Raw genomic sequence first — 72089 nt, forward strand, 5'->3', positions numbered from 1 at the left:
TATTGTTTGTCATTATGCTTATGTTTTTTGTGAGCTTGCAAGTACATTCAATGTACTGACCTGGCGTGTCATGCCAGTTTTCAGGCAAGTCGTTTCGCATCGGAGAGCTTCCCGCGTCTAGGCCGTGTCCACGTCGGTGTCCCTGTGCTATGGACTTCCACTTCATCATTCTTCCGCTGCCGTGTAGTTCGTGTAATCGCGGCCCCTTTATGTTCATTAAATAATGTACATACTGTTCAGCCACACCGTGTGTGCCGCTTTTTGCCTCTTATCTCGATGTAATATCAGACCCGTGTAATCCGCTGGCATCAATAAAGCGGTTGTTTCTGTGCCATGTTGTTGTGTGTTGCCAGAAGACTTGATCTCTAGGCTGGCAATGCAAGGTAAACCGGTTGCTCTGAGCCGGGGTGCCACAGTGACTATAACTTGCAAGATTGGATCTAGAACATAGATATAATAGTGATAACATAAACGGTTCAGATCTGAAATCATGGCACCCGGGCCCAAAGTGACAAGCATTAAGCATGGTGAAGTCATAGCAACATCAATCTCAGAACATAATGGATACTTGGGATCAAGCCCTAACAAAACTAACTCGATTACATGATGAATCTCATCCAACTCCTCACCGACCAGCGAGCCTACGAAGGAATTACTCACTCCCGGTGGGGAGCATCATGGAATTGGCGATGGAGAAGGGTTGGTGATGACGAAGATCGAAGATCCCCCTCTCCGGAGCCCCAAACGGACTCCAGATCTGGGCTCCCGATGAAGAACATGAGGTGGTGGAGCCTCCGTCTCATGAAACGTGATAATTCTTCATTCCCTTATTTTTTTCTGGAAATATGTGATTTTATAGCGTCGGTTTCAGGGTCTGCGGGGCCACCGGGTGGGGACAACCCACCTGTGCGCGCCTGGAGGAGGGGGGCGCCATGGTGGGTTGTGCTCACCCAGGGGCCCCCTCCGGTGGTTCTTGGCTCCAGTATTTTTCTTTATTTATATAAAAAAATCCTCGCAAAGTTTTGTTCCAATCCGAAAACTTTTATTTCGGCACAAAAACAACACCATGGTAGTTCTGCTGAAAACAATGTCAGTCCGGGTTAGTTTCATTCAAATCATGCAAATTAGAGTCCAAAACAAGAGGAAAAGCGTTAGGAAAAGTAGATACGACGAAGACGTATCAACCACCACGCGGGAACAGTTATGCGCACTCGACGCCGTAATATCAGCCAAAGCTCTTTAGACGTCAGCGATGGAGCGGCGCGCGCCAGGTTGGACTGGAATGCCTGCCCTTGTATAAGGGGGGCTAGGTCTGCTCACCGGCCGCCCTCACAACATGCAGGAGTGCAAATGGCGATGGGCCCAAGACCCCTACGCGCTTAGGATTTAGACCGGCATGCTGGCCTCTCTGTTGAGCCTAGGTAGCTAGGGCTGGACGTGTTGATCTTCCGAGGCCGGGCATGACCCAGGAAAGTGTGTCCGGCCAGAGTGATCGAGCGTGTTGGGTAATGTTGTGCGCCCCTGCAGGGAAGTTAATCTATTCGAATAGTCGTGTCCACGGTAACAAGACACCCGGAGTTGTATTCCGATCATTACAATTAGAACTGGATACTGAGATGTGGAATGGATATGATGGCTCCGGGATTGCCTTCTCGCAGGGAGTCGAGAAAGAGTCTCTGGGCGTTAATGCCGCAACATGCTCGTTAAAAATAATATGCTATTATGTACTCTTCTAAATGCTGCAAGATCCTTGAAAATGCTCAGTCCACATATAATACCCATTTCTTTGATACCGATGCATATGTAGTGTAGATCCTTGCTTGCGAGTACTTTGGATGAGTACTCACGGTTGCTTTGCTCCCCTTTTTCCACCTCTTTCCATTCTTCTCGGATGCTGCAACCAGATGGTGGAGCCCAGGAGCCAGATGCTACCGCCGACGACTATTTCTACCCCAATGGAGCCTACTACTATGTGGAGACCGCCGACGACTAGGAGTAGTTTAGGAGGCTCCCAGGCAGGAGGCCTTGCCTTTTCGATCGTTGTTGCTTTTGTGCTAGCCTTCTTAAGGCAGATCTTGTTTAATTTATGTATGTACTCAGATATTGTTGCTTTCGCTGACTCGTTTGTGCTCAAGCTTACGTATTCGATCCCTCGAGGCCCCTGGCTTGTAATATAAAGCTTGTATTATTTTATTTGTGTCTAGAGTTGTGTTGTGATATCTTCCCGTGAGTCCTTGATCTTGATCGTACACATTTGCGTGTATGATTAGTGTACAATTGAATCGAGGGCTTCACAGTTTCATTGTCTACTTGGTGGTTGGCACGTCTTGCTAGAGGCCGCTACCAGCCAAGTAGGTCGGAGGTGATTTGTTCTACGACCAAGCCGGCTTGAACCTAAGGGGTCGCGCGCTTAAGGGAAGGAACCTGTGAGGCCGGATCCGACTCCACTAGTCAGATGTGATCCTAGTCGGACTCGGATCCAAGCCGAATAGCCTTTGGGCTTTAGGGTCCGTGCGAAGCCCAAGTGTTGAGCCCGCGACGGATTCCTATATATAATGGAGGTGCAGCACACTCATTTGGTTGATCGCTTCGGCGCCGTCACTAGGGCTTTGCATGTGTTGCAAGTAACCACCTCCACTCGCCGCCGACTGTGTGATCGGACCTAGCAGTCCGCTGCACGGTGTTCTTCCTTCACGCGCGGATACTATTAGAGGCGGTGCACATGCGCCGCTCCGACGAACCTGTACGTGGGATCCAACGACCGACTATTTGAGGGAGATCAGGCGAGGAGGAGACGACTCCATACGCGCTACCCCAACTCTACTTTCGCTACACGGCACTACGCGTCTAGGGGTAATGAACCATGATCCATTCCCGTAGCATGTTCTTGGTTGTTCTGCGCGTAGGAAAATTTTATTTTGCAGCCGATGCACCTAGCTTAGAACCCAACGTGACGGAGCCACGAGGGTCCCACAAGGTACTTGGGCGCGTCCAAGTACCTTGTCGCCTACTTCTTTGCCCTCTGACCTCCTCCGGAAGCTTCTAGGGTCTCTTATGTCCTGAAAAAATCATCAAAAAAATTCGTGGCATTTGGACTTTGTTTGGTACTAATTTCTTGGAAAACCAAAAACAGGCAAAAACCAGCACTTGGCACTAACTTAATAGGTTAGTCCCCAAAAAATGATATATAATTGCATATAAAACATCCAAGATTGATACTATAATAGCATGGAACAATCAAAGTTTATAGATACATTGGAGACGTATCAATCTAAAGGGATGATAGTAAGATAAACTTGGATAACAGATCCTACCGTGTCAAGGAAGGCTCTGATGCCAGATAATATGTGCAAACCCGAACGAGTTCATGCCCGAGGGTGGTCCAATCTTCACGTCGTAGGATTGAATCGGGGAGGATAACTAGCCGCAAGCAACCGGGGTAACTAGTTTTATACCTGCCAAGGTTGGATGCAACCCATACGTTGGGGATGGCTGATCGGAGCTACAAGAACTCCAACTCGCTGTCTGAACAATCGCATAACCACAAATGGGGACTAATGCACACTAAATGGCTGTAACACCCCGGATGTAACTTTCCATATTTGTAACTCCAACTCTTGCCATTTTCGGCTATGTGTTATGATATTCCCTTCGTGGTCGGGTTTTGTCTTTCCTTTTGCATTTTATTCATATCATGCATCTCATATCATGTCATCATGCGCATCTCATTTGCATACGTGTTCGTCTCGTGCATCCGAGCATTTTCCCCGTTGTCCGTTTTGCAATCCGACACTCCCACACGCACCGGCGCACCCCTCTTATCTCTTTTCGTGAGCGGGTGTTAAACGTTCTCGGAATGGACCGAGGTTTGCCAAGTGGCCTTGATACACCACCAGTAGGCCACCTGTCAAGTTTCGTTCCATTTGGAGGTCGTTTGATGCTCCAACGGTTAACCGGGTAACCGCAAAAGCCTTTGGTGTGTTGCAGCCAAACACCCCTCCAAACAGCCCAACAACCCATCTAAGTCTCTTCCATGCTCTCGGTCGTTTCACGATCATGTGGGCGAAAACCGCACTCCATTTGGAGTCTCCTAGCTCCCTCTACCTATAAATATGTGCACCCTCCTCCAAATTCGCGGTCTAACCCTAGCCTCTTCCTCCTCCCGCCGCCGGACGCGTCCACTCCGCCGCCGGACACGTCCGCGCCGTCGCCCCCGGCCAATCCCGCCTCGCCACGTCACCGCCGCCGGGCCCCTCTCTCTCCTCCGCCGCCAGGGCCCGCGGGGCCCGAGTCACCGCCGCCCGCGCCCGCGTCTCCGCCACCCGCGTGCGCCTCCGCCTCCTCCCGCGGACCCCGCGCCCCGCCGCCGCCGAAGCCCGGCGCCGCCGCGGCTTCCCCGCGCGCCGCCTCCGCGCCAAGCCCGGCGACCCCGCCGCCCATCGCCGCATCGCTCCTCCCGCGTCTCGACCCCGCCGCCCGAGCCCATCGTCGCCGCGCCTCCCGCGCCTCGCCGCCCTTCGCCGCCTCGTCGCCGGTGCCGTCTCCTTCCAACTCCGGTGAGCTCCGGCCCCGCCTCGGCATCCGTGCCCGAAGAACCCTAGATCAGGGAAAAAGGTTGACCCCGAAATCCTCCAAGTCCAGAGTTTATCACTTTATGTTGCCCTGTTCATCGCATCATATCTCATTGCATACTGCTCCGTTTTGCATGCACGATATATCAAAATGTTCATCACAAGATGCTCTTCATTTTGTTCCATTGTGACATGCTCGTTTGAGTTCATCTTGATGCCCAAATCGCTGGTGCAAGAGTGCTATATGCTGTTTACTGCTGTTACTTATCAGAACTGATGTTTTGTTATTTTTGTTGCATTTGATGTGTGCATCTTATGGGCATGAGATCTACAGGTGTTTTGATCTATGCTATGCCATCTTTACGGGGGTGTATGCCATATATTTTTGTGATCTATGTGGTGACTAGCACAAGCATGCAATCTAGGCTTCGTGATGTTTCTGTTTTCAGGGACTTAGAATTTTGCCAAGTCTTTACCTGCTGTTATTTTGTTGCCATGTATCCATGTGGCTACAGTGAGATCCATGCTTCTTTTGGGTATGTTCAGTAAGGATATTTTGTAGATATAGTTGTGCTCTATCCATCCATGCCCATATTTGCAATTATGGAGTGCCCTAGCATGTCCCAATCTTGCTCTACTTTTGCTATAAAATGTTCCTGGCAGAATGTTAACATGATATTCAATTTTGCCAAGGTTGTTGTAGTTGATCCATACATGCTATGAACTTGCTCTTGCCATGGTTAGCTTCATAAACATGCCATTGTGCTGTAGGTATGCTTGTTTTGTCATGCATTGCTTTTTGATGAGTGAATCGAGCTCACAAAGATGCCTTCATAATTCTGTTAATGCCATGGTCTGTTTTCTGCAAAGTCTGTAACCTGTTAACGAAACTTGCTATGTTTACATGGGTGACATCATATCTTCTGTGCCTTTTTGGCTCATGGTCAGTAAGAGACTTTTGTTCTATGCATTTAGTAGATTCATGCCATGCCTTGTTTTGCTATGATAAGTTCCTGTAGCATTTTGATTGCTTGCTCTTAACTTTGCTACCTGATGCTGTTTCAGCCATGTTCAGTATTTTCACCAAGTCTGTGAAGCTGATATCTTTTGCATTTTTGTCATGCTTGTGTGAACCTGTTATTGTGTGATATAGCCATAGCTCAGTGTTTATCTTTTTTCAAGAATCTCTTGTAGATTACTGTCATATGCTTTGTTGCTATGTTGGGGTGCTTTAGCATAGTTACTTGATGTATTCTAAGTGCTATCATGCTGTTAATCGCAGAATCGTGTCATTCTTGTTTTGCTTGCCATTTGCAAACCGTGCATCCGTTTCCGGTGATCTTTATATCGATTTCGATCGAAATCATCTATACTTTCCAGTGGCATACTTGGTTTGCCAAGTTGATGCCTTGTTCATCCTTTTTCTTCCGGAGCACGCATATGCATCGCATATCATATCTCGCATATCATGCATGTATTGCATCATGTTACTTGTGCATTTCCCGTGATTGATTGTGGTTCCATTGCTTGTGTTCTTGCTGTGGGTAGAGCCGGGAGACGAGTTCGTGAACGAGGACCCTGTTGAGTACGCTTACGAGGATCAAGCTTTCGACAACTCTGAGAACCTTGCAGGCAAGATGACCATACCCTCAAAATCACTTCTATCTTTGCTTTGCTAGTTGTTCGCTCTATTGCTATGCTGCGCTACCTACCACTTGTTATATCATGCCTCCCATATTGCCATATCAAGCCTCTAACCATCCTTGCCTAGCAAACCGTTGTTTGGCTAAGTTACCGCTTTTGCTCAGCCCTTCTTATAGCGTTGCTAGTTGCAGGTGAAGTTGAAATTGGTTCCATGTTGGAACATGGATATTTTGAAATATCACAATATCTCTTATTTAATTAATGCATCTATATACTTGGTAAAGGGTGGAAGGCTCGGCCATATGCCTGGTGTTCTGTTCCACTCTTGCCTCCCTAGTTTCCGTCATACGGTGTTATGTTCCTTGATTTTGCGTTCCTTACGCGGTTGGGTGATTTATGGGACCCCCTTGACAGTTCGCTTTAAATAAAACTCCTCCAGCAAGGCCCAACCTTGGTTTTACCATTTGACCACCTACCACCTATACTTTTCCCTTGGGTTTTCGCGAGCCCGAGGGTCATCTTTATTTTAGACCCCCCCCCCCCCGGGGGCCAGTGCTCCTTCGAGTGTTGGTCCGAACCGAGCCGCCTGCGGGCCACCTTGGGGAAACTTGAGGGCTGGTTTTACTCGTAGCTAGTCTCATCCGGTGTTGCCCTGAGAACGAGATATGTGCAGCTCCTATCGGGATTTGTCGGCACATCGGGCGGCTTTGCTGGTCTTGTTTTACCATTGTCGAAATGTCTTGTAAACAGGGATTCTGAGACTGATCGGGTCTTCCCGGGAGAAGGTTTATCCTTCGTTGACCGTGAGAGCTTATAATGGGCTAAGTTGGGACACCCCTGCAGGGTATTATCTTTCGAAAGCCGTGCCCGCGGTTATGAGGCAGATGGGAATTTGTTAATGTCCGGTTGTAGAGAACTTGACACTTGATTTAATTAAAACACATCAACCGTGTGTGTAGCCGTGATGGTCTCTTTTCGGCGGAGTCCGGGAAGTGAACACGGTTCGGGTTATGAATGAGCGTAAGTAGTTTCAGGATCACTTCTTGATCATTTCTAGCTTCGCGACCATTGCGTTGCTTCTCTTCTCGCTCTCTTTTGCGTATGTTAGCCACCATATATGCTTAGTGCTTGTTGCAGCTCCACCTCATTACCCCATCCTTTCCTATAAGCTTAAATAGTCTTGATCTCGCGGGTGTGAGATTGCTGAGTCCTCGTGACTCACTGATTCTACCAAAACAGTTGCAGGTGCTGACGATACCAGTGCAGTTGACGCAACCGAGCTCAAGTGGGAGTTCGACAAGGAACGTGGTCGTTACTATGTTTCGTTTCCTGATGATCAGTAGTGGAGCCCAGTTGGGACGATCGGGGATCTAGCATTTGGGGTTATCTTATTTTCATTTGGATTTGACCGTAGTCGGTCTATGTGTGGATTTTGGATGATGTATGAATTAATTTATGTATTGTGTGAAGTGGCGATTGTAAGCCAACTCTCGTTATCCCATTCTTGTTCATTACATGGGATTGTGTGAAGATGACCCTTCTTGCGACAATACCTACAATGCGGTTATGCCTTTAAGTCATGCCTCGACACGTGGGAGATATAGCCGCATCATGGGCGTTACAATGGCTGGAACCGTAGAGCACGAATTATGGGGAACTAGAGGCTCCTTCTTGCGAATCCGGATGAACTCACAAGAGCAAAGGTAGTAAGAATCTCTCGGATCTCTAGCAGTCTTGCTGCATAAGCTTGTAGCTGAATGGTTTGATGAAAGGTTTCTAAAAGGATGGAGGAGATGGGGTCCTATAGTAGGGACAACCCCCTTAGCTAGGTGTGAAAGGGATTCAAAAGTAAACAGCTTTGCATGGCTTCCTTGAGGAATAAGCAGTCAACTTTGGAAATTGCTAGAGAGCTCCTCGGAAATTCGCGAAGCCTTGACATTCTGAACACCTTCCACGAGAATGACTAGAACTTTTGACTCACAACTCTGAATGATGTACGGTTTTTTGCATTGGAAAGTAAATTTGATGTAGCTTCTGGTGATGTACCCCTATGGCCCCATATATCCTCCAAATGGGCTCGGCACAATGAAACATCTCTACTCCTAATGGATGAGTTGGTTGAATAGTCCCACCACTTTCGTCTGGGTTTTTTTCGTCTGGTTTTTTTTCATCTCACATCCCACCACCATATCTCCTCAGGTTGGTTTTTTTATCCTCATAATGAGAACTTTTCTAACCTTTCCAAAATTTCCTAACTAGACATGTTACAAACGGGCAAGAAACGATGGCACGTTACTAATCAATAAAATTTAGTTTCATAACAATCAATTCTAAATCCTAACTTTCCTAATGTATTGATCTTTGCCTTTTGTCTCTAATCTCTATTCCTAAAGGGGGAGTGTGCAACGGTGATGGTACGTTGTACGTCATTTGTTTGTCCCCCTCTTTCGCTCGCTCCCGCACGCACGTACGTTGCTCTGTACAGCCCATTAAAATCCTCAACGATCCTCGTAACAATTAGGCTGGTCATAGTGGGGAGTAACTTAGACTAGTAACATGCATATGTTACTAGTCTACGTTACTACCTTTATAGTGCATAGTATCATAGATTAGTATCATAGATTAGTATCATAGGTGGTCTCATTTATTGCCATGCATGACACATAGTAGCACCACATTTATTATGTTACGGTATCTACCTATGTTACTATAATCATCTCTCTCTTCTTTAATTACCTGCTACATAAGCATGTTCGCGAGTCCCAAGTACATGATACTACTTATGTTACCCCCACTATGGCCAGCCTTACGCCGCACAATTTCCTTGAGATGTGGTCCCTTCTCCCCTACTCCATCCCGTAACTCCCTCAGATTATATTTCCTTCTGCCACACCTCTGCTCTTCCTTCCCCCCTCCCGTTAACTCCCTCATCCTCGACATGGACGATCTCCTCCACAGTATCTGCGACCTATTTCTTCTTTCGCACATTATTTTGCTCTCTTTTTTCTTGGCCATGATCTGGGGCTGCGGAATACGCGGCAGGCAGCGGGATTGATATTCTGGATCTCGGGAACGGGCGAACACCACTCGTCTCGGGAGGGAAGAGCGTGCACCTCCTCATGGAAATAAAGCTGGTGGGGGGCTGCCGCGACGACGAGATCTCGCGAACCCATGAACGCCGACTCAAGGGCCACGACCTCGCCGGGCTGGGGGCTAGGGCTCGATGCCAACGCGCTCCACTTCCTGGTGCACCTCTTCGCAGACGGCCATGATAGCACATAGGTGATCTGACAATCGGTGGCTTCTGTATGATTCTATAGGTGTCAAACTACTCCAGGAGAGGCTCCACGATCATCTGAGCAAGGTAGTTGAGAATGCTTTCTAATGATAATTGGGCTGGGATTTCTGCTAAATGCTTACAGAGACTAGATGACCAGGTTTCACGGCGAGCAAGCAGGGTCCTTGATGGGATTGCTGCAGAGAACATTGGCTAGCTTGCCGGCAGTTGCGGTGTTCTGTGCTCCTATCATGTTGTGATTCACACGTCACGTTCTCTTGTATGAACGAGCATTTGGCTCTCCCAAGTCCGAACTGATCAAAAGGTAAATAAGCTTTTTGCTAGGATCATGGTATATGATCCACTTTTTGGGCTAATCTCATTATGTTGTCTCAGATTGACATATAGGATGTGCGCATGGGGATTGAGGATGCTAGAATCAAGTATGAAGTGATATGAAGATGTGCTCATGTCTTGAAGGATGTCATGCAAAATGTCCTTCTTCTGTATCAGGAAACGGTGCACATCGTTGACACCAGCTATATAAGAGCATTGATTTTCTTCTTCTTCCTCTTTGGAGGCTCGGTAGGAAGTTCAGATTTTTTATTGACCATTTTATATAAACATATAATTGTGTACTTCCATTATAGATTCAAAAAATCTATATGCAGGCCGCAATCTTTTTGAGCGATTTGATCCCTTGCTGAAGATTTCGACATATCAATTGTTGCTTCATTTTAAGGTACCGGAGACAATGCTGGGCTAAGTTTGACTAGATTATTCAACTGAATGGAGAATTGATTCCGTTAAATTAGCAGCTTCACAATGTGAGCTGCTAAATAAATATCCGTATGCTATTTTGATAGTTTTTTAGATTTTGAAAAGTTTGCTCTTTGTTAATTAAATCCACTTAGAATTATTATCAGGTAAGCGTAGTTTGTGGCATGGATTATTTTGGTGCAAGTCATTTTACAGAACTCTTCCTTGCAGCTGCATCACCAAGATTTTCAAATTTACAACAACGCTGCACTATTTTTGGAGTCATTCTTAACATGTAGTTTCCCGTGCTTCATGCAACATGCGATACTCGTAGAGGTAATAAACTAATAATTGGGTATAGTATAGAAAATCTTTTAATGAACGCATAGTATATTATGTTGTAAGTGGAGCAGTACTGTAGCTGACAATTTTACCCTTTGTAACTTTTGTAGTCCATTAATTTTTACAACTCACTGACCTGTTCCTATAATGGTATGTAAGAGTAATATAGTCTCTAAACTCCAGAGCATTGAATTGTACAGTTTTAATAGTACTCCCTCTGTAAACTAATATAAGAGCATTTAGATTACTAAAGTAGTGATCTAAACGCTCTTATATTAGTTTACGGAGGGAGTACAATTTTACATGAAATGGCTTTTTAACTACCATATTCTACTCATAAAGTCATAATGACGACTTAAAAAATCTGAATAATCGTTTCTTCTGTTTTGTGTATGTAAGATGTGGACTAAAAGTGTTGCTCTTGATACAGATGTGGATGTTGCAATATCATCACTATTATGCTTGGTTTTCGAAGAGTGTATCCAACAGGATGCACCTGACTATGACCAATTGTGCTTGCACAACACCAGGAATGTTTTTTTGAGACATGCATAGTGGTTGGAGATGCATATAACTGCATGCCTTTCTACTTTGGGCTCGGGCTTGAGCCTCTCATCGTGTGAAGCGATGCGTGACTCTATGGGATGGTTTCATCGTGTATGCTACATAGAAAATTAGGCTGTACTATATACAGGTTTGCCTTCGAATTGTATACCCTTTACAACTTTCATCTGCATGATTCAGAATATATGTTTTTCTACAATTTGTATTTTTTATGGTAGAGTCTCCCACAATGCATCTTATTTTGAAGTTACATTTGTGCGGCACCTAATTATAGATTATTTGCAGCTAATACTTGTTCTCGCCTTCTGATTGTTTATTCACACCATGTTTTAAGAGACATTATGCAACTCCATAGATGACAATAAGCTTGTCATGAATGGAAGTGGAGCTAAAGATGTATCGCAGCAGGTCGTCACCGCCCTCGAATGCTGTATGAGAAGGAGAGAACTAATTAGAGAAGAAGTATATTTTTCAAGGAATTTGTTTTTCTAATCCCGTTTCTCCATTGATTCTGAGGCAGTTTTGAACTTGGAAGCTTGGTCTGGGTTATGGTGTTCAGCTTTTCGGTGGGTTTTGTCGATTAACTTAAATTTTGTGCTTGCTGGCCCATCCTTTTGGCATCACCCAGTGATCATTTGGTGAATCTATATATATGTTTGTAGGAGAGCAAGTGTTTGTGGGCGAATACGGGTAGTTGAATAAGGCGTTTAGCAGGCTGGAGGGTTCTTATTTTTTTTATAGAGATCAAGAATATTGTTCATGTTAAATTTCAGAGGTGATGTAGGTTCCACCATCTTGATGCTGATTTTCCTCTTTGACCTGTTTGGCTGCTACAAGTACACTAATAAATGTATATTGTTCAAGTTACATGCAAAATATAATAGTGCCTCCATTCCAAATTATAAGATGTTTTGGTAGGCTAAAATTTTTTAGCCTGCCAAAACATCTTATAATTTGGAACAGAGGAAGTATTAGTGTAGTGATTGAGGTTGATGCTAAGGTCCAAGCCGTCGTCCGATATGCCGGGGAGAGACTAGAGGAGTGGAGATAGTAAGATTAGTGACGTAGGTTGCGGTTGGGTTGCTCAATGTAGACCTATGTTGCAGTAGAGGTGTGACAAAAATTTGTATGATCAATTTTTGGTCGCATGTTCGGTTTGGAGTAGGTTCTCCCTCTTACGACCACAAACCAATTACAAGAGTAAATGTGGGCCAATGGGTGGATGGGAGACGACACCACGCCCAACTTGCTTGTGTCATCTGATGTAGACATTGCATGTGAGTGTCGCAGTTGAACACATTCAGTTGTGCGGATGAAGAGATGCTAACTATCGAAGATAAATTAAGCTAGAGGGATAATATACATATATTTAGCTATATAAATGAAAAAAATCACACCACATAGATACTTAAATTACAATAGAAAATTTATCGGTATGCGCGTATATATATTTTCATCATTCTGTGGCATAAAAAAAAGCTAGGAAGGGGAGGCATCATAACGGATCCATTGGACATCTCCCCATTATAGAGCTTCCCACGAGAGAACGATAGGATCAGACGGAGACATGAAAATTTCCCAAGTATGTCACGGTTGCACGGGCATTCAGCAACAAAAAATTGTATTTGTTGCGATCAAAGATGGAGAGACAAACATTGACATTGCACTGCATGCATCTTCATTATTCGTAGATAAGAAATCAATATACCATCATCTCTTTTGGTAGGTGAGGACCATTTCGTTTTTAAAGCATACGACATGCCGACATCTCTCTGGTACATGAGGGCCATTTTATTGATTTGCTGAAGTTAAAAAGGTCTCAAACGATGGTAAGGCGAGATGAAGATGTTTCAAAGCAACAATAATACTAGAATAAGGACGAATGAAGTGAATAGTTATGAATGGGGAGGAGGGACGATAAGAGATATGCCGCTTTATCTTTTTGCAAGGAGAATATTGAGGTCATGTTGCAACATAATTTATGTGAAACCATGAGAAAATTTAGGCCTTGTTGCAACATATCATTAGCTTCTCTTCATTAGGTACTTAAATATGACATTGGGAATTTAATCCTGCTTTGCTTGGGAATCACAGTGGTCGATAAAAAGGTGGGATGCTGGAGGAGAAATTTTATTGCTTGCTGTAATGTACTTGAGGCATTTTCCGCCTTCTGCCCTTAGCAACGCACGGGCATTGCCCTAGTCAAAGGTAAACACTGACAGCATCAGCTTCACTTGAAGCTTTTTTCTCCAAACCGGTTGCTTCAATAGCTCATATGTTGTTGAATTTCTTCCATGTGATACCTAAGTTCGACCAACAAGAATGGGGATGAAAGCATAGTTGTGTCATCAAGGTTATAAGGTAAACTTAAGATAGCGTTCACTTGATCACTTATTAGTTTGGCGCGACTTCTTATGATTGGACCTATAATTACTAAAGACTTGTCGATGATTATGGCGTCCTCATCAGAGCCACTGAATCGGAGTAAGCCAAGCCGCTGGCGTGCGGATAGGGTGTCCAGCTTGCAAACGAGGCGGGTGTCCAGAATCTTGTCTTCAAGATGGATAACCAGGGCATAGTGCAATCCTGTCCATGGAGCCTATATTTGTCCGATCAACCTTTTTCGAATTAGCACGGTTGCTAAAGCACCTACAGTTGGTTTATTTTCAGCAGCGCGGACGATCATAGACGTTGCGAACGTGTCCACCTGCATCCCTAAAGCTACCTGATTGACAGTTCTTCTAGCCCACCTCACAAGATATTTGTCCACTGCGGCTAACGGCTCCTTTATCTCTTCAATTAGGGGACCAAACCTTGATCGATCGAGCTCCCTCGAGTGCACGAATAGCTGCCGGCGCGAACGAGGGCAACTGTCGGCATTCCTAAGAGCATCTCCAGCCGTATCCCCAACAGGCCCTCTCCAGATGTCTTTTCCGCGCCGGCGCCTAAAAATCGACCCAGTCACGCCCCAGGAGCCCGACGCCGGTTTGGGCCGAAACTGGCGCCGGCGGACCCAGACCGAACCCGGCGCGCTGGGGGGCGCCCAGGGGCGCCGGGCCGAGCGGTTTTGGCGCGAAAGCGGATGGGACCGCCGAGTCAGCGAGATGCCGCTTTGTCGCCCTCATCTCCTCGGTTCCCGCGGGAATCAATGTGAAGGCTGCCGCGCTGGTCAGCCTTCATTGATGCCTCATGGGCGGCGCAGTGAACGCGCCGCGACGCGCGTCCAGCCACGTGTCACCCGGCATGCAGCCTGTCGCCGCCCCGCTATGGTTATAAAAGGCGACCTCCCGCCGGTGGACGCCACAGCTCTCATCCCCCCCCCCCCCCTCTTCGGCGTAGATAGCAACACTCCCCTCTTCCCGCCGACGAGAAAGATGGCCGAGAGGTACCCAGGCGACGGCGCGGCGGCGAACGGCTTCGGCCGCTGCCACCTGCAAGAGCCGGAGGCGCGCCTGCTCTACGAGGCCGAGTACCCGACGCCCCCGGACATGCGGGTGCCGGGGACGTGGAGGCTGAGCGCCGGCGGTGTCCCGGTGCCACCGGTGCCCGAAGGGGCGGCGCGGCGGGCCGAGATCGCCCGCATCCGCTCGTCCCTGACGGAGGAACAGCCGAACGAGCCGCGCTACACCACCGACAGTCACGGCCTCTGGACCATGTACTTCCAGCGCTGTCGCGAGGAGCAGATCGCCTCCACCAACGGCATCATCCTGCGGGGCCGCCTCAACGCCGACGGGCGGCGCGAGTGGTGGGGCGTGCCAGGCCGCACCCTCGAGGCCGTCCTCGACCACATCGAGACTGGCAACGTGCCGCGCCTCGAGTACCCGCCGCGGCCGTCCTTCTCTCGCCGCCGTGGTAGCTCCTGGACGCCGTGACGGATGGAGCCGGTGTCGTCCTCGTCGTCGGGCTCCGGCTCGCCAGCCGCGATACGCCCGGTCAAGCCCGAGCAGGAGGAGACGCCGCTCCGGCGCCGCACCCGCAGCGGCGCCCTCGTCATCAACGAGGGTGCCCGACCCTCCCCGCCTGGTCCGGCTCCGGGGAGGCGCTCCCTCCACCTGGTCCGGCCGAAGCCCGAGCCGGGGATGCTCCCGGTGAAGCCGGAGCACGTCGAGATGGCAGCCCCCGACGACGAGTCCACCCTCAAGTGGGCGAAGAAGGACTACGTCTGAGAGCAGGTCCGCCGCCAGCGTCGGGCGTACGCGGAGCTCCAGGCCCGGCGCCGCGGGCGTGAGGAGGGCGGCGTCATCGTCCTCGACAGCGATGAGGAGGACGAGGCAGGGCCGTCCAGCGCCACCGCGCCTCGGCGACCCTGGCCAGGGCTGCAGCAGGGACGACGCCTGCCCAAGCCAGCCGCGCGACGACGACGACGACGATGACGGCGACGGCGACGACTACACCCGCTTGTACAGGCTTCTCGGCATGTAGACGACAGTGGCGGCTAGGCGTAGTTTAGGCGTAGTTCAGGCGTAGTTTGCATGTTTTCTGTACAAATTTCAATGAAGTTTCGCCGAGTTTGCATATATTTTGTACGCAACATCGCCGAACCCGGGGCGACCGGTGAGCCGACGACTGGGAGCTAGGTCGCCCCCACGCGCCAATCTAGCGCCGGCTCGCCCCCAGGGGGCTCTTTTTCGGCGCCCTGGGGACGAATGGCTGGAGATGCTCTAACCCCGGCTGCCTGGGCCGCCGGCACCGTGTGCGTGTCTGACGCTACCACACAAGCGCTGCACGCAGCCTTGTAGAGCACCTGCTACCCCTCAAACGAAGTTCAGGTTCTTCATCGCCATGGCATCTGTGCTCGCGAACTCACCATAGATTTGGCCCTTCATCAGCCTGTGATGCTCGAGGAGGGTGAGCTTCGAGTGCTGCTCGTCTTGCGCCTGCTGAATCACCGACACCAACTGCACCTCCGCCATGAAGGCGTTGAAGTGTGTTTGCGTCTACTCCTTGGTGAAGTCGGCAGGGATCGGCGTGGCGAGGGGCGCTAGCTCGTTGTCGAAGGTTTCCTCCATCGTCGGGTCATTGTCGCTCACCTCCGACGAGCTCGCCAACAAGACTGCAAGTATCCCCCACGCCCGACAGGCCGTCCAACCGGCCACCTACCGGTTCTACTCCGTCGAGAGGCTCCCCCACATCGCTCTAGAGCTCATGGTCACGGGGGAGGTGGTGCACGAAGGAGGATTGCAAGCGGACGTGGTATAGTGAGGATCTTGCCGGGCAAGACCGTGTTTAAAATGGTGCGTGCGGGACAGGCCATGCGGTGAGGTATGTCAACGGGCACCGAAGCAGGTTTCTCAGTCGCTGGCACCCTTTTAATGCCGGCAGGTGGGCAAACGGGCAATCGGTTTGAATGCGGTAGATACTCGCCCCGTCTCTTCCAGTCATGTCGCTCCAGCATTAAACATACACGGAGACATGACGCGGTGCAGGTGGCACTCTCGGTCGGGGTGCCGCTTCAATGTCGGTTCAAGTGAGAGGCTGCGTTCGCTCTAGGCCGGCTTGAATGTGGTGACTCTGTAGCGGCGTTGACCACTATTAATGCGCGACAACTGCTTCATGGGGAAGAAGCGCGGAAGAGGGTTTTGGGCGGGTCCGCGGTGACGGACACGTCCATGACATTGGTCTGAACGTCCGCAAAGCCCCCGATTTGTGTTCGGTCTGCTGGATTTCGGACAACTGAACTGGTCTGCGAACCGACAGGGTACCATGTTGAACGATAAACTGCGTCTAAACAGCTACACCCGGACATATACGGGTGTTTTGAGGGTCCGCGTTGAAATGCCCTGTAACCCAATCCATCCGTGCGGCGCAAGATAATCATGGCAAGTTGCCAGTAGTACACGACATAAGTTGAATTCACAGATCTTTAAAATCTACCGTAACTTTAATCGACAAAGCTAATTTCCAGTCGGCTGGATTTTTGCAACAAATCCGAACGCTCTGGATGCCGTCCGTTATAGATCGTACGACCATCGCGCACCGAAACATGTAGTTCACTGATATTTACAAGCCTTGCCACCGCCTAGTGAAAAAAACTGCTTCGTCCGTCTCTCTTCTTCGAATCCCCACACAGCGTCCTCCCAAGCCGGCCGCCGCGGAAGAAGCCGCCGCCGTCCGAGCACTCTTCGAAGGCCCCCTCCAGGAGCGCGACCATCCCGTCCGCCTGGCCGGCCCGCTCCCCGTATCCTCCCCCACGCTCCCCACCACCGGCGCTGAGACCGAGTCATCCGGCGACGACGAGGCCGCATCTGAATCCGGCGACTCCTCACGCCCCGCGCGCGCCCGCCGCGACCTGTGGTGAGTGTGTGAGTGGTTCCGATGCACTAGTCTCTCTCCATATTCTCTTCGATCCAGTGCTAGCTGATCTGATCCCGACGGTTGTCTCTGTTGTTGTCCGCGAGGGGCCGGGCGAGCGGGGTGCGCAGTGGATGGAGTTCGTCTCGTGGGAGCCAAGGGCGTTCGTCTACCACAAGTTCCTGGTAATCACTAGTGCTTCCCATCTTGCCCCTCTTCAACATTCAAAATCACTGCTGCCGACATGGTTTATTCGAACTGTACCTGCTCCCGCATGCACATTGTTATGCCTATGTAAAGACTAGATTATTGTAGGCTCCATCTCGTATCATCTCAAATTTTGGGTGAATTATGTGTGTGCTTTTTGGTGAAATGCCGGCCGGCTTTCTGAGTTGCACTTTTGTCTAGAAATGAGACGGCGCTGGACTATCACTTGGTAGAAATGAGTTTGACAATGATTAATGGAAACATGTTGTTTTTGCTGCACTTCTGTTTTTTGTATTTTGGGATCTTGGCTGGACTGCATGCCATTGCCTCCGGGAAAGGAAAGATTGTAGTGATATTTTTACTGGCTTTAGTTCTACATTCACTGGAGCTCATGTATGGTCGGTTATTACCTGATCTATTATGGAAGAATGGAAATGTAGACGGTGTGAACAAAGTACTCGTCGAATCTTGGCAGCCAGGTCCTGCTCGACATACTTGTAGCCCACGCCCTTGGCGTCCAGCGCCATGCGCACACGTGCAATGAACAGGCTCAGCCGTAGGCCCAACAGCTTCACGTCTCCTTCGACACTCGCCATTGCTGTCGTTTGTTTCCTCCCTTCTCTCCTTGTTGATCTCCTGCTCCTGGTCCTCTTTCAGTCGGACTAATAGCTTCGCGTTTCTGCTGGTGGTTAACTACTTTTATATTGCTTCAGTACTGTTAACGCGCATCACCTTGTGAGCTAGGTTGCAACTGGTAACTACTCGAAATTTTCTCCATGGAATTTCTGGGACGAGGGTGATTGTTGTTTGACACTTGCCTCCTCCATATGTTTCTGGCACTCTCCTGACTTGACTCTCAAATCTGAAGCTTAAACATGTTGCTACTAGTTTCAGACTTTTGTCAAAGCAGGATAATGGACTTGAAGTGATTGCAGATTTCTTAGCAAGATCAGACAGACAAAAAGGAAGATTCACACAAGATACAACATGGGTGTCAAGGTGCGCATAGGTGCATTCACAAAGAGAATTCTGAAGCTTCATGGCGTGCCCCACCAGACCACGTTGTCGACGAGTGCGTCCGTCACCACTCCCTTCGCCATCGTGGCTCACATTTTTTGTTCTACAACAGTTGATGTAGCGTCTTTCACTGATTCTTCCACTGTTTAGACTACCAACACGACTCTTATGTAATTATCATGGTGCTAATGCTATAGTTATCAGGGTGTTAATGATATATTTATCACACTTGCTTATGCTAAAATTACCATGTTGAATTTTTCAATGGAGACATATATGTTTTTAACAGGTGTATGATGGTCTGTGGTAACTTTGACTTGGGAAAAATTATTGAGACATATCTCGATATCTTCTGTGTAAATATCATGGTAACTTACGCACCGCAGAAATGATAACATACAATACTGTAGTAAATGTTGACATGGAAAAGATCCCTCACGTAACTTCCAATCAGGTACGCATCACAGAACTTGATCACTCACGCATAAGTACCCGCGTAAAAATACCCCCCCCCCCCCCCCCCCCCCCCCCACAATTTCTCTGGAAACAACACAATAATAGATGTAGAGCGGAGGCGAAACTTTCGTACAAACACTCTGTAACTTTTGACCAAGGGAAGAAGAATCGTCTGGGGAAAATAACTTTGGTAACATATGACTCACCGGGGAGTTGTTGAAAAACAACCACCCCCCCCCCCCCCCCGGCGCCTGATAACTTGTGTGCAAATAGCCCTATAGAAACACCACGGTAACTTATGACTCGCTGAGGTGTTGGTGAAAACATACCCCCCCCCCCCCCCCGCCCCCGGGATAACTCTTTCCAAATAGCACGACAATTTACACACATTAAAGTTGATAACTTATATATAAACACTGCGGTAACTTCTATCCGAGGGGAAAAAGAATAGTTGAAAATGCATCCCTCTTGATAACTTATGTGCAAATAGCATGATAATTTACACACAGTGGAGCTGATAACCTATGTACTAACACATTGGTAACTTTTGAACAAGGGGAAAAGGGATTGTTGAAAACATACCTTTCCCTTGCCCCAGATAATTTACGCACATCGGGGCTGATAAACTATGTATAAACACCGTGGTAACATATGACTCGAGGGGTGTTGAATACATACCCCCTCCCTCCGGATAATTTGTGTGCAAATAGCATGATAATTTACGCACAACAAAGATAATAATCTATTTACAAACACCGATGTAACTTCTGACCGAGGGGAAAAAGAATAGTTGAAAACGTACCCCCTCGATAACTTATGTGCAAATAGCGTGATAATTTACACACAGTGGAGCTGATACCCTATGTACAAACACATCGGTAACTTTTGGCCGGGGAAAAAAGGAATTGTTGAAAACATACCCTTCCCCTGACCCTGATAACTTCTGAGCAAATAGTGTGACAATTTACGCGCAATGGTGCTGAAAACCTATGTACAAACACATCGGTAACTTTTGACCGAGGAAAAAAAGAACGAGAAAGCTAAATTCCGAACAATTGGAATCGAACCTCCATCCTAGAGGTTTAATTCCAAACTCGCTACCACCAGGACAACTCATTGCTAGCGATTAGATTTAGGTTAGCTCGCTTATTTTTTTGACGAATGCTGCCTGTGCATTTTCTTTATAGTGGGCGTGATTTCCTGTTTTATTTTTTCTGGATCTTGTCACTGGTCATAAACCGTATAACATGGTTGTTTTATGAATTTTTTTGGCTGTTTTTATTCGCTCATTTTCAGACAAAACAATTCTATCTTCATCACTTTTCTTTTCTTTGTTGCGAGATTTTTTTTTACGAAAGCACAAACAAGTTGTTGAAATATAACCCGGTAAGTTATTTTATGAATGAAATGATAATTTATAATCATAGACTTGATAACTTATATACCATCATCATGATAACTTTAGCCCAAGGAAAAAAGTTCACAACCCGGTAACCTGCATGTGGATAGCATGGTAATATAAGCATCACAAAGAAATTGTCTTTCATGCAAACACCACAAAAAATTGACCCAGAAAAAAAGTTGTTGAAAATATATACCTCCGATAACTTCTGCATAAATAGCATGATAAAACAAGCATCGTTTATCAGATAACTTAAGTACAAACTACATGGTAATTTTGACCAAAGATTTTTTTTAAAACATACACCGTGATAGGTGTGTTTTTGAGAATATACCCCGGTAACTTCCATGTAAATGCATGGTAGTAAACTCACAGCATGGCTGATAATTCACGCACAAACACCGTGATAACTTTTTGACCCAAGAAAAAAATTGTTGTCAAACATACAAGGGTAACCTATATGAAAAAATTATATGGTAATATGCGCACATCAGAGTTGATAATTTACTTAGCCAGAGTGTGCTAATTTTTTGATCAGGGAAAAAAGTTGTTGAAACGCCCTCCCCTGGTAACTCATGTGTACTAGCTTGGTAGTATATGCATAACTGTGTTGATAACTTACTTAGCCCACACATGGTAACTATTTTTGACTGGGGGGGGGGGGGGGGGGGGTTGTTAAAAAGAGCATTATAAATTCTGTATAAAAAGCATGGTAACATACGCACAACAGACCTGATAACTCACACACAAACACCATAGTAACTTTGACTTGGGTGGGTTGTTTGAAAACCATAGCTCCGATAACTTTCGTGTAAATAGCATGGTATTATAGGCACCGTATACATGATAACGCGCGCACAAACACCACGGTAACTTTGACCCGGGGCGGGCCGGTGGCAAGGTTGGAAAAGGCGGTAGGCGTAAGCGAGACGGTTGGCCTTCGCCTAGTGCCTAGGCGGTGCTTAAGCGCACTAGGCGCGGCCTAAGGGGTAATATAGTTTTACTATCATGATGTATTTGCGAGTATTATATGTGTGTAGATATTAATTTAGGGCAAATAAATAAGTTAATTTCCAGCCACTCCCATTGGAATATGGTCTGTTTGGTATACTAGTGCAATATGGCATGATTTTTCACTTGGGTAGACAATTCCTTGCTTGCCCTGCCTAGACTTCCATTTATGCCCTAGGCGAGGCGTTTGGCCATCGCCTAGCGCCTAGGCGTGCCTAAGCGCCTCCTAGGCACTGCCTTTTCCAACATAGGCCGGTGGGGGGAGGTGAGGAAGTTGTTTGAAAACATACCCTCTTCCGATAACTTATGCATAAATAGAAAGGTAATATATGCACCGTAAACTTTGCCCGGTAAAAAAGTTGTTGAAAGCATACCACGCGCGGTAACTCATGTGTAAGCAACATGATAATATACACACATCGGAGCTAATAACTTACTTAGCTCGGGCAGGGGATTATTTGCACGGAAAAAAGGTCATCAAAACGTATCAACATGGGATCTAGTTCTATAGGTCTTGTCGCGGTGGATTTTTTATGTGACAACGATTTTTTTATCAACGATTTGAGCTATAAACATTTTGAAGTTTGAAAAGAGAGCAGAATCTAGGATGACATCAGCTTTTTTTTCTCTACCTCTAATGCATGCATGTGCATGTGAAGAGAAAAATTAAAGGAACCATTTTCATGCCCGATAATTTTCTGTCTAAACAGCCTGATAATTTATGTATCACAATCATGATAACTTACGTTGCATAGGCGTGATAACTTTTTACCTGAAAAAAATGTCATCGAAACATACCAATATGGGATCTAGTTTCGAAGGTCTCGTCGCAACGAATCATTTATGTGAAAACGGTTTTTTAATCTGACCGACGGTTTGAGCTACAAAACATTTTGAATTTTATTTTTAGATAGAATCTTTGCTGACCTCAGCTTTTTCGATTTTTCAGCATGTAGCTGGTGTCCAAAGAGGGAGTCTGCATGCAGCATGCGACAGGGAGAGAAAGTATGCGTGCGCACGGCTGCATTTGCAATTAAAGATCGATTAGGGGAGGTGTACTGATCTATTGCTTAACTTCCGAACAGTTGGAAGTTAGCGAAGTCCAACTTTAATTCACACAAGGCCTCTAAATTTTCAACAATTTAGCACCGCGTACACGGCTCTTTGGACTTTACAAGCACGAATTTGCTTCCTTGCCTCTAAATTGCATCGTAGTCCAATGCCCAAGTTGCCAACTTTTTTTTTCTGAGACACAAGCCAAGTTGCCAACTACTCCTCGTTACGACCAGGCCTGCTCCTTGAAGCAAAGCAAGTCGGCCGTGGGCCGAACTTCCTTCCGACCCGAACCCTACGACCGTTACATCGACAACGAGTCCAGGTCGGCCACGGGCGCGCGCGCCCCTGGCGACTTGGAGCGGGGCGAATAAAGCATCGTGGATGCCCTCTTCTCCAAGAAAGGACCGAGGAGGCACCAGCGTGGACAACAAACAAATATCGCAAAGGAGGGGGAAGCAAAAGCAGAGCCGTCGTCGCCTCCGAACCCCACACCGCCGCATCTCAGTTCCAATCCATCCCGCCGCCGCCGCGCCGCGACGCGCCTCCCTCGGCCCCGTGGATCGCGGCTCCGGTCCCGAGTCTCCTCTCCGCTCCGCCCTCCGGGGGCTCGGTCTGGTCCGCCCTTGCGTGGGCGGGCTCTCCTGGGGTTTTGGCGGTGGCTGGCATGCTCTCCGGCGACCTGGTGCGGTGAACCCGATGCTGCGCCTACTGTCGGTCGGCGAGAGGTGCGCTTCTTCTTCTTCCTTCTCGTCTCTCCGTTTATGTCGGCGGTTCTTGTAGAGGGGAAGGTGGATCTTCTTGGGGAGTTTTCAGACTGAAAACGACACGGCTTTGCTGAATTCTTTTGCCGATTTATATATGGTACAATGCGCTCAACTGAGTACGAATATATTTTATTGTGAGTTGCTGGCGTGGAATCGGAAGCTGTTGTAGTTTGGAATTTGGGGTTTGTTATTACTGTGATCAATTGGGCTTCAAATCTAGCTTAAATATGTTAATTCTGCCACATACTATGCCTGAACATGTGTCCATACCGTTACATTGGCCCAGATAATTAGTTTGAAACTTTGATGCTTCATGAATGAATGCATTGTCGAAGTTTGCAATTTGATTCTGTATATGCTGGATAAATAAAATATGGCTAGTATTTTGGGGGAAGTTGTGAGATGATTACCCGAACCACATTGCTTGTGCTGTACAATGAGTTTTAAATTTCACCCTGTAAGTGTTAGACAAGCTTGGAAACTTGCAATATTTGATGTTGTGCTCTTACATTTGTGAGCAGGCTGTTGACAACCGGAACAAATAGGCGGGCAGCCCGTTTGTCCCAGTTGAGTCACGCCAGTGGTTACTACGCAACAGTGAGGGACAATGGCTTGTCAACAAGGCGAAATATCCCGCCCGTCTTCTCTAGAATGTTCTCACATTACAAGGACATTGTCAGAAAGAAAGTTGAGGATCACAACTATAGAAAAAGGTTTTCCAGAGGCTATGGTTCCCTCTCTGGGGCAGTGTCAAATTCATCTGCAAGACAGCAAGCCCAATTGACGTTGAAGCGGCCCAGTCATATATACTCGTATAGTGGTCCCCGATTCCCGTTGCTGAGTCGAGCAGCCTGTGCGCTAACTCTGTCCTTAACGAGATCGCATATCATCCCTGGGGTCGTGGCTTTAGCTTTTGGGAAGATGGCATTGTCGCAGCCTGTCCTGGCAGACTCGCGGCCATGCATGCCCAAAATGGAAGGCATTGTCATGAGGACACGAGATACTGGCGAGTTGCTGTCAGCCATGGCTAGGTCAGTCTGGGAGGGTATCACTTTGTTTATAAGAGCAGTTCATTTGGCATTCCTGTTCTTCCCTGCAACTGCATTAGCTCCATTTGCTGATAGTTTAAGTATAGAATTTAGAAGAAGGTGGCTTTCTCTTGTACGTCGTACCCTTGAAAAGGCAGGGCCAGCATTCATTAAGTGGGGTCAATGGGCTGCAACTCGCCCTGATCTTTTTCCAAGTGATCTCTGTGTTGAGCTTGCAAAGCTTCACAGCGGAGCTCCGGTGCATGGCTTTGCTTACAGCAAAGCTTCTATTGAGAAGGCATTTGGCCGTAAGCTATCTGAAATATTTGAAACATTTGAAGAGAATCCTGTAGCTTCTGGAAGCATTGCACAAATACATCGGGCCACATTAAAAGATCGTCCTGACTCGAACCCGACCAAAAAAAAGAAAAGAGATCAACATCCTGTAAAGCATGTTGCAGTTAAGGTGAGGCATCCTGGTGTGGGGGAATCAATCAAGAAGGACTTCTTACTCATCAATTTTATGGCAAAAGTTTCGAATGCCGTCCCTGGATTGAGCTGGCTAAGGCTGGATGAGAGCGTCCGCCAGTTTGCAGTTTTCATGATGTCTCAAGTTGACCTTTCTAGGGAAGCTTCTAATTTGCATCGTTTCAGACACAACTTCCGTAGATGGAGACATGTTTCATTCCCAGAACCATTGTACCCACTTGTCCATCCAGCTGTCCTTATCGAGTCATTTGAGAATGGAGAAAGTGTTGCTCGTTTTGTGGATGAAACTGAAGGAAATTCTCGGATGAAGAAGGACCTTGCCCACATTGGGACATATGCATTCTTGAAGATGCTTCTGGTATGCACGTCTTTTATTTGTTTCCTATTTTTCTCTTTTCCCCTGAGTGGTGGTTTACTGGCGATTGGTATAGCCATATAGCACCATGGTTAGCCTTAGAAGTATGATCTGTTGTTAATTGTTTATCTGATATATTCCCAGTATAATTCAGCCACTGAATTCTTCTTTATCTTTCTTCCCTGTTTCTACAGGAGGACAATTTTATTCACGCGGATATGCACCCGGGAAACATTCTTGTCCGTCTAAACGAGAGCAAGAATAAGAGGAAAACGTTTTTCAGATCTAAGCCCCATATTGTTTTTCTTGATGTTGGCATGACTGCTGAGCTCTCAGTAGCTGACCGTGATAACTTAAAACAATTCTTCAAGGCGGTTGCTATCAGAGATGGTCGTACGGCTGCTAAGTGTACGTTACGATTATCAGATAACCAGAGCTGTCCAAATCCAGCAGCCTTTACTGAGGTAAAGCATGAAACTTGTAGGCAATATTTAGATCTTCAGATTTTATAGTTCTTTACTTGATATGTGATGTTTAAGTGCAGCTACCTTCATTATGGCCATCAGATGTCATCCATCGTATATTATATGTACATGTATTCGTTCTTGTACATAACATCTGGGTGCCTGCATATACAGATATTATGATTATATTCAGTATCATGCATTTCATGGAGAGTTCGAAATTATTTATATGCTAAAGAATATGTCATCTAATAGTAGGATTTGGGGTGTGTTAACACAATATTTAACTGGTTTGCTGGGGTTACTCTTGCCTGCCCTATGCCAATATAAGGGATTTTGAAGGATCCTTGCCCTCTTGTTAGCTCAGGGATTTTAGATTCATGCCTTTCTTCCTTCAGCTTAGATGCAGTGCAGTCCAGATATGTTGGCTTCAGTACTAGCTTTTGTATTTTTTATTATCTATTTGCATAACGTATTTTCCACCCAAGTAGTCTAGCTTCAATTTTGTGTCCATTGCTGTATCTCCCAATCAATAACAGGCTTGTGCAACTCAATATGACTATTTTGGCCTCAGATTCGGAGCTCAAAGTTGCTAATCACTATTGTTAGTTTTTTTTGAGAAAATTGTGTTGATTAGTTGTTTCTACATTAATTTAATCTGGGCCTAATGGTCCTTCTCTGGTAGCTGCATGCATTGACCAGGGGATAAATAATTGGGCGCAGAATCAGTTTTCACGCATTGATAGGAACCTGTACTTTTTATCTAGTCTTTGAGGGTTTCGTCTTGTCTTCTGAAATATTCTGCTATACTACAGATTGCACAATCCTGATGTTTCTACACATTTTTTCCCTTGAATAACAGTACTAATATTTTTATTATTGGTAATGGTAGGAATTGGATAAGACATTTACGTTCTGGGGAACACCGGAGGGAGACGTATTTCATCCTGTCGAATGCATGCATCAATTGCTCGACACAGTTCGTCGCCACAAAGTCAACATTGATGGCAACATCTGTACTGTAATGGTGACAATTTTGGTTCTTGAGGTAATGCACTGTTGTAACACTTTAAATTGATATCAATATAATACTTGCTATGTTTCGGTTATTATACTGTCTACAGAAGGGAATTTGATGTCTTTATAACGATCTTCGTTGTTTTTCTCATTTGACAAATTATTTTTTAAATACTTTCTTTGTTCAAGAAAGATGATATAGACATGGGCAGTTGGGCACAGTTGGCTATCATGCTACTTTGACCATTATATAAAATTGTGAAAATACATAAAAAACTATATTGTGAAAAAATCCTCACAAAGACTGCATCGTGTATTTTCAACCAGAGGTAGTAACTTCCAGGGTTGATTTAATTTTCATCATCACTACATTATACTCCCTCCGTCCCATAATATAAGAGCGTTTTTTACACTAGTGTAGTGTCAAAAACGCTCTTATATTATGGGACAGAGGGAGTAGTATGTTTTATGCTTAATGTGAACTTACCTAAGGAAATAGAACTAGTTTACAGGGTCTAGTCAGTTTGGTTGCTGACCACCCTTTTCTATGCTATACTACAAGCTACAATACACTGTGCATAGTATCCGTATGCCCTTAGACTAGCCACAATGGGTAGTAACATAGAGTAGTAACATTGCCCATGTTACTACTCTATGTTACTACCCCTATAGTGGGGAGTAACATATGTGTGGTAACATGCAACACTTCATTTATTAGGCTATAGACTCATCTTGCCTTGATATGTGTGATGTTACTCATACTAGTAGTAACTAGCTATGTTACCACATGCCTCTCTTTCTTCATTTATTGCTTGCCACATCATCTATTTTATCTAGATATGTGTGATGTTACTACCTATGTTACTCCCATTGTGGGTAGTCTTACAGGAATTAGGAAGATGGATATTATACTTACCATGGCTATTCATTCTACTGTAGGGGTGGCAACGCAAGCTAGACCCACGCTTTGATATCATGGAAACATTGAAGACTCTACTAATAGAGAAGGAAGTTAAACAACCACCACCAGATTATTTTGGATAAGCCATTTTTCAGTTGTCAGAGTACAAGGATCAGGTAATGTGATTTTTATAACATGTATTCTTTCGTTCAAAAGTGTACCATTGTTTTGTGCTAACCAACCTTCTAGCACAAGCACTTGAAATATGATGTTGGCACAAAAACCCCAGCCCATGGAATAAGCTCATTTGAGTTTCGAGCTATGGATTCTTACCCAATGCTGCAGTTGATTTTCACACTAACTCTATATGGCACGTAATAACAGTGCCTCCGGCCTTTTGTTAGTTGCTGCTGAAATTTGGTGTAGAAATCAAACAGTGCCTCACGCCTTTAGGTAGTTTGCTGCTGAAATTTGGTGTAGACCATCAACTTATCCTGTGTGCACCAGCTTGTATATCAGAACCATAGTTGTCATATCTGCTGTTTTACATGTACATTGTTTCCATCCGATCTTACATGATAAAATGGAATTTCAAACTTGCAACTAGGATGTTCATCCGCTCGCAATTCTGATATCTGTTGCATATCTTTTGGCAGATTATCCCAAACACGGCATCAGTGAAAGATGACGACTGCATGGGACAGAAGTTGGAATGCCTAACTCGTGAAGCAAATTAAAGTAACACTCAATGCTGTTACGCACTTGTTCTGCCTCCTTTCTGAAAGTAGTATTAGATGCAACTTACTGCACTGGGTACAGTTTGACAACCTTCAGTGCGAAAATTTTGGCCGCCGCCTTGGGCTGATTCAGTCACGGGGTTCTGTAATCCGTCAAATCTCTTTCTAGATGTAGTTACATGATGATTATCATAAACTACGTTGCAGGGTAGTGTGAATTTTTCTTCCAGGTTAATCCTTCGTACTTGCAGCTGTGCTGTCCCGATGTAAAGTTTGGATTCGGAAGACCATGGCTGTGAATGTCTAAGCTATACTTTTTGCGTTTTCTGTGAAACCCTTAACTGGTGCAATTTCGCCAACTTCAATTGTTTGTTTCTAAGCTACTCCCTCCCCGTTCAAATATAAGATGTTTTGGATATTTGTGAACAGGCGGAGTAGTGTACGTGGTTTCTAAGCTTAACTATCATGTTGACGCCTCGGAGTAAACTTTGGTGATTGGACTGAACAGGCTTTCCCATGGCCCGGAAAGCTAGCGAGTTGCTTTCACTTTGTTCGCGCCGATTAGATTAGGCGTCTGGCCGGTACGTCCTGTGCAAGACCTTAGAGCATCTACAATAAGCACTCAGACCTCAAATAATCTCTTCTACAATTGGATACCATAACTAAAAAATTCTTAAATATTGCATGCAACGTAAAATCTAATCTAAACAGAGCTCGTCTCACTCCGCCGCGCTCATGTCCAGCGGCCAGCTGCGTCCCTCAAAATGTTGCTCCGGTCACTGACGAGGTAGAGTAGGACATGGGACACGCACCGGCTCACGGGACTCAAGGTGCCACCGTCTCCCATGCCTACTTTTTATTGTTGGAGTCCGGAACCTTCATGATATCGGTGGACGTGAGATCAATGGTGGATCCCCGCGCCTGGACTGGCGCACCATACGGGGCGCCGGAAATGTGACTCCGTCACGAGGGCAGCCGCCGTCTACCGCGCTCACTGCCTCGCATGATGGCCACATCCAGCCATATGCGTCGCACGACACCCATGCGTTCACCTCCGCCTTGGCGCGCCATCGAAGCGGTTGCGCATCCGCTGCCGCGTTCAAACGCCAAACGAACCGCACCGCCTACCCCGAGGCAGCATGGACACACCTTGCGGCGGATCCATGTGCCATTTGGGCGGACACAATAGATTCTCGGTGGAAGGAGTCCGAGCGCTGCCGTCGGGCGGCCTCCTCCCAGAAGCGGTGGAGCGCAAGGGGATGGTCATCTCATCCTTGGGACCGAGTGGGACGAGCTCCGGATCAATGGATTTGGAGGTGTAGGACTCAGATCCGATGTCCGCCATGCCGGAGATCGCCGGACGGGAGCTTGGGTGGCGGAGTGAAGTGGAAGTGAGTGGCCAGGGTATGGTCCGAGGAGCGGATGAGGACAAATATATGTGGGGTCCGGTGGGCGTGCTTGGGCCGGGTCCAACGTGACGGACGCGTCCAGGCCATCCCATACCCACCCCATATTTAGACTAAATATGAGGGGTGCCGATCAGCCTAACGTTTAAGGCAGGTTTGAGGCGCCCGTCTGGATTGATTTTTTTTTTGACCGGTCAGTGACCGGGCCATCCGCCCAGACATTTGAGAGGAGTTTGAAGCATCCGGCTGTAAATGATCTTACGGCTAGCAGAACTTTCACCGTGTACATCTCATAGTTGAACTTGGCCAATCACCGTCCAAAGTTCAATACAATCCATGATGTGGTCCTGTGAAATTGGTGAATCCCAGAAGGACGCCTTGGTTCCATTGCCAATGGCTATGATGTGCAGGCATAAAACAAGTCCATGTCCACGTCATCATATCTGCATATGGGTTCTCCATGCCAACCCTGGCCATCTCAAACGAAGAATTTTTGCGATTTTTTTGGAGGTTCAACGCGCCCGAGATCCCCAGAATGGGTAGGGTGGAGACTCCCAATTGACCTTGCATTTCACTCCAAAGGTCTTGTCAAATGCCAGCCAGAAAAAGGCCCATTCCACCTCCGCGATGCTCTTAAGAACAGGCAATGGAACAACCAGCAGAGTGAAATGGTACGTACTCTCTCCGTCCCAAAATATAAGAATGTTTTTGACACTAGTGTAGTGTCAAAAACGTTCTTATATTATGGGACGGAGAGAGTAGTTTGCAAGGCGTGGACGGATTTAACAAGCGTGGTCCGACCGGCCGTGGTGTTATTCTTCCCTCGCAAGGAGGGAGCTTTGCCGCAATATTGTCTTTGAGGTGTTGGAAATCCACCCTTTTCAGCTATCATATAATTGCGTATTATATTGTTTGTGCATCATATGCATCTCATATGGTGTTGCATGATTGTCATACTATATTGCGTTAATTAATTAATTTGAATATTCTTGTAAAATGGTGAATAAGTAACACCCCCCCCTTCCTTTTGATGTTCTAGTCCAATTGACCTTTCCAGTAAGATTCAGATTCAAAGTTCAAATATTTCAAGTGAAATCCAAATAAAAAGTGAAGGAAATGTGCCCTAGAGGCAATAATAAACTTGTTATTTACATTTCCTTATATCATGATAAATGTTTATTATTCATGCTAGAATTGTATTAACCGGAAATTTAGTACATGTGTGAATACATAGACAAATAGAGTGTCCCTAGTATGCCTCTACTTGACTAGCTTGTTTATCAAATATGATTATGTTTCCTAGCCATAGACATGTGTTGTCATTTGATGAACGGAATCACATCATTAGAGAATGATGTGATGGACAAGACCCATCCGTTAGCTTAGCATTATGATCGTATAGTTTGTTGCTATTGCTTTCATCACGACTAATACATGTTCCTTTGACTATGAGATTATGCAACTCCCGAATACCGGAGGAACACTTAGTGTGCTATCAAACGTCACAACGTAACTGGATGATTATAAAGATGCTCTACAGGTGTCTCCGATGGTGTTTGTTGAGTTGGTATAGATCGAGATTAGGATTTGTCACTCCGATTGTCGGAGAGGTATCTCTGGGCCCTCTCGGTAATGCACATCACAATAAGCCTTGCAAGCAATGTGACTAATGAGTTAGTTGCGGGATGATGCATTACGGAACGAGTAAAAAGACTTGCCGGTAACGAGACTGAACTAGGTATGGTGATACCGACGATCGAATCTCGGGCAAGTAACATATCGATGACAAAGGGAACAACGTATGTTGTTGTGCGGTTTGACCGATAAAGATCTTCGTAGAATATGTAGAAACCAATATGAGCATCCAGGTTCCGCTGTTAGTTATTGACCGGAGAAGTGTCTCGGTCATGTCTACATAGTTCTCGAACCCATAGGGTCCGCACGCTTAACGTTCGATGACGATTGGTATTATGAGTTTATGTGATTTGATGTACCGAAGGTTGTTCGGAGTCCCGGATGAGATCACGGACATGACGAGGAGTCTCAACATGGCCGAGACATAAAGATTGATATATTGGACCATGTTGTTCGGACACCGGAAGTGTTCGGAAGAGTCACTACTGCAGGATGGTCCAAACGCGACACTACGATCAGAGACCCTTCGACGAAACTGTGTGCGATGCCATAATCGCAAACAATGGTGTAAAAAACCCGTCAAAAAGGTGCAAAACGTTTGCGACGACAGATGCATCAAACACGGTTCAGAATTTAGTTGCGTGTGCGATGCAGGGCATACTGTTCAGCTCAATTAACTGTTTGGGATGAGGAGACACAAAAGAAACGGGCAGCCAGTTGAAGGCGTGTGCGATATACAGCATACGGTTCACTGGGATGAACTGTGTGTGATTAGGCAACACAATGGAAACGGTTCAACTGAATAAGATGTGTGTGATACGCGGCAAACAGGTCCGTAATCTGAAATGTGTGCGAAGACTAATAATAACACAGACGATTGCTGCTAATAAGTTGTGTGAATTGCTCTGTCTACAGTAGAATAACATATATATATATATATATGTATATATATAGAGTAGCACTATTCTAATCCCAGGATTAGAATAACTATTTGGATCATGGAACGCCTACGAGGAGTGGATCCCGAACTCCCAAAAAAAAACCCAACCTCCCGCACCACCTCTGTCGATTCCCCCCGGCTCCCGCACCATCCCATCATCGCCCTGGATCCCGCCGCCGCCCCCTGACCAACCTGCCTCCCGCCGCCGCCTCCCGACCCCGACGCACCTCCTGCCGCCGGCCACCCAACCCCAACGCCCACCTCCTGCCGCCGGCCACCCGACCCCAACGCCCACCCGCTTCCGGCCGCCGGAGCCGCCGCCCCAACTCGCGAGCTCCGCCGCCGCTGGCGAAGCCCCCGCGCTCTGTTACCGGATCCACCGGCCGCAGCGACGCGATGCCCACCTCCGCCCCCTTCCCCCGGCGATCCCGACCCCGTACTGCATCGGGACACCGCCGGTGGCCTCGGATCTGAGCACTGGCCACTAGTTCTGCGGATGCTCACGCGGGGGTTGTGCTACTCCGGCGAGCTCCTTCATCCTCGACCACGGCGCGCCGACGGCGCCCTCCTCCCTCTCGTTCCCTCTTCCATCCCCAAGCCCAAATCCGACGAGCTTGTCAACCGGCAAGCCTTGCTGTCCCTACTGCTGCCACCACCCGATGTCCATCGTGCCTACCTGTGATGCACCTGCAGCTAGAGGAAGGCTCGGCCTGCAGCAAGAGGAGGGCACGACCTGCAGCTGCGTGGCCACATCCGGCAGAGAAGATAGAGGCTGCTGGGTCATGGATCTTGCACGCGCCCCTCCGGCCAGGAGGCTGCCTAGCTGCTGAATCTCCCTGACGCCACCAGTACGTGATTTTGAGACACGCGGCCGTCGCAATCCACGGTCGCCGGCGCTGTTAGGCCGGAGTTGGGAGGCAGTGGTGAAGTTTCTGGGAAGTCCAATGTCTCCTGTGCGGCCAGTGCGTCGTCCTCTACGCCGCCGCGACCTGCAACACTTTGGGGCGAACATCATCGTAACCTTCTCCCTCCGCACAAGTTCGCAGCCTCGCTCGCTGTGACGCCCGGATAATTAAGCTACAGTGATCCCACGCTAATGGTGCCACGTCACCACGGTTACTGCTGCTAATCTATCGTTAGATCAAAATCGGTCCAAAATTCAAATTCAAAGTTTGGTAAATAATAAAAGTTTTCAAACATTAAAATAAAAATGTTCGGTTTGTACTAAATATTACATAGATAAATATGGTGTAGTAAACACATTTTTATAAAATGCCTAAATAATTTAAAATGATTTAAAACAGAAAAGTAAATAAATAAAAGAAAAGAAAATATAAAAAAATTAGAAAAGGGAACCTCCTGCCCCTGGGCCTAAGGCCACAGAGACAGGCCCAGCCGGCCAGGCCCAGTTCCCCTCCCTGGTCGCTCTCCTTTCCCTTCTGTTCCCCCGGTGCGCGCCGCTACACGGGCTCGTCGCCGCCCGACCACCTCGCCGTCCCCGCCGAACGGGATAAGGTCTCCACCGCCCCGACACCTCGGCCCCCTCGCCTCTTACTCGTCTGCCACCCCACTCACCTCGCCCCTCGCTCTCCAGATCCCCTTCTCTCTCTCCCCCTCTCCTTCGTTTGGAGAGGAGGCCGACGCGGTCGCCGCCGTGCCTCGCCCGTCCTCGCGGCTACCGACCTCGCCGCGCCTCGCCAACCTGTCGGGGAGCTCCGCCATCGTCCTCTCCATCGACCGGTGGCCTCAGCTGGAGTTGGGGAGCACCGAAGCACCGGATCCCTTTTCGTCCACGTCTCCGGTCGTCGCCGCCCTTCTTCGGCTCCGGCGACGTCTCTACAGCTCCTAAACCACCACGGGCCATCGTGTGAGCCACTCGATGAGCCTCTCTTCCTCCCTCATCTCTCTGGCCGTCCTCGCACGCGCGCTAGCTACTTTCCCCGCGTGCGCCCGAACGCAGCGCCGCGGAGCTCGTCGCCGGCGAGTCTCCGGTGCCAAATGGTCATGGGCGTATGCCCGTTAGCCTCACCGCGTCGCGCAGCACGCGCCTAGCCCTTTCGCCTGAGCTGTAGCGCGCCGTAGCTCCTTTTCTACCGTTGACCATAGCCACTCCGCCTCGGACCTCGTCGCCGGCGACGTTTCCGGCCAGGTCCGGCGATGCCACCACCACCACGCGCGGTCGAGTGGCCGTTCGAACGCGCCTAGCCGCACCTCTTTCCGTGCCCCGTACGCGTTTTCCGTCCGTCTCCGGCGTTCGGCCACCGCGGATGGCCTCGCCGGCGTTGCTCCGGCGCGGGCGCTGACCTGGCACCGACAGGGCCCGCCTCTGGGTCGCTGCCCGTGGGCCCCCTGGACCCAGTTGACCACGTTGACCGTGGTCAACTATGCTGACTGGGCACTCAGTGCCACTGACACACGGCCCCCCGCCTAATTAACCTAATTAAAACATTTTCCTAAATAAAAATAATTAGCTAAACTAATTAGTCACTGACATGTGGGGCCCAACTGCTAATTAACCCCTGTTCAATTAAAATAACCCACTGTTAACCCTCTGTCTATGACATATGGGACCCACTGGTCAGTTTGACCAGTCAGCGGGTCTGTTGACCTGCTGATGTCATGCTGACACTCTGCTGATGTCATAATTCCTTTTCTGTTAATATAAATAAATCCAGAAAATGGTTTAATCTTTAAAAATTCATATAAATTAAACCGTAACTCGGATGAAAATGTTTTCTACATGAAAGTTGCTCAGAAAAATCCAACGAATCTGAGTACGCGGTCCGTTCATCTGTCACATGCCCCTAGCATGCTGAACATGGAACATTCCCCCTCTGGTCATCTGTTTGATACAGGTGCGGAACCGGGAATGCATTCCCGGTTGAATTCCCCCTTCACCTTTATCGTGTAGCCATACGTTAGGTCACATCCGGCACATCTTATTGCCATGTTATGCTTTGTGGTGCTATGTTTGCTTTATATTTACTGTTTCTTCCCCCTCTTCTCTCCGGTAGACCCCCGAGACCGATGCTGCCCCTGTGATCGACTACGTCACCGACGACCCCTCCTTGCCAGAGCAACCAGGCAAGCCCCCCTTGATCACCAGATATCGCCTATTCCTTCTCTATACTGCTTGCATTAGAGTAGTGTAGCATGTTACTGCTTTCGGTTAATCCTATACTGATGCATAGCCTGTCATTGTTGCTATAGTTGTTACCCTTACCTGCTATCCTACTGCTTAGTATAGGATGCTAGTGTTCCATCAGTGGCCCTACACTCTTGTCCGTCTGCCATGCTATACTACTGGGCCGTGATCACTTCGGGAGGTGATCACGGGTATATACTATATACTTTATATACATGACACATGTGGTGACTAAAGTCGGGTCAGCTCGTTGAGTACCCGCAAGTGATTCTGATGAGGGGGCTGAAAGGACAGGTGGCTCCATCCCGGTAGAGGTGGGCCTGGGTTCCTGACGGCCCCCGACTGTTACTTTGTGGCGGAGCGACAGGGCAGGTTGAGACCACCCAGGAGAGAGGTGGGCCTGGCCCTGGTCGGCGTCCGCAGTTACTTCAAAATAACACGCTTAACGAGTTTTTGGTATTTGATCTGAGTCTGGCCATTTGGTCTATACGCACTAACCAACTACGCAGGAACAGTTATGGGCACTCGACGTCGTGGTATCACCCGAAGCCTTCTTGACGTCAGCGACTGAGCGGCGCGCGCCGGATTGGATTGGAACGCCTGCTAGGCTAGGTCTGCTTCCGGCCGCCCTCGCAACGTGCAGGTGTGCAATGGGCGATGGGCCCAGACCCCTGCACCATAGGATTTAGACCGGCGTGCTGACCTCTCTGTTGTGCCTAGGTGGGGCTGCGACGTGTTGATCTTCCGCGGCCGGGCATGGCCCAGAAAAGTGTGTCCGGCCAAATGGGATCGAGCGTGTTGGGTTATGTGGTGCACCCCTGCAGGGAAGTTTATCTATTCGAATAGCCGTGTCCCTCGGTAAAAGGACGACCCGGAGTTGTACCTTGACCTTATGACAACTAGAACCGGATACTTAATAAAACACACCCTTCCAAGTGCCAGATATAACCCGGTGATCGCTCTCTAACAGGGCGACGAGGAGGGGATCGCCGGGTAGGATTATGCTATGCGATGCTACTTGGTGAACTTACCATCTATTCTCTTCTACATGCTGCAAGATGGAGGTGGCCTGAAGTGTAGTCTTCGACAGGATTAGCTATCCCCCTCTTATTTTGGCATTCTGCAGTTCAGTCCACCGATATGGCCCTTTACACATATACCCATGCATATGTAGTGTAGCTCCTTGCTTGCGAGTACTTTGGATGAGTACTCACGGTTGCTTTTCTCCCTCTTTTCCCCCTTTACCTTCTACCTGGTTGTCGCAACCAGATGCCGGAGCCCAGGAGCCAGACGCCATCGTCGACGACGACTCCTACTACACTGGAGGTGCCTACTACTACGTGCAGTCTGCTGACGACGAACAAGAGTAGTTTAGGAGGATCCCAGTCAGGAGGCCTGCGCCTCTTTCGATCTGTATCCCAGTTTGTGCTAGCCTTCTTAAGGCAAACTTGTTTAACTTATGTCTGTACTCAAATATTGTTGCTTCCGCTGACTCGTCTATGATCGAGCACTTGTATTCGAGCCCTCGAGGCCCCTGGCTTGTATTATGATGCTTGTATGGCTTATTTATGTTTTAGAATTGTGTTGTGATATCTTCCCTTGAGTCCCTGATCTTGATCGTACACGTTTGCGTGCATGATTAGTGTACGATTGAATCGGGGCCGTCACAAGTTGGTATCAGAGCCAACTGCCTGTAGGAATCCCCCTTTCCAACTCCTTGGCCGAAGTCGAGTCTAGTCATTGAAAAACTTTTACTAACATGGCTGTGTGGCTTATGGGCCCACGTCGCCATTGGGTGGTATTAGGATCTTTTATTCCTTGTCTATACTCTGGGATTCTAATCTCTTTTCTACTCAGGTTAAATGATTTTTAAAATCTAACTTCAGGTTCTCGAAAACACTTTCTCCCGGAGAGCCCCTTCAGTCCAGATGATCGCCGGCTACACCAGAAGATTTCGTAGTTACTCTCCGATACTCTTTTGAGACTCTGTGCCCGTTGCTTTTGCAATTCCCTACCACCGAAATATCCCTATGGATAAATACATACACTTGTCGTTCTTACTTTTATTCCCAGTTGGTCTTGTTATTACAAGATACCCTGAAATCCTCTCTATTGTTCCGAGAATATTTTGTGCCTACTGCCTTACAGATCTTTGCCGTATGAATACCCCTACGAATAATTCCTTGCACTTATCGAGTATCCGCTCATTCCCAGTTGTTCATGTGTTTCACATAAGTCATCGAAATACCATTCGATTTTCTGAAAATCCTCAGCAGCCCATTGCTCTTGATTTCCTTGCCTTCCTGCATTATGGTTAATTCCATACTTCTAGTAATCTCCGTTGACATCCTCTGTCACTATCATTTCGAGTCACTTGATTCGATATGTTGCGAATGCTCGCAATCCTCAATCAGATCCTAGAATTCGTCCTTCCAGCTCAGACGTCATTTTGAACATGAGCTGGTCCTCGACCAATCAAGTTGCCGTCGAATGTACCCCTAAGCTTACTCAAGTTATCCATCCTTAATCAGAGCATTTGCTTCTGATCCTTTGATTTGGAAACTATAATTCCTTTACATGTGAGCTTTGAATTAGTCAGTTGCTTCTATAATCCAATGCCTTCACATTGTTTCTTCCTCTAGTTGTGTGCCGATACTCACATCAGCTCCGCTATGGACCGTCGGATCCTTTGTTGGAATATCATCCGACAGTGTCTTTCGTATACAAAAAAAACTCGAGGAGTTCTTTCCCTGGTACACAATGTCATTGGTAAGTCATATTCTCTGATTTGGCCAACCAGGCTCTGCCTTCGAGCTGGTGATATTTACTCTTGAAGCTTGTGGTATATGTTTCTAAGATGCCCCGATGGGTTGAACCTATGCCTTCCTTAATCTGTGTGAACCCGAAAGTTTTCCAAGGTTCATACTCCTCTGGTAATTCACCAGGTAGATCTTCGCACTCAAATCATTTTTAGTAGAGCAGTGAATGAAAGGTTGTGCATTGAAGAAGTGGGAGTCGACCTTGAACTTTGTGTTCATGCCCATGGACATGATGTAGATCTTATCATCGAAGCTTCTTTTAAAATTAATCATTCCCTTGGTATAAGATCATCTTATATCTGGGATCTGGCCTTTTTTTCAATCGTGGTTCCGACCATGTTCTCCTTTAAATACCATTTCTCGTGCAAGTTTAAGAACTTGTCTTCTACAGAGCAATACCCTAGTCCAACCTCTACTTTGATCTGTCGTCGAGTATTACCCCCCTGGTATCTCGAGATTATCTTGGAACTGCATAACTTCTTATGAGTTCTTCATCAAGTACTACATTCTCACTGATTATGATTTTTCATGGACTCTGAGTTATTAAACACTCAAAGACACCGATAACTGACTCGAGTCCGCACCGCGATTAAACAACTCTTGGTAACCTTCATTACTTACGAGTTTGAACTTGATCACGTCATTCCTAGCCTGCTTGGCTATATCCTTGTCGTGACGATTTTAACTGTGCTACCTGGTCCTTCTTCCCGGAGCACAATTTTCGACGATGAACTAACCTTACGTCGATCCTCCTCGTCATATCATTTCGCCTTGAACAACAAGCTTGGTTTCGAGTTTGTGTCGTACCCTTGGTTCCAATAACCTTTCGCTTCATCATTCCTTTGACTTGATGTCGTCGCTGATCGATTACATATTCATGAACTCTCGCGACAAATGTGTCGTGAATATCATCAACATTCTGAGCTCTTCCAAGAGATCTATCGAATTTTGATGAGAAATACCATCCTTTGTCCTTGATGGTTTGGGTTATCATCGACAACATTATTGCATTCCCCCCAACACAAAAACTTGTTCTTGTTTTGTGTTGTACCTTGAGTTCCTTGCTATCCAACTTATGTTATGTTCTACCGTGGAGTATTACCATCTTTGATGTCAAGAATGTCGTGAGCATTTCTCCACCGCTTAGAAATTCTCGGTATGATGATACTTCTCACCATCACCATTCTTCCTTGGTCCCCGTGTTGTTTTTAACTAGGATACCAATATGCTAACGATGTTGTTTGAGTTCTGTACTTCTAGCAACCCTATTGCTTTGAAGTTAACGATCGACAGTTCGTTCTTAGACTGTTGGTTATTGAATCGTCACTCTAACATTGATCTTGCTGCCTAAGGTCATATTTCGGGCACACCTTTCGACTAATGATTGATGGTGTATGTTTTACTAGAGCATACAACATTATATCATTTGAATTGACAAGTGTTATCTCCTTGTTCACATAATTGTGGAAATCCATCTTTTGGAAATCTCGATGAATTGTCCTTAGCCCATCAGCCACCTCCTTGTCCTCTCCTTGGGTTAATGATGAACTCTTGTTAATGGAAATCACTTCATAGTTCATTTCCTGAGAATCTTACAGTGTCATCCCGTCAATTTGTCTGGCACCTTTTCTTCTCAGGCATCCTGAGTCTGAGGTTTCCTAACACCAATCAGATCTGAATCTCGGTCAGCTATGATGGTTGGAGCATATTTTCAAGAGTTATAACATTGGTCTTTATATGACCCGGTAAGGTGATGTCATGCCTAGCACACTTGACCGGAGGACCTATTGTTATAGTTCTTCCTTTCAGCAAGGTTATCCATTCTTCCATGAGGAAATTGTAAAACTTATTCTACAAGTTGTTCCTGATGGATCCCTTGTATCCAAAGTCTGACCTTTGCTTGAAGACCATGCCAATGCTATCTCGAAGCATGTCTGTGGTACTCCGATTTTTTTTACAAGAACATTTGAAGCCCAATGCTAAGTGATTCTTGCTCAATTATCCAAACACCATTGTACGGGTAATGTCATGAAATTTCTCTCCCCTACCTAAAGAGTTTTCTACATTATATCCTGTCATGGATATCATGCTCAGCTTATCCTTGGGAAGGATATACCCTTGAAATATGTGTTTAAACACATTTTCCTTTCCATTGTTCTGTTTAATCTGATGATCACCCTTTTCCTTTCCATTATTTTATTTAATATTTCTTGTGATCTATATGATCTAAGAAGTAATAATTCACTGCTTATGTAAACACCTCGGTGTACTACTCTGTCAATAAGACCCTGTTACTATTGTTGATGACATTTCGGTAACCACCGATGGACGAGAACTTTGCCTATTGGTCCGCCTCGTTTCAACGAGCAGGAAAATGGTTCTCTTCGTCCCACGCCCTTGGTACCAAACTTTGTTGCCAACATAATTGACAGGCTATTCTCTGACCTGCCTTGCTATCATGGTCGTGCAAGATGTTAGCACCTTTCTACTTTTAACTCACATGGTGGGCCCATAACCCACAGTTCCACAGGATCGAAACCTGACTCTCCTGTACATCCCTGTCTTCCAAAATTGATCCTCACGCTTGGCTTTGTATGTAATTCACGAGCCACCTTATTGTGATCTGTTCTGCTACCAGACGCAATACTTACTCTCGCTACTCTGAACCCCTTTCTCACTCTGGTTCAGACTTCGAGCAACTATCTACCCGCTGGGAACCTCTTATTGTATCTTCGTACCTTACTCTCGATGTATTTTATATGTTCAACTCGAGAGATAATCTTATGCTCATTCATGGGTTAACCCCAGATTGTTTTCCCTCATAAGCATTCTGTCGTAGCCAAGCTGCCCCTTACCTATTCGTAAGTACGTTGGAGATCCCGAAGAAAGGATGACGACTTGATCATGGTGACTTGAAGCAGAGAATTAAAGACATGAACGAAAGGGATCAACCTCTTCGAAAGGGCAGCCAAGACTGAGAAGACTCATTAGGTTTTCGCTACCAACACTCCCCCCCCCTACTCCACCGCTTAAATCTCGGGACGAGATTTCTTGTAGTGGAGGAGAATTGTGACGCCCAGATAATTAAGCTACAGTGACCCCACGCTAATGATGCCACATCACCACGGTTACTGCTGCTAATCTATCGTTAGATCAAAACCGGTCCAAAATTCAAATTCAAAGTTTGGTAAATAATAAAAGTTTTCAAACATTAAAATAAAAATGTTCGGTTTGTACTAAATATTACATAGATAAATATGGTGTAGTAAACACATTTTTATAAAATGCCTAAATAATTTAAAATGATTTAAAATAGAAAAGTAAATAAATAAAAGAAAAGAAAATAGAAAAAATCGAAAAAGGGAACGCCCTGCCCCTGGGCCTAAGGCCACAGAGACAGGCCCAGCCAGCCAGGCCCAGTTCCCCTCCCTGGTCGCTCTCCTTTCCCTTCTGTTCCTCCGGTGCGCGCCGCTACAGGGGCTCGTCGCCGCCCGACCACCTTGCCGTCCCCGCCGAACGGGATAAGGTCTCCACCGCCCCGACGCCTCGGCCCCCTCGCCTCCCACTCGTCTGCCACCCCACTCACCTCGCCCCTCGCTCTCCAGATCCCCTTCTCTCTCTCCCTCTCCTTCGTTTGGAGAGGATGCCAACACGGTCGTGGTCGTGCCTCGCCCGTCCTCGCGGCTACCGACCTCGCCGCGCCTCGCCAACCTGTCGGGGAGCTCCGCCATCGTCCTCTCCATCGACCGGTGGCCTCAGCTGGAGTTGGGGAGCACTGAAGCGCCTGATCCCTTTTCATCCATGTCTCCGGTCGTCGCTGCCCTTCTTCGGCTCCGGCGACGTCTCTACAGCTCCTAAACCACCACGGGCCATCGTGTGAGCCACTCGGTGAGCCTCTCTTCCTCCCTCATCTCTCTGGCCGTCCTCGCACGCGCGCTAGCTACTTTCCCCACGTGCGCCCGAACGCAGCGCCGCGGAGCTCGTCGCTGGCGAGTCTCCGGTGACCAAATGGTCACGGGCGTATGCCCGTTAGCCTCACTGCGTCGCACAGCACGCGCCTAGCCCTTTCGCCCGAGCTGTAGCGCGCCGTAGCTCCTTTTCTACCGTCGACCGTAGCCACTCCGCCTCGGACCTTGTCGCCGGCGACGTTTCCGGCCAGGTCCGGCGATGCCACCACCACCACTCGACGCGCGGTCGAGTGGCCGTTCGAACGCGCCTAGCCGCACCTCTTTCCGTGCCCCGTACGCGTTTTCCGTCCGTCTCCGGCGTTCGGCCGCCGCGGATGGCCTCGCCGGCGTTGCTCCGGCGCGGGCGCTGACCTGGCACTGGCAGGGCCCGCCTCTGGGTCGCTGCCCGTGGGCCCTCTGGACCCAGTTGACCACGTTGACCGTGGTCAACTATGCTGACTGGGCACTCGGTGCCACTGACACACGCCCCCCCGCCTAATTAACCTAAGGGTTTGTGCCCTTCTTAAAAAATGCAACCAAAAAAGAGTTTTCTTGCAAGTTTGTGCCATCGTGACTGCATTAGCGTGACCAAGATTTATGTTTTTGTAGAAGCACAAGACGGCGCTGGCAGGTGGATGTGTTGTATCAGAACATGAAGTGCTGGTTGAAGCTAGTCCCATGCGGAGCTACTAGTGCTTCTCTTTTTGTAATTGATTAGCTGTTGCTGTTGTCCTAGTTTTTTTGGTCTTAAATTATTCACCATCTCTCACATTGTTAGTTAAAACAGAAGTTCAGAAGCATATGATTCTCTGCTCTGTTTATTTGCCTACAAACTATTCCGCCCAAGTGCTATGCAGCCGGGCCGAGGGAGCAGCGCCAAGCTACAGCCCGTGATGCTGTTGACGGCCAGGTGCTCCATCACGGGCAGTTCAAAAATACTAATGCTAGTCGGCCGTATAGGTTTAGTAGTGGTAAATGCTTCTGGTCTTGATGTTTGGCCGTACTTGAGGTAACATGCTTGAGGTTCAGCTTGGTACAGTATATGGGAGCAATTTTGATCTGGTCTTTTTCTGCGGTTTGGCACCATGTTATATGTATTTTAACCTGCACAAAATATATATCACTTAGAGTCAAATTTGTTGTGCAAGTGCGGATGCTCCATAGGTGCTTGTTATAATCCAAAATCCATTGAAAACACAGTAAAGTTCGTATGTTTAAAAAGCCTTGGAAACCAAAAACGAAATTCATCAAACAAAAATACTGGCGAGTTCTTTGCAAAAACCACATGAAGTTCAAGAAGTATAATTTTAGAGGTTCAAGTAATATGAGAACGCTGGAAGTTTGCAGAAGGAAAATACCAGTGGTGTAGTTGCCGTCGGCTACATCGACCGGAGCCCTGCTCCTCCACGAATCTGGCCAACTGCACGCCGCCGATGTGGCTCCGCACCATCCCAACCTACCCGACCTTCATGGGGTGCCAGCGGTGTCCTACATCATTATGCGACGCTAATGCGTGCCATCTGCCGATGAGCTGTCGTGTACAACCCGAGCAATGAGCTGTCATGTACAACCCGAGCAACGGCCGGGCCTCGCGTGCCAACGACGGGCCCCGAAACTTCGCGCGGCTGCTGCTCTTAGTCACCCTTGCCATCGAGCGTGAGAGTAGAGCAAGGGCTCTCTATCCTGATCTGGGGTTTCATCACGGTTGGACACGACGTTGCCTTGTGAAGCACACAGAAAATTTCGGAAAAAGAAATAACATATGTTTGCAACCCAGATTTGTTCTCAAATGCATGCAAGATGTACAAGCAAGCAAAAAAGTACGAGTTGTGTAAGGCCGAGGTCCGCAATGTCACGCCGGTAGCGGTACCCACACACTGCTCCCTACGCATGCATGGTTTTCTCTCTAGTAACTAGCATGTTTGGTGAATGTGTGAAGTCCTGCTAGTACCAACAGAGAAGGAAAATCGCCACTAAACCTCATTTTGAGATAAATGGAACCAATTTAGAAAACTTGGGAAGCCGACAGTGTGTCGCCACCAATTTCTTTTATAAGATGGTCGTGTGTGCGTGCATGTGGTGGTCGTGAATGGTGTGCTCAGTGTGCTCATGCTATAGGTATCCTTTTTCTTAATAAATCAGAAGTTCATACATACAAAAAATCGAAGTTAAAAATATCTTATAAAAGAAATGCTTGTATGCAAAATTCATATGTGAAAAATGTGTTTTGTGTGTGAGTGTGAGCCAACACCACAAGATCGGATGAGGAAAAAGTAATATAATGAAACCGGAAAATGTTCATTCAACCAGAGTACTCTGATGTATACGAAAATCTCAAATTCTTCCCATTTCTAGGAAAAATAAAAGAAATGAATATCATTTTTTAAGTTTGAAGTTTATATAAATATTGTTTTTTTCTTTCTAAGAATAAAACAAAGAACTTCGAATTAAAATAACAGAGAAGTTCAACTTGTGGATTAAAAATAGATTTTCTCCGATTCTAGGAAGACCTACAAGTTCATCTTTAAATAACTAAGCAAATATAAGTAATGAAGCGATTACAAAACTCAAAATTCCCCATTAATAAAAAAATGAACTAAGAAGTTCAAATTCAAATAATACAGTAGTGCAATTTTTATAATTCATGAAGTTCTTTGTTAATTATAAAACTGGGATTTTCACATTTAATAAAAATAAACCAAGAAGTTCAAATAAAAAAAGCAGATCGGTTCAAAAATTATACACAAAATGGTATTTTCCAATTTAAAAAAATTAGAGGTTCAAATTTAAATAACAGAGAAGTTCAATATTTATTACAATATCAAGAAGGTCAAATTGAAAAAAATGAGCAGTTCAAACAGTTTATAAAAATAGATTTTCCTTCTTTTAAAAATAAGACCTAGAAATTCAACTTTAAATAATTCAGTAGTTCGATATTTATTACATAACTAGGACTTTTCACGTTACTAATGAATAACACCAAGATGTCCAAACTTAAAAAAAATGTGAAGTTGTTTAATGTTCATATAAACTCGGATTTTCCCAAATGTTAAAGATTAAAACCAAGAAGTTCAATTTTGAAAAATGGAGTAGTTTAATGTATATAAAAAACTCCGGTTTTCGAGTTACTAAAGAATAAACCAATAAGTTCAATTGGAAAAAGCGGGTAGTTTGATATTGATTTGAAAAATCAGTTTTTTCTAGTTACTAAAGAATAAAACCAATAAGTTCAATTCGAAATCACGAAGAAGTTGGATGTTTCTAAAAAACCCTCCAATTTTGACATTTCTAAAAAGCACAATGAAGTTCAAATAAAAAAGTAGAGCGGTTCAATGTCTATAAAAACATCAAATATTTTCGCGTAACCGAGAGAAGTTCGGATTAATAACTGCCAGAAGTTCACGTAGTAAACGATGTGCATTTTGCATTAGCAACAATAATAATGAAAAAGCAAAGGCTAAAAAGTTTTGTTGCTAGAAGTTCAAGTGCTCGGCTCAAGAAAGTTCAAAAATTCTTGTGAGAAGTTCACCTTTTATTTCCATGTTCATTTTTTCCGTATAAAAATCAAATACAATTCTTTACTCAAAATATAAAAAGGTGAAGTTCAAATTGAAATAACAGAGAAATTCAGGGTTTATTAAAATCTAGGATTTACCTGTTCAAAAAATAAAAAACACAACACCATTTTTTGCACTTTTTATAAACAACTCATAAACGAAAAAAATGGTTGCTAAAATTTCAAGTGCTTAGCGAGGAAAAGTTCAAAAAATTCTTATGAGAGAGGTTCACCGTGTATTTGGATGTCCAAAATACATAAAAAAATATGTTGTTTTTTGTGTTTTAAAATAAAATTCTCTCAAACCAGAGAGAAGTTGAAAGTGATAACAACCGAAAGTTCACGTACTATATGGTGTGTATTTCATATAAGAAAAATACAATAAAGTGAAACAGAGTGAAGTTCAAACAGACATGCCCCAGAAGTTCAACTACTTCAGGCAGTGCAAAAAACAGCACGTCAAAAACAAAGTGAAGTTCAAACAGACATGCCCCAGAAGTTCAACTACTTCACGCAGTGCGTTTCCGTTCGCAATGAACGCAAAAATCATGATCTCGCCATTTTCTAATTTACCTCAAAACGACAGGAATATCATTTGTGTAAGTTCAAGTCCTCGGTCGGAGAAAGTTAAAAATATTATTGTGAGAGACGTTTGTACAAAAGGAATATTATTTGTGTAAAACTGATGAATGGATGAGAAAATTACAAATGAAAATACGTCACAGAAGTTCAATGTGAAAACAGCAGGAAGTTCGACTACTACGTTGAATGAATTTTAGATGAAAAACTTTTAAAATCGTCGCGAGTATGAAAAAATGATCAACACGGGAAAGTTGTGTGTTTACAGCAGCTTTCCATCGGTATATCACCTGCTCAATTCCGGTGAATGGATGGAGAGCTACTAGCAGTGGATGGAGATCTACGAGCAAAAAAACACACGTGAAAAACAGAGTGAAGTTCAGGTAGACATGCCGAGAAGTTCAAGTTCTTCATGCGGTGCATTTTCGAATAATTCGTTTCGCGATAAAGGCAGAACGCATGATCTCGCTGTTTTTGAAATTACTTTAGAACGGCTAGTAATCAGAGAAAACCATCAACATGAAAAAGTTTTGAATTTTCCGTAGCTTTTCAGCGGTATATTATTTGCCGTATTCCGATAAATTTTGTAGAAATTACGGAAAAAATACGTATTTAGCTATTTTCAAAATTGACTTAAAACAGTAAGAAATTAGGAGAAACAATATATACAAAAAAGTTTCGCATTTCCTCATGCTTTCCTATGCCGTATCATTTGTTGCATTCGGACGTCGGTTAAAAAATTAACTTGAAAATACCAATTCGATGGAACTTGTACTGTTTTCTAAATTACTTTTAAACCGTTCAAAATTTGAAAATACTTTCAACATGAAAAAGTAGCGCATTTTCACAAGCTTTCCAACGCCATATCATTGGCCTTAATTGGATTAGCCGTTTAGAAATTACATTGAAAATACAAACTCGGCTGTTCGGTTTGCGAAATTTTATGATTTTCCAAATTACTATTTATCCATAGGGAATTAGAGAAAACTTTCAACATGTTGAAGGAGCGGTTTTGCAGCAGCTTTCTAACGCCATATTATTTACCTCATTCCGATAAACGGTTTAGAAATGCGATCAAAAATAAGATTCACGTTTTTTGTACGAAGAAAAAATGGTTTTCAAAAGTGCTCTTAAACCGCTTACATTTTGCCAAAAAATTAACTTGGGTCATGATACTGGTGTCCATTGCTTTCCAACGGTATATCACAAGCCCCATTTGGAAACCTTTTAGCTGAAGTTCAACCTAGTACTCGGGGAAGGTCAGGCGCGTTACTCGGGAAGTTCATGTTGTGATCAGAATATTATTCTGATCCCATGATAAGAATAGTGTTTATGTATATATATATAACTAAAATAAAGATCCAATTATATAAGTGACTACACAGATCATTCGCACACACCTCAATAAATAATTGCATGCATTCTAAAGTAGGAGAAACGATCGTCTAGTCATCTACTTCTTTTGACGCTCTCGCCACTGCTATGTGGCTCGATCCCTCGTCTTTGTCAGGAAGAAGACAGTTCCTCATGTCAACAATCCTCCTGTACATCTCGTAGCTTGTGTACGCGTCCATGGCCGCGTACTTAACATGTTGTTCATCCAGTCTTTTAAGCCACACACTGTGCCAGGCGTTCTTGTCCTTATTGCTCCCTTCCTTCATCTTCGCGTAGTCGGGGTCGACGATGGCCGAGGCAAGGTCAACCAGGGAGTTCAGTTTATTTTTGTCGCTGTCCGAGACCTTGTAGTGGTGCTGGATGTTGACAAGATTCGGGCATTTCAAGTCCGAAACCTTGAGCGCTTTTAGATCGTTGGTGGTGTTCACCGTAGCGAAACTGTAGTCGGAGTTCTTGATAAACCTGGAGAAACGCTCGCAAGGCCTTGTGGCAAGGTGGAAGTGGTAGACGCGGACGTCATGTCGCATGCACAACTGGACGACGACAACCTTCTGATCGTGCCCGGCATGACCGATAGTGTACTCGAGGTCGAAGCCGACCACTCGGTACTTGTCCTCGGCAAGGAACTTGTCCTTTGGATGGAGCTCTCCACCGAGACCAGATCGTTCGTGTACACCACCGAGAGGGCCTTCCCCCTCACGTGGGTGTCCACTACGTGATGCGTGGTGAACTGCCCGCCGTTGTCGTCGTCGGCCGCTGGGAGCGCCATTGGAGCCACGGAGAGCGCCATTGGAACCGCTGGATGTCCTCTCTGTATGTGTCCTCGTGGGTGTGCTTATTGTCTCTTGTGAGATGAGAGATGAAGGTAAATGGCCGCAGGAATAAAAGGGGGACCGGGCGGCGTGGATTGTCGGCGCGTACGCATGGTAGTTTTTGCAGCGGGTAACTACATCGTCGCGCCGCGCCCGGCGCAACCGCTTGCACACGAACATGCGTGATCGTGCGCCAGCCCGAAACACTGGCAGCACGCGTGGAGGGACGAGGGCAGACCACCCGGTGGGACGCGAGAGCAGAGTGCGCGCGGCGGCCGCCAGAACCGCAAGCAACCACACGCACAGAGCAGTTGAACACGCAGGAAATGGTCGCCTACAAGCCGGCCGACAGTTGCGTCGCTGCATAGAGAGCGGCCGTGTGGTACCACCTCCGTCTAGTCTATTGTCTCCTTTATATTCCGTGTCATACTTGCCCTCAAATTTAACCAACAAAATGTTAATGCATATTTTAAAAATTATATAATTGGAAACTATGTTCAAATACAAATCCAACTATATAATTTTTGGCGACATGCATTCGTATTTTATTAGTTAAATCATACTTATAAACCAGGATGGTGGTATAGTAGGTAATTAAATCGCAAATTTTTTATTCACCGTATGTGTACGTGGCCTTTCGTCCTCCTCTCGCACGTCTTGTCACCCCACTGCCGTAGATGGCTTACAGCGCAAGCTTGCGCAGTGCGCGGGGGCGTTCTTTTTGCCAAACGGTGGCGCCAATAAATCGTCGGTGAGCCCGTTCCCGCGCAACCTCGCAGGTTCCTGCGCAAGCTTCCTGCCCGACTCGGTGAAATCCCCCAAAATCCCAATGCTTACCGGCCTGCTATAAAAACCCTCACGGCCGGCGAGTCCTCCGTCGCATTTTCCCCTCCATCCCTGTAGCTTATCTCGTCTGCTTCTCCCACAATCGCCAATGGCACCAGTCCGTCATCATCGCTCAGCCACTTCGCCGTCATCAAAGGACAACTCCAGCTGGGAGGCTACACCGCGGCGGCGGCGCAGTCCCCGGCGTAGTGTAGTGCGCGTGGCGTCCCTGTTGGGTGTGCGCGGAACACCCACCGCACGCTCCGCCGCCGGTGCCCATAGGTAGCTGTTGTCAGCTGCCGTTGCCGCCACACCACCATCGAAGTCAGGGCCATCGCCCGCTTCGCCGCCGCGGCTCGAAGGTGGGAGGTGGCCGTCGTGGCCGCCACCCCACTGCCGGCCACTGTGGCCATCACCCGCTCCGCCACCGCGGCCCGAAGGCAGGAGGTGGTGGTCGTGGCCGCCACCCCGTCGTCTGCCGCCGTGGCCGCCAGCCCACCGTCGACCGTCGGGGTCATCACCCGCTCACCGCCACCGCCCGAAGGTGGGAGGCGGAGGTGGATGCCCACATGTGCATCAGCGACCTTGCGTGCTACACCGAGTTCCTGCGGGAGGAGGAGGAGCGCCTCGTCGAGCATGCAAAGAGCCTTACCGCCGCCATGGCCGCGGCACACGCCGCCTCAGAGGCGAGGAATCAGGAGATCTACGAGGAGAACCACCGCTTCTAGAGGGGTCGTCTGGAGCGGCAGCGGGCATTCAAGGTGAGCGTCGCTGAAGCTGCATTAGCGGCAGGCACCGCATTGCGGTTGCCCAGCTCGTCGGTAGGCTCCTCCTCCTCCGCCTCTTACTGAGCACGCTCGGCAGAGGAGAGGTAGCCGGAAGTAGTACAAAGCCCCTCCGTAGTAGTAGTAGTATTTAGGGGCTATTTTGTTTAGTTCATCTGACTATAGATGTGGTGGAAATGTACAACGTACTTAAAATTAGCTAGTATATATAGTTGAACTAGCTATTTCAGTACGTGGTTGGCAACAATTGGGGAAAAGTTTGGTCGGTTTAGCTGTCGAGTTGAACTGTTTGTATAAATTAAGAACGACTGCTTAATCTATGAATGAAATCTATGCTTAGTTACTGAATTTTGACAAATAGCAGTGTTACAAGGATTGAAAAATATTACCAAATTGTTTGTACGTGGTTGCACACGGGTCATACAAAACAACCGTTTGCGTTGAAGGGATGCACAAATTCTGCGCTGCTCTCACTTTGCATACGGGTGTTCTATCTAAAACGTTTGCGATCAAGAGCTGCAGAAATCCTGCTCGGCGCATTTTCTCTTGGCTTCCTGGGGAAGCTGTCGGTTTGCATACGGGTGTTCTAACTAAAATGTTTGCAATGAGTGTTTTATATTTAAAAAGTGAATTAAACTGCGGCTTGGGTGCCATTAATGGAGAGGATGCGAGCAAGGCGGGCGGCCATGGAAGTCAAAGGGCTCGCTTTCCAGTGAGCCTGCACAGCGTACAGCTCGCACGCTTCCCGATGAGCCTGCGCACCGTTGATTGCCGACAAAACATGTCAACGGTGCCCTGGTGTTTGAAATTCATTCCCATTTCTTGCATGGGACCTAAGCATGCACCCAAGGACACATATTTGATTTTTCAACCAATTTATATGCACTGGAGCATGTGCATGTAGTTCAAATTTGAATTATGCACATAAATGCATTGAAAACTCAGTTAATGCATAAAAATGTCCAAACGAACCCCCAAAAATCACAAAAATTCGCACAACACTCCTGTTGTTCTATGTTGACACGAGAATTTTTTTTGAAAGCAATAAGAGGCAATGGATATCGTTTCGTCCCCAAAGGTGGGACGTTCCCTACCGAAAACCATCATGCTTGTTGTGAGAAGCTCCGGTTTGTGAGAAGCATATACCCAAACCTGCGCCAAATGGGACAAAATTTGTACCACGGCATGCTGATGCCGCTCCATGATAGCATGCCAAGTTTCATGAATTTCAGACGAGTTTTTGATTTACTAGAATTTAAAAACCAGGCATCTCAATGTTTTGCTGGCAATCAACGGTGCCCTGGTGTTTGAAATTCATTCCCATTTCTTGCATGGGACCTAAGCATGCACCCAAGGACACAGATTTGATTTTTCGACTAATTTATATGCACTGGAGCATGTGCATGTAGTTCAAATTTGAATTGTTCACCTGAAATGGCTAGAAATCCAATTTAATGTATTAAATGTTCAAACGAACCCTGAATAATTCCAATTCTTTTACGACACACATATAGTTGCATGTTCACTCCAGATAAAAGGTCTAGCAATTTAAACACCGTCCATTGCCATTGTGACCCCATTATGTAATTCAAATCAAGATGAAAAATCAAGTAGATCGCACACAGTTTTTTACAGCAACCGTGTGAGATGCAGCACAAAATATCCTAGAGCACCGTCGGTGTATAGTAAGCCTATGGCTTACGCGAGAAGGCGCGTCGGCTATAGTCCACAGCCGGCGTCTCAAGCACACTAGCTCGCTCCCCAAATATCATTTCACTGTTCAATCGTCGCTGGTGAAAGATGGGCACGTGGACCCGCGTCATGAGGGCAACTTCGGTGGCCCACTCCGGCGAGAGCGCGGCCGCAGCCGCCATGCGCGTGCTAACAAGGTGCATGAGCGCGGCCGCAATCTGCGACCGGGCGGCAAAGGCAGCCCAAACGGCCGTTGTTGCTTCTCAGGTGGCGGCAGCAACATCTGCCTCGGGGATAGCAACTGGCGAGAGCGGCACAGCAACTGTCCGTTCTGCAGCGGCGGCCTTAGCCCTGATGGAGGCCGCCCACGACCATGTCGAGGCCGCCCACGCCCAGCTCCTGGCGGTCACCACACAAATCCAACGAAGCTTCTCCGACAATGGTCGGCAACCCACGGCCGAAGAGCTGGCAATCGCCGAGAGCGTTCGAGCAGCCGCCCGTTCCTCCGCCGCATACCTTGCGATGACGGAGCTCGTCCAAGCCCAGATCGTGTCCGCCCACGCCCAACTCGTGGCGGCCTTTTCCGAAGAGATGGCGGACGCGGATGGCGAGATGCTTGCCGAGTATGGTGTGATGGATGCCATGGAGCCCCTTCCCCAGGAGACCGTCGGGCACGAGCTGGACATGGAGGCGGCGGCGGAGATCGACGAGCACCAGCTGTAGTAGTACTCTTTGTTTTGTTTAATTAAGAGCGTTGGTCTTTAATTTGTTAGAGTAATGTTTAGGTCAGCTAGCTCTGTTTAATTGCTGTACTTGCTCGATTAAGAAGTGTGGGTCTGCTATAGTCTCCTTTGTGTACCCAAATTATGCAATGACGTGGATGACCACTGTAACCATGGAAATTTGAACCAAAACTTTTGACGTTCAAACTCATCACACACGGGTTAAGCTATCTGAATCATCTGTGATGTCCACATATCGTACACAGTTCTGAATAGGGGACCGTGTCTGATGACACTTTGCGCGCCAGTTTTTTCGCTGAAGTGATTCTAACTCCCCGCCTCCTCCCCCTACCAAAAGCGACATTTCCCCTCTTTCCGCCTTCCTTTCCAAGTTGAAACCTTCACTCCTTACTTGCAGCGCCGCCTCCTCGTCGGCGACCCTCCTTCACGCTGCTCGGCCTCCTCTATCCAGGCAGGTAATCCACACCCGACCCCCATCCTCCTCGTCCTTCCACATCCCACATGCCCCGACCGCCGGCGCGAGCGCGACACCTTCCACCCAAATCACCGACCCCTCCACCAAATAAGCGCCTGACTAAGCCATGGTGCACGCAGTATAGCCAGGATCTCAAGGAGCATTTGGCAGCGGAGAAGCAAATTCCGGCCGCACGCGCAGATGAGGTCGCAATGGCTGCCATTCGTGCCGACCCCTAGATCTTGAAGGAGCACCTTGCCATTTGCTAGCTACGCCGGTTAAGCATGCTCGGTTTACCCGTTGCGTGTGCTGCTCCTGCCTTTCCTTCACAAATTCTAGTGAATTGTGCTATCTAATTTTACCATGCAATCTGTTGCTCTAGTGTATATGTTCTATATGTCGTGCAGTGTGGTGCTCACTTATTAACTGTTTTGTTAATTAGTTGTCGTCTTGAGTTAACTGTTTGGTTCAATTATGCAAATGTGATGTTCAATTCTTCAGGCTGCAATTTTGTATTGTCTTCCGTGTGAGAAATAAATCGAATTTATCTTTACAAAATTGTGGGTGCATTCTGTTATTGTATACCATGTGAGGAATAAATTGAATTTGGCTCTAGTAAATACATGAGAAACAAATACAATTGCTACAATTTGCTGTAGTTAAGTGTTTGGTTAACTGTGTGATCTTCTATTAGGAGTATGTTATATTGTGCAATGTGGTGCTCAGTTAATGTTTGGTTCATTTGTTGTGGTGTTTAGTTAACTGCTTGGTTCAATTTTGCAATGCAATGTCCAATTGTCGTGGGTAGAATTTTGTATTGTTGTGCATGTGAGGAATAAATCGAATTTGGCCGCACTTAATACATGAGAAACATATGCAAGTGCTATATTTCCTAGTTCTTAATCATGCTTGGTTTGGGTAAATGGGTTTTCCGTGTGGCTTGAATTAATCTGATGAATGTGCAATGTGCTTATTTTTCATCAACATATTTTACTGATAGCATGCGAACCCTTACTTAACCTGATGACTAACTACCTTATATGTGTTGCAGGGAAACAATGGGAAGCACTGAGGTTTACAATCGAGGTTAGCACGTGCATGGTCCGTTGTCTAATAGCACATTATTGTCCAATTGCAGGAACCATTCTAATATTTAGGTTTTTAACAATTTGGTCTTGCACATGTAGGTCCTGCTGTCAGAGGTTTTGACCCACTGTTCGACCCTTTTTGCATATGGGGGAAATGAGTTGTCCATGAATATCAATCAAATCAAGAAACTCAGAAAGATTGTTAGGATAAAGAAATTAGCGACAAAAACAACAAGATCTTTGTCTGCACAATGAAGAAGACATCAGTTCACTACAAGATGGTACTAGCTATTATACCTTGCCTTTTTTATTCCTTTGCCCCATTTTCAATATAGAGAAGATATTTATGCACATCCTTGTTTTCAGGCCTTTCCAAAGCAGTTCACTGATGATTACCTCTCAAACCACCTCAGGAGGCGAGGAAGGTTTTCATACAACACCCACGGTTCAATATTGAAGTGTTCCTGAAGAGGACCAAGGACGGACGGTCAATCATCCACAGGCACTGGCCTAAAGTTGCAAAGACCTTCAACATGAATGAAGGCTCAATATTCGCCTTCCGCTTTAGTAGTTTTCCAGATGAGATGCATCTGTCTATATACCGTCTATGATGCTAATTTCGAAAGGTTCTACATGTTGCATGTGGAACTTGCTACTGGTGCAGTTGTGTAATGGGGTAGCAAAGTGCTGAAGCTATATCATGTTGTACTCTGATGTATTTCAATTATGAAATTCTGCTTCCTTAATATGGAAATGAAATATATTGTGTTCTTAATATGAAATGTCAATTAGATTAATAAATGGATTATGAATAATCGGATAATTAGCCTGCTAATGGCGAATTTGCCTACTAATTGGATTTTGCTATTACAAACGGTTGTTGAAATAATACCATGGGCGATGACCTCAGACAACGCACACATTTTCTAGGAATAAACTGTATTGGATCAATGAACAATCACACACGACTTTCTCTTGAAAACTGTTTGCGTTAGGCCACCTTGCGCAAATGTTTACCACATAAAAACTGTGTGTGATGGACAGCCTTTGCCACACACTTTCTTCTACGGACCGTGTGTGATACATTCAATAACGCAAACGATTTAACGAGAAAAATAGTGTGTGATGTACCTGTGAACAGAAACGTTTTCCTTGGAGCGACTGTGTGGGATGTGCATACGAACGGAAACGTTTAGCGGGGACTGACTGTGTGGGATGTACTTGCGACCGGAAACAATTTCGCCGTATAATTGTATTTTTAGCTCTACTGTACGTATTTCTGTAATTGAGCGCTCGCCGGTCGCACACGACCTCATTTTGCCGAACGTGTGTGCCAGGAGGGCATACCCCCGATGGTTTCTGGGTCGTGTGGGAAGGACCCCCCTATCGCCCACACTCACTTGGAGACGGTTCCAAATGCCGTCGCGGAAAGGGGTTAAAACCGTTTGTTTAGGACCAACGCGCACCAGTGAGTTTCGGATAAAACTGGAGTGCCGGAGGGTTACCGGAACCCCCCTCGGGAAGTTAATGGGCCACCATGGGCCATAGAGGAGAGAGGGCCGGCTAGGAGGTGGTGCGCGCCCCCCAGTCCGAATTGGACAAGGGGTGGGGGCGGCGCCCCCCTCCTTCCTTCTCTCCCCTTCCTCCTTCCTTCGCCTCCTTGTTGGACTAGGAAAGGGGGAACCTACTCCTAGTAGGAGTAGGATTCCCCCCCTCGGGTGCGCCCCTTGAGGCCGGCCGGCCCCCTCCTCCCCTCCTTTATATACGGGGGAGGGGGGCACCCCATAGACGCACAAGTTGATTTCTTAGCCGTGTGCGGTGCCCCCCTCCACAGTTTTCCACCTCGGTCATATTGTCGTAGTGCTTAGGCGAAGCCCTGCGTCAGTAACTTCATCATCACCGTCACCACGCCGTCGTGCTGACGAAACTCTCCCTCGGCCTCAGCTGGATCTAGAGTTCAAGGGACGTTACCGAGCTGAACGTGTGCAGATCGCGGAGGTTCTGTGCGTTCGGTACTTGATCGGTTGGATCGCGAAGACGTTCGACTACATCAACCGCGTTACTAAACGCTTCTGCTTTCGGTCTACGAGGGTACATGGACACACTGTCCCCGCTCGTTGCTATGCTTCTCCTAGATATATCTTGCATGATCGTAGGAATTTTTTTGAAATACTACGTTCCCCATCAGTGGCATCAGAGCTAGGTCTATGCGTAGATGTTATATGCATGAGTAGAACACAAAGAGTTGTGGGCGATAATAGTCATACTGCTTACCAGCATGTCATACTTTGATTCGGCAGTATTGTTGGATGAAGCGGCCTAGACCGACATTACATGACCGCGTTCAAGAGACTGGTTCTACCACCATGCTTTGCACACAGGTGGCTAGTGGGTGTCTGTTTCTCCAACTTTAGTTGAATGGAGTGTGACTACGCCCGGTCCTTGTTGAAGCTTAAAATAGCACACTTGACGAAAAATTGTTGTGGTTTTGATGCATAGGTAAGAACGGTTCTTGCTAGAAGCCCGTAGCAGCCATGTATAATTTGTAACAACAAAGCAGAGGACGTCTAACTTGTTATTGCAGGGCTTGCTGTGATGTGATATGGTCAAGACGTGATGATATATAAATTGTTGTCTGAGATGATCATGTTTTGTAACAGTTATCGGCAACCGGCAGGAGCCATATGGTTGTCGCTTTATTGTATGAAATGCAATCGCCATGTAATTGCTTTACTTTATCACTAAGCGGTAGCGATAGTTGTAGTACCAATAGTTGGCGAGACGACAACGATGCTTCGATGGAGATCAAGGTGTTAAGCCGGTGACGATGGTGATCATGACGGTGCTTTGGAGATGGAGATCAAAGGCACAAGATGATGATGGCCATATCATATCACTTATATTGATTGCATGTGATGTTTATCCTTTATGCATCTTATTTTGCTTAGTACGGCGGTAGCATTATAAGATGATCTCTCACTAAATTTCGAAGTACAAGTGTTCTCCCTGAGTATTCACCGTTGCGACAGTTCGTCATGCCGAGACACCACGTGATGATCGGGTGTGATAAGCTCTACGTTCACATACAACGGGTGCAAGCCAGTTTTGCACACGCAGAATACACGGGTTAAACTTGACAAGCCTAGCATATGCAGATATGGCCTCGGAACACTGAGACCGAAAGGTCGAGGGTGAATCATATAGTAGATATGATCAACATAGTGATGTTCACCATTGAAAACCACTCCATCTCACGTGATGATCGGACATGGTTTAGTTGATATGGGTCACGTGATCATTTAGATGACTAGACAGATGTCTATCTAAGTGGGAGTTCTTAAGTAATATGATTAATTAAACTTTAATTTATCATGAACTTAGTCCTGATAGTATTTGCATAACTATGTTGTAGATCAATAGCTCGCGATGTAGCTCCCCGTTTATTTTTTATATATTCCTAGAGAAAAACTATGTTGAAAGATGATAGTAGCAATGATGCGGACTAGGTCCGTGATCTGAGGATTATCCTGATTGCTGCACAGAAGGATTATGTCCTTGATGCACCGCTAGGTGACGGACCTATTGCAGGAGCAGATAATAGACGTTATGAACGTTTGGCAAGCTCGGTATGATAACTACTTGATAGTTTAGTGCGCCATGCTTTACGGCTTAGAACCAGGACTTCAAAAATGTTTTGAACGCCACGGAGCATATAAGATGTTCCAAGAGCTGAAATTGGTATTTCAGACTCATGCCCGAGTCGAGAGGTATGAGACCTCTGACAAGTACTTTGCCTATAAGATGGAGGAGAATAGCTCAACTAGTGAGCATGTGCTCAGATTGTCTGAGTACTACAATCACTTGAATCAAGTGGGAGTTAATCTTCCACATAAAATAGTGATTGACAGAGTTTTCTAGTCACTATCACCAAGTTACTGGAACTTCGTGATGAACTATAATATGCAAGGGATGACAAGAACGATTCCCGAGCTCTTCGTGATGCTGTAATCGACGAAGGTAGAAATCAAGAAAAGCATCAAATGTGATGGTTGACAAGACCACTAGTTTCAAGTAAAAGGGCAAGGCAAACAAAGGGAACTTCAAGAAGAATGGCAAGCAAGTTGCCACTCCCATGAAGAAACCCAAAGCTAGACCCAATCCTGAAACTGAGTGCTTCTACTGCGAAGGAAATGGTCACTGGAAGCGGAACTGCCCCAAATACTTGGCGGATAAGAAGGATGGTAAAGTGAACACAAGTATATATGATATACATGTTACTGATGTGTACTTTACTAGTGTTCATAGTAGCCCCTGGGTATTTGATACTGGTTCAATTGTTATGATTAGTAACTCGAAATAAGAGTTACAAAATGAACAAAGACTAGTTGAAGGAAAGGTGACGATGTGTGTTGGAAGTAATTCCAAGGTTGATAAGATCACCATCGCACACTCCCTCTACCTTCGGGATTAGTGTTGAATCTAAAATAAATCTTATTTGGTGTTTGCGTTGAGCATAATATGATTGGATCATGTTTATTGCAATACGTTATTCATTTAAAAGGATAATTTTTATTCTGTTTACATGAATAAAACCTTCTGTGGTCATACACCCAAGGTGAATGATTTATTGAATCTCGATCATAGTGATACACATATTCATAATATTGATGCCAAAAGATGCAAAGTTGATAATGATAATGCAACATATTTGTGGCACTGCCGTTTAGGTCATATTGGTGTAAAGCGCATGAAGAAACTCCATGCTGATGGGATTTTGGAATCACTTGATGCTTGCAAACCATGCCACATGGGCAAGATGACTAAGACTCCGTTCTCTGGAACAATGGAGCGAGCAACTGGCTTATTGGAAATAATACATACTGATGTATGCGATTCGATGAGTGTTGAGGCTCACGGCGGGTATCGTTATTTTCTGACCTTCACAGATGATTTGAGCAGATATGGGTATATCTACTTGATGAAACATAAGTCTGAAACATTTGAAAAGTTCAAAGAATTTCAGAGTGAAGTGGAGAATCATCATAACAAGAAAATTAAGTTTCTACAATCTGATCGCGGAGATGAATATTTGAGTTAAGAGTTTTGTAACACCCACGATGCGGCTATATCTCCCACGTGTCGAGGCACGACTTAGAGGCATAACCGCATTATGGTTTTGTCGCAAGAAGGGTCATCTTCACACAATCCCATGTAATGAACAAGAATGGGATAAAGAGTTGGCTTACAATCGCCACTTCACGCAATACATAAATAAATCATACATCATTCAGAGATACACACATAGGTCCGACTACGGAACCAAAAGAAAAGAAGACAACCCAACTGCTAGATCCCTGATCGTCCCAACTGGGCTCCACTACTGATCAACAAGAAAAGAAACAACACAACGGACAAGATCTTCATCGAGCTCCCACTTGAGCTCAGTAGCGTCACCTGCACTGGTCTCATCGGCACCTGCAACTGTTTGGAAGTATTTGTGAGTCACGAGGACTCAGCAATCTCACACCCGCGAGATCAAGACTATTTAAGCTTATAGGAAAGGATGGTGTAGTGAGGTAGAGCTGCAGCAAGCACTAAGCATATATGGTGGCTAAACATACGCAAATAAGAGCGAGAAGAGAAGCAACGGATCGGTCGTGAAGCTAGCAATGATCAAGAAGTGATCCTGAACTCCTACTTACGTCAAACATAACCCAGAAACCGTGTTCACTTCCCGGACTCCGCTGAGAAGAGACCATCACGGCTACACACGCGGATGATGCGTTTTAATTAAGGTCAAGTGTCAAGTTCTCTACAACCGGATATTAAAAAATTCCCATCTGCCACATAACCGCGGGCACGGCTATCGAAAGTTTATACCCTGCAGGGGTGTCCCAACTTAGCCCATCATAAGCTCTCACGGTCAACGAAGGATAAACCTTCTCCCAGGAAGACCCGATCAGTCTCGGAATCCCGGTTTACAAGACATTTCTACAATGGTAAAACAAGACCAGCAAAGCCGCCCGAATGTGCCGACAAATCCCGATAGGAGCTGCACATATCTCGTTCTCAGGGCACACCGGATTGTCCAAGCTTCCGGTAGGCCAGCCCAGAGTTGCCCCTGGTGGCCACCGGCGACTGACAGGTTGGACCAACACTCAGAGGAGCACTGGCCCCGGGGTTTAAAATAAAGATGACCCTTGAGTTTGCAGAACCCAAGGGAAAAAGGCTTAGGTAGGCAAATGGTAAAACCAAGGTTGGGCCTTGCTGGAGGAGTTTTATTCAAAGCGAACTGTCAAGGGGGTCCCATAAATCACCCAACCGCGTAAGGAACGCAAAATCAAGGAACATAACACCGGTATGACGGAAACTAGGGCGGCAAGAGTGGAACAAAACACCAGGCATAAGGCCGAGCCTTCCACCCTTTACCAAATATATAGATGCATTAATAATATAAGAGATATTGTGATATCCCAACATAAACATAATCCAACATGGAGCAATCTTCAACTTCACCTGCAACTAACAATGCTATAAGAGGGGCTGAGCAAAAGCGGTAACATAGCCAAACAACGGTTTGCTAGGAAGGTGACAAAGGTTAGAGGTTCATGGCAATTTGGGAGGCTTGAAGAGCAAGTGAATAGGTAACGCGGCATAGCAATAGAGCGAACAACTAGCAAGCAAAGATAGAAGTGATTTCGAGGGTATGGTCATCTTGCCTGAGATCCCGCAAGGAAGAAGAACGAGTCCCTCAAGAAGACAAACGGACGTAGTCGAACGAATCCTCACAACTCCGGAAAGAAACCGAAGCTAACGAGAGAAGCAACCCGGAAAGAAGCAAACAACACGGTAAACACACAATCATAAACATGGCATGATGCACAATCAAGTATGATGCATGTCCGGTTTAAATGAGGTATGGCATGGGAAAATGCAACAAACAACACTACAAATTAAGTGGAGCTCAATATGCAACGAGTTGCATATTGACGAAACACCACATTTAATTATTTAGTTCGCTCTTGTTTAAGTAACCAACAATATTAAATGTTGTTAACCATGGCAAGGGGTGAAGCATAATTAAACAACCTATCTAGGCACGTTTAAAAGAGACCGGGAATAACAAACGACAATACCGGAAAAACCCCGTATCCATAATTTAGATTTGGTACTGTTCTGCCATAAACGCAATTTTAATATTGTTAAACAGCAACATGAAGTGCACCAAGTTAAACTAGGCATTTTTCTACCCCATTTACATATAAAGTTTATTAAAATCCGAGCTACGGTTAATTAGTTATGAATTAAATCATTTTAACATTGCATTCGAGCAGATTGAATAAACAGCACTTTACACATATTAAACATGGGTGCAAGCAGCATATTATTAAACTACACAAATTTCTGAACATTTTACATATATAACATGTTTTATTTGGATGCATGGACATTTAGTTATGAGCATTTTAAGATGATGGCATTTTCTGTAATTATGCATGCACTGGAAGATGATAGACCAACAAAGCAGAAAAAAAACATACTTGGGCCAGAAGCAACGCAGTGCATCGGCCCAGAATGGAATCGGGCCCAAGCGGCTGAATGTGTGCAGGCAAAAGAAATGGTAAAGAGGGCAAAAATTGGGGCGCCTGGGGCTCGAACACAGGATCTCTTGACTGAATGCCAGCTGAGCTAGCCAACTCGGCTGTGCCTTAGCTTGTGACAGAAATGAGGACGCCATCTTACTTGAGCCAACTACAGAAGGTCGAGCTTTTGGAGCCATGGCTCACGGAGATGCTCGCCGGCGACGCAAGCGAGCAAAGCAGCGGGCATCGACGCTACAGGACAGCAGCGGGCGTGCGGAAACCTGTGTGGGTGCGGTTGTGCGAGCGGCGGAGCAACGGCATGAGCAAGGGCTCGAGAAAAAACTCAGGCAAGAGCAGAACAGAGGAAGTACAGCGACGTGCACGAGCACGAACTCGAGCTCGAGGTCACGGCCATGGCGGCCGAAACCAGCGACGCGACGAGGCATGCGGGTGCGCGGGCGTGCGAGGAAACTGGCAAGGACGCGAGCATAGCACGGTGTGCGTGGACGCAGCTATGGATAGAGAGCGAGGTGCTCTGTTTCGTGCGCAAGGCGAGGGTATAGCGACAAGTCTCTAGCATGAACAGATCGAGGCCGAACGGAAAACAAACGACGCCGATGAAGAGCGAGGAGGGGCGGCTGCTCACCGGGGTCCCATAGGACAAGACGAAGAGGCCGGAAGCACAACGTCATTGGCGCGAGGAGGCGCTGATCATGGCGGCGTTCGGCTCCGTGAAGAAGAGGAAGCAGGGGAAGAAGACGGCGACGTAGTGGAGGCGACCTGGTGAAGGCAGCGGCGAGACGGGACTTGGCGCAGGGCCTTTGGACTCCGGCGAGTTGAGGACGTCCGGCAACGTCGGGGAGGACGGGACCCGACGGATCCGAGGCCAGGGCGGCGACGTCGGATGTTGACGAGGCGGGCAGCAGTTGAAGCTTCGAACGACCATGGCTCCTGTGCGAAGAACACACAGTTGAGAGAGAGGTCAGAGAGAGACCGGGGCATGAGAGAGAGGTTAGGGAGGGGGAACAGGATGGAGAGGGAACCCGAGGGAAAAGGGAAGAAGGGAAGGGCACGGCGCTCATCTGCTGGTCGCCGGTGGCAGCGCCGGTTGCCGGATGATGAGGCGAGGTGGACTTGCTATCCGCGAAGCAGAGGAAGCAGGGGAGGAAGAGGGAGATGGCGGCGCGAGGAGGACGGAGGAAAACCCTAGGGATCGCTGCGGGGCTTTCTAGGGGCGGGGGACGTGCTGGCCTCGACGTCCGTGAGCTCACGGCGCGACGGCGCGAGCTCCCTGTGTCTGAAGCGAGGGAGACGGAGGGGAAACGGAGCAGGTGGCCGTTTGAGGCACTGGGCTGGGCCGGCTGGGGAGAGAAACATGTGGGCTGCGGGGTCTGCTGCTGGGCTGCTCTTCCTTTCTCTCCTCATTTCTTTTACTTAATTCTTCAGGCAGAATAACAAGAGCAGAAATGCACTGGGAGATCAGGAAGGAAGTAGGCTGAGACGGAAATATTTATAAGATCCTGGATTTAGGCAAAATTTGAATAAAATGGTTTGGACATTTTTAAGGATATAAAAAATAATTCAAGTTTGAATTAAATTCAAACTTAAGCCATTTTTGAACCCAACCAAAACAATTCCAAAGGATCTGTAATTCGGCAGAGAGTGTGTAGGCATCATTTAGGATTTATAGGGATAAGTTGAACATTAATGGAGGAGCTTGGGAAGGTGACAAAAGAATTTATAGCAAGGATGGAGGCCGGGAATTGAGGAGGAAAAGGCATGAAACTTAACTTGTAAATGTGTTATGGTTTATTCCTAAAGAATGGAATATTTTTTTATAGCTCCCTAATAATATTGGGAGGATATGTTATAAAGAGAAAACACCATGTGAATTCCCTCGATTTAAATGGATCGAAGATCCATGCAATTTACTTAGTTGAGTTTTAAAAAAAATTAAATGACAAGATGGCATGATGACATGATGCAATGCAAAAATAAATAAAGCAAGCAAAAGAAACACAAAGAGATCACAAAAGTAAGGAAGTCTTCTGAAGCGTCGGTCTCGGGGCGTTACAAGTTTGGTCTTCATTTCAAACGATGTGGAATAGTTTCGCAACTCATGCCACGCGGAACACCACAGCGTAATGGTGTGTCCGAACGTCATAACCGTACTTTATTAGATATGGTGCGATCTATGATGTCTCTTACCGATTTATCACTATCGTTTTGGGGTTATGCATTAGAGACAGCTGCATTCACGTTAAATAGGGCACCATCTAAATCCGTTGAGATGACACCATATGAACTATGGTTTGGCAAGAAACCTAAGCTATCGTTTCTTAAAGTTTGGGGCTACGATGCTTATGTGAAAAAGCTTCAACCTGATAAGCTCAAACCCAAATCGGAGAAATGCGTCTTCATAGGATACCCAAAGGAGACTGTTGGGTACACCTTCTATCACAAATCCGAAAGCAAGATATTCGTTGCTTAGAATGGATCCTTTCTAGAGAAGGAGTTTCTCTCGAAATAAGTGAGTGGGAGGAAAGTAGAAATTGATGAGGTAATTGTACCTTCTCTCAAATTGGAAAGTAGCTCATCACTGAAATCAGTTCCAGTGATGCCTACACCAATTAGTGAGGAAGTTAATGAGGATGATCATGAAACTTCAGATCAAGTTACTACCGAACCTCGTAGGTCAACCAGAGTATGACCCGCACCAGAGTGGTATGGTAATCCTGTTCTGGAAGTCATGTTAATAGACCATGATGAACCTACGAACTATGAGGAAGCGATGATGAGCCTAGATTTCGACAGATGGCTTGAGGCCATGAAATCTGAGATAGAATCCATATATGAGAACAAAGTGTGGACTTTGGTGGACTTGCCCGATGATCGGCAAGCCATTGAGAATAAATGGATCTTCAAGAGGAAGATGGACACTGATAGTAGTGTTACTATCTACAAAGCTCGATGAGGGAGTCCTAGATTAGGGGGTCCTCGGACAGCCGGCCTATATCCTTTGGCCGGACTGTTGGACTACGAAGATACAAGATTGAAGACTTCATCCCGTGTCCGGGTGGGACTCTCCTTGGCGTGGAAGGCAAGCTTGGCAATACGGATATATAGATCTCCTCCCTTGTAACCGACTCTGTGTAACCCTAGCCCCCTCCAGTGTCTATATAAACCGGAGGGTTTAGTCCGTAGGACGACAACAATCATACCATAGGCTAGCTTCTAGGGTTTAGCCTCTACGATCTCGTGGTAGATCAACTCTTGTAATACTCATATCGTCAAGATCAATCAAGCAGAAGTAGGGTATTACCTCCATTGAGAGGGCCGAACCTGGATAAACATCGTGTCCCCCGCCTCCTGTTACCATCCGCCTTAGACGCACAGTTCGGGACCCCCTACCCGAGATCCGCCGGTTTTGACACCGACACTCGACTTGTCGAAAAGGGTTTTTGACAAGTTCAAGATGTTGACTACGATGAGATTTTCTCACTCTTATCGATGGTTAAAGTCTATCTGAATCATGTTAGCAATTGCCACGTTTTATGAAATCTGACAAATGGATATCAAAACTGCATTCCTTAATGGATTTATTAAAGAAGAGTTGTATACGATACAACCAGAAGGTTTTGTCAATCCTAAAGGTGCTAACAAAATGTGCAAGATCCAGCGATCCATCTATGGACTGGTGCAAGCATCTCGGAGTTGGAATATACGCTTTGATAAGTTGATCAAAGCATATAGTTTTATACAGACTTGCGGTGAAGCCTGTATTTACAAGAAAGTGAGTGGGAGCACTACAACCTTTCTGATAAGTATATGTGAATGATATATTGTTGATCAGAAATGATGTAGAATTTTCTGGAAAGCATAAAGGAGTGTTTGAAAGGAGTTTTTCAAAGAAAGACCTAGGTGAAGCTGCTTACATATTGGGCATCAAGATCTATAGAGATAGATCAAGATGCTTGATAAGATTTTTCAATGAGTGCATACCTTGACAAGATTTTTGAAGTAGTTCAAAATGGAATAGTCAAAGAAGGAGTTCTTGCCTGTATTGCAAGGTGTAAAGTTGAGTAAGACTGAAAACACGACCACGACAGAAAATAGGAAGAGAATGAAAGTCATTCCCTATGCCTCAACCATAGGTTCTATAAAGTATGATATGCTGTGTACCAAACCTATTGTGTACCTTGCCATGAGTTTGGCAAGGGGGTACGATATTGATCCAGGAGTGGATCACTTGACAGCGGTCAAAATTATCCTTAGAAGACTAAGGAGATATTTCTCGGTTATGGAGGTGATGAAGAGTTCGTCGTAAAGAGTTACGCCGATGCAAGCTTTTACACCGATCTGGATGACTCTGAGTCTCGATATAGATACATATTGAAAGTGGGAGCAATTAGCTAGAGTAGCTCCGTGCAGAGCATTGTAGACATAGAAATTTGCAAAATACATACAAATCTGAATGTGGCAGACCCGTAGACTCAAACTTATCTCACAAGCAAACATGATCAGACCTTAGTGTTCTTGGGTGTTAATCACATAGCGATGTGAACTAGATTATTGACTCTACTAAAACCCTTTGAGTGTTGGTCACATGGCGATGTGAACTATGGGTGTTAATCACATGGTGATGTGAACTATTAGTGTTATATCTCATGGCGATGTGAACTAGATTATTGACTCTAGTGCAAGTGGGAGACTGAAGGAAATATGCCCTAGAGGCAATAATAAAGTTATTATTTTATTTCCTTATATCACGATAAATGTTTATTATTCATGCTAGAATTGTATTAACTGGAAACTTGATACATGTGTGAATACATAGTGAAAACAAAGTGTCCCTAGTATGCCTCTACTTGACTAGCTCGTTAATCAAAGATGGTTAAGTTTCCTAACCATAGACATGTGTTGTCATTTGATGAATGGGATCACATCATTAGAGAATGATCTGATGGACAAGACCCATCCGTTAGCTTAGCATTATGATCGTTAAGTTTTATTGCTATTGCTTTCTTCATGACTTATACATGTCCCTTTGACTATGAGATTATGCAACTCCCGAATACCGGAGGAACACCTTGTGTGCTATCAAACGTCACAACGTAACTGGGTATTATAAAGATGCTCTACACATGTCTCCGATGGTGTTTGTTGAGTTGGCATAGATCGAGATTAGGATTTGTCACTCCATGTTTCGGAGAGGTATCTCTGGGCCCTCTCGGTAATGAACATCAGTATAAGCCTTGCAAGCAATGTGACTAATGATTTAGTCATGGGATGACGTATTACGGAACAAGTAAAGAGACTTTCCGGTAACGAGATTGAACTAGGTATGATGATACCGACGATCGAATCTCGGGCAAGTAACATACCGATGACAAAGGGAACAACGTATGTTGTTATGCAGTTTGACCGATAAAGATCTTCGTAGAATATGTAGGAGCCAATATGAGCATCCAGGTTTCGCTATTGGTTATTGACCGAAGATGTGTCTCGGTAATGTCTACATAGTCCTCGAACCCGTAGGGTCCGCACGCTTAATATTCGATCATGATTTGTATTATGAGTTATGTGATTTGATGACCGAAGGTTGTTCGGAGTCCCGGATGAGATCACGGACATGACGAGGAGTCTCGAAATCGTTGAGAGGTAAAGATCGATATATTGGAAGGCTATATTCGGACATCGGAAAGGTTTCGAGTGATTCGGATATTTTTCGGAGTACTAGAGAGTTACGAGAATTCGCCAGGGGAAGTAGTGGGCCTTAATGGGCCATACGGGAAAGGAGAGAAGGGCCTCAAGGGTTGGCCGCGCCCCCCATGGCAAGTCCGAATTGGACTAGGGAGGGGGCGGCGCCCCCCTCTCTTTCCTTCTCCCTCTCCTACTCCTTCCCTCTCTCCCCTCTTGAAAAGGAAGGGGACTCCAACTAGGATTAGGAATCCTAGTTGGACTCCCCCTATAGGCGTGCCCCTCCTAGGCCGGCCTCCTCCTCCTCCTTCCTTTATATATGTGGGCAGGGGGCACCCCAAAGGCACTCCAAGATTTGTCTTAGCCGTGTGCGGTGCCCCCCTCCACAGTTGCACACCTCGTTCATATCGTCGTAGTGCTTAGGCGAAGCCCTGCGCCGGTAACTTCATCATCACCGTCGCCATGCCGTCGTGCTGATGGAACTCTCCTTCGGCCTCAACTGGATCAAGAGCCCGAGGGACGTCATCGAGATGAACGTGTGCTGAACGCGGAGGTGCCGTACGTTCGGTACTTGGATCGGTTGGATCGCGAAGACGTTCGACTACATCAACCGCGTTACTAAACGCTTCCGCTTTCGGTCTACGAGGGTACATAGACACACTCTCCCCGCTCGTTGCTATGCATCTCGTAGATAGATCTTGCGTGATCGTAGGTAAATTTTTTGAAATACTGCGTTCCCCAACAATGGTATCGGAGCCATATCCAACATTAGCAAGTTAGCATCACGTCAGTAACAGTTGATATGTCTAATAGTCAACCATATGAAAGTAAACATCAACTATCGAGTTCGGTAGTAACTAATTTGGTAACTTGCTAATGTGGGTAATAGTTTATACAATAAAGCGACAACCATATGGCACCTGCCAGTTGCCGATAACTATTACAAAACATGATCATCTCATACAACAATTTATATATCATCACGTCTTGACCATATCACATCATAGCAAGCCCTGCAAAAACAAGTTAGACGTCCTCTACTGTGGAACAGTGTTAATTGTCGGTGCTCTGATACCACTGATGGGGAACGTAGTATTTCAAAAAATTTCCTACGGTCACGCAAGATCTATCTAGGATATGCATAGCAACGAGCGGGGAGAGTGTGTCCACGTACCCTCATAGACCGAAAGCAGAAGCGTTTAGTAACGCGGTTGATGTAGTCGAACGTCTTTGCGATCCAACCGATCATGTACCGAACGCACAACACCTCCATGATCTGCACACGTTCAGCTCAGTGACGTCCCTCGAACTCTACATCCAGCTGAGGCCGAGGGAGAGTTTCGTCAGCACGACAACGTGGTGACGGTGATGATGAAGTTACCGACGGAGGGCTTCGCCTAAGCACTACGACAATATGACCGAGGTGGAAAACTGTGGAGGGGGGCACCGCACACGGCTAAGAAATCAACTCGTGTGTCTATGGGGTGCCCCCCTCCCCCGTATATAAAGGAGGGGAGGAGGGGGCCGGCCGGCCTCAAGGGGCGCGCCCAAGGAGGGGGGAATCCTACTCGTACTAGGAGTAGGTTCCCCCCTAGTCCAACAAGGAGGGGAAGGAAGGAGGAAGGGGAGAGAAGGAAGGAGGAAGGGGAGAGAAGGAAGGAGGGGGGCGCCGCCCCCACCCCTTGTCCAATTTGGACTGGGGGGGCGCCACCTCCTGGCCGGCCATCTCTCCTCTAAGGCCCATGGTGGCCCATTAACTTCCCCCCCGGGGGGGGGGGGGAGGGGGTTCTGGTAACCCCTCGGCACTCCGGTTTTATCTGGAACACTTCCGGTGTCCAAACAACATGGTCAAATATATCAATTTTTTGTCTCGACCATTTCGAGACTCCTCGTCATGTCCGTCATCTCATCCAGGACTCCGAACAACCTTCGGTACATCAAATCACATAAACTCATAATACCAATCGTCATCAAACGTTAAGCGTGCGGACCCTACGGGTTCGAGAACTATGTAGACATGACCGAGACACTTCTCTGGTCAATAACCAACAGCGGAACCTGGATGCTCATATTGGTTCCTACATATTCTACGAAGATCTTTATCGGTCAAACCGCACAACAACATACGTTGTTCCCTTTGTCATCGGTATGTTACTTGCCCGAGATTCAATCGTCAGTATCACCATACCTAGTTCAATCTCGTTACCGACAAGTCTCTTTACTCGTTCCGTAATGCATCATCCCGCAACTAACTCATTAGTCATATTTCTTGCAAGGCTTATTGTGATGTGCATTACCGAGAGGGCCTAGAGATACCTCTCTGACAATCGGAGTGACAAATCCTAATCTCGATCTATGCCAACTCAACAAACACCATCGGAGACACCTGTAGAGCATCTTTATAATCACCCAGTTACGTTGTGACGTTTGATAGCACACTAAGTTTTCCTCCGGTATTCGGGAGTTGCATAATCTCACAGTCAGAGGAACATGTATAAGTCACGATGAAATCATAGCAATAAACTATACAATCATAGTGCTAAGCTAACAGATGGGTCTTGTCCATCACATCATTCTCTAATGATGTGACCCCGTTCATCAAATTACAACACATGTCTACGGCTAGGAAACATCACCATCTTTGATAAACAAGCTAGTCAAGTAGAGGCATACTAGGGACACTCTGTTTGTCTATGTATTCACACAAGTACTAAGTTTCCGGTTAATACAATTCTAGCATGAATAATAAACATTTATCGTGATATAAGGAAATGTAAATAACAACTTTATTATTGCCTCTAGGGCACATTTCCTTCAATCTCCCACTTGCACTAGAGTCAATAATCTAGATTGCATAGTAATGATTCTAACACCCATGGAGTCTTGGTGCTTATCATGTTTTGCTCGTGAGAGAGGCTTAGTCAACGGGGCTGCTACATTCAGATCCGTATGTATTTTGCAAATCTCTATGTCCCCTTCCGACACTTGATAACGGATGGAATTGAAGCATCTCTTGATGTGCTTGGTCTTCTTGTGAAATTTGGATTCCTTTGCCAAAGCAATTGCACCAGTATTGTCACAAAAGATTTTCACTGGACCCGATGCACTAGGTATCACACCTAGATCGGATATGAACTCCTTCATCCAGACTCCTTCATTTACTATTCCGAAGCAGCTATGTACTCTGCTTCACACGTAGATCCCGCCACGACGCTCTGTTTGGAACTGCACCCAACTGAGAGCTCCACCATTCAATATAAATACGTATCCGGTTTGAGACTTAGAGTCATCTGGATCAGTGTCAAAGCTTGTATCGACGTAACCATTTACAACGAGCTCTTTGTCACCTCCATAAACGAGAAACATATACTTAGTCCTTTTCAGGTATTTCAGGATGTTCTTGACCGCTATCCAGTGATCCACTCCTGGATTACTTTGGTACCTCCCTACTATACTTATAGCAAGGCACGCATCAGGTCTGGTACAAAACATTGCATACATGATAGAACCATTGGCTGATTCATAGGGAATGACTTTCATTTTCTCTCTATCTTCTACAGTGGTCGGGCATTGAGTCTCACTCAACTTCACACCTTGTAATAAAGGTAAGAACCCTTTCTTTGACTGATCCATTTTGAACTTCTTCAAAATCTTATCAAGGTATGTGCTTTGTGAAAGTCCAATTGAGCGTCTTGATCTATCTCTATAGATCTTGATGCCTAATATGTAAGCAGCTTCACCGAGGTCTTTCATAGAAAAACTCTTGTTCAAGTATCCTTTTATGCTATCCAGAAATTCTATATCATTTCCAATCAGCAATATATCATCCACATATAATATTAGAAATGCTACAAAGCTCCCATTCACTTTCTTGTAAATACAGGCTTCTCCAAAAGTCTGTATAAAACCATATGCTTTGATCACACTATCAAAACATTTATTCCAACTCCGAGAGGCTTGCACCAATCCATAAATGGATCGCTGGAGCTTGCACACTTTCGTAGCACCATTTGGATCGACAAAACCTTCTGGTTGCATCATATACAACTCTTCTTCCAGAAATCCATCCAGGAATGTAGTTTTTACATCCATTTGCCAAATTTCATAATCATAAAATGCGGCAATTGCTAACATGATTCGGACAGACTTAAGCATCGCTACGGGTGAGAAAGTCTCATCATAGTCAACTCCTTGAACTTGTCGAAAACCTTTCGCAACAAGTCGAGCTTTGTAGACAGTAACGTTACCGTCAGCGTGAGTCCTTTTCTTGAAGATCCATTTATTCTCTATGGTTTGCCGATCATCGGGCAAGTCAACCAAAGTCCACACTTTGTTCTCATACATGGATCCCATCTCAGATTTCATGGCCTCAAGCCATTTCGCGGAATCTGGGCTCATCATTGCTTCCTCATAGTTTGTTGGTTCATCAGGGTCAAGTAACATGACGTCTAGAACCGGATTGCCGTACCACTCTGGTGTGTATCTTACTCTGGTTTACCTACGAGGTTCGGTAGTAACTTGATCAGAAGTTTCATGATCATCATCATTAGCTTCCTCACTAATTGGTGTAGGAATCACTAGAACTGATTTCTATGATGAACTACTTTCCAATGAGGGAGCATGTATAATTACC

At 46.2% G+C, this 72089-nt stretch overlaps 1 protein-coding gene and 2 long non-coding RNA genes across 3 annotated transcripts; all 3 read left to right on the forward strand.

Annotated features, from left to right (window-relative positions):
* Nucleotides 1-9297: 9297 nt before the first annotated feature.
* LOC141041986 (uncharacterized) lies at nt 9298-12022 on the forward strand. The gene is made up of 5 exons (XR_012203795.1): nt 9298-9579; nt 9653-9817; nt 9889-10077; nt 10164-10234; nt 11024-12022. It is a non-coding gene; the product is annotated as an uncharacterized lncRNA (long non-coding RNA).
* A 4760-nt stretch (nt 12023-16782) lies between these two features.
* On the forward strand, nt 16783-18958 carry LOC120973209 (uncharacterized). The gene is made up of 2 exons (XR_005767526.2): nt 16783-17633; nt 18591-18958. It is a non-coding gene; the product is annotated as an uncharacterized lncRNA (long non-coding RNA).
* A 4005-nt stretch (nt 18959-22963) lies between these two features.
* On the forward strand, nt 22964-28686 carry LOC109758036 (uncharacterized). The gene is made up of 6 exons (XM_020316878.3): nt 22964-23322; nt 23883-25236; nt 25428-25697; nt 26590-26745; nt 27654-27791; nt 28272-28686. Exons 1-5 carry the CDS (start codon nt 22979-22981, stop codon nt 27756-27758), a joined length of 2229 nt encoding a protein of 742 aa, XP_020172467.1. The 5' UTR covers nt 22964-22978; the 3' UTR covers nt 27759-27791; nt 28272-28686.
* The last annotated feature ends 43403 nt before the right edge of the window (nt 28687-72089 follow it).

Source organism: Aegilops tauschii, chromosome 2, assembly GCF_002575655.3.
Source record: "Aegilops tauschii subsp. strangulata cultivar AL8/78 chromosome 2, Aet v6.0, whole genome shotgun sequence".
Classification (NCBI taxonomy): Eukaryota; Viridiplantae; Streptophyta; class Magnoliopsida; order Poales; family Poaceae; genus Aegilops; species Aegilops tauschii.

Bases quoted from the DNA above. Each gene is read 5' to 3' on its own strand.
- LOC109758036 (XM_020316878.3), top strand. From the start codon at position 22,979: ATGCCCTCTTCTCCAAGAAAGGACCGAGGAGGCACCAGCGTGGACAAC. The intron at 25,698-26,589 runs GTAAAGCATGAA...TGGTAATGGTAG, and splicing joins ATCCAGCAGCCTTTACTGAG to GAATTGGATAAGACATTTAC. The intron at 26,746-27,653 runs GTAATGCACTGT...ATTCTACTGTAG, and splicing joins TGACAATTTTGGTTCTTGAG to GGGTGGCAACGCAAGCTAGA.